This window comes from Microtus oregoni, unplaced genomic scaffold (assembly GCF_018167655.1).
Source record: "Microtus oregoni isolate MIOR12 unplaced genomic scaffold, Mior012 000015F_ref0000493, whole genome shotgun sequence".
Lineage (NCBI taxonomy): Eukaryota > Metazoa > Chordata > Mammalia > Rodentia > Cricetidae > Microtus > Microtus oregoni.
Genome location: NW_024543074.1, coordinates 39,702,220 through 39,774,308, shown reverse-complemented (window position 1 = coordinate 39,774,308; position 72,089 = coordinate 39,702,220). Strand labels below are relative to the sequence as shown.

General features: G+C 40.7%; 3 protein-coding genes and 1 pseudogene across 3 annotated transcripts; 1 reads left to right on the top strand and 3 right to left on the bottom strand.

The window, feature by feature from the left end:
• Positions 1 to 21,535: 21,535 nt before the first annotated feature.
• On the bottom strand, positions 21,536 to 22,498 carry LOC121456787 (olfactory receptor 2T29-like). Its single transcript, XM_041665241.1, has one exon. The coding sequence runs from the start codon at positions 22,496 to 22,498 to the stop codon at positions 21,536 to 21,538; it is 963 nt and encodes a 320-aa protein (XP_041521175.1).
• Positions 22,499 to 34,000: 11,502 nt separating this feature from the next.
• LOC121456838 (olfactory receptor 2T29-like) lies at positions 34,001 to 34,963 on the bottom strand. Its single transcript, XM_041665321.1, has one exon. The coding sequence runs from the start codon at positions 34,961 to 34,963 to the stop codon at positions 34,001 to 34,003; it is 963 nt and encodes a 320-aa protein (XP_041521255.1).
• An 11,792-nt stretch (positions 34,964 to 46,755) lies between these two features.
• LOC121456775 (olfactory receptor 2T29-like) lies at positions 46,756 to 47,712 on the bottom strand. The gene has a single exon (XM_041665224.1). The coding sequence runs from the start codon at positions 47,710 to 47,712 to the stop codon at positions 46,756 to 46,758; it is 957 nt and encodes a 318-aa protein (XP_041521158.1).
• Positions 47,713 to 62,769: 15,057 nt separating this feature from the next.
• LOC121456874 lies at positions 62,770 to 63,727 on the top strand (annotated as a pseudogene).
• Positions 63,728 to 72,089: the final 8,362 nt, after the last annotated feature.

Genomic DNA, 72,089 nt, shown 5'->3' with positions numbered 1-72,089 from the left:
ATGGTGATATTTAAGATAATCATCAGTCTGACTTCAGGGCAAGGCCAGTTTAGACACCCTCTCCTCTATTGCTTAGGGTCTTAGCTGGGGTCATCATTGTGGATTCCTGGGCATTTTTCTAGAGCGAGTTTTTTTGCTAACTCCATAATGGCTCCCTCAATCAGGATATCTCTTTCCTTGCTTTCATATCTTTCTTTCCTTCATCTTGAATATCCAGTTCCCTCAAGTTCTCCTCAACTCCCCTTCTCCCCTTCTTTCTACCTCCATCTCCATGCTCCAAAATTTTGTCAGGTGATCTTGTCTGTTTCCAATTTCCTGTTTCTTTCACCTGTTTGATTGTTTTTCTTGGTTTTCTTTGAAGAATTTATTAATTTCTTCCAGCTTTTTGTTTGTCTTCTCTTTCATTTCTTTAAGGGAGTTTTTCACTTCCTCTTTAAAGGTCTCCATCATTTTCATAAAGTTACATTTAAAGTAGTTTTCTTCTATATCTTCTGGGTTAGGGTGATCAAGTCTTCTGGTTGTGTGTCCACTGGGTTCTGGTGTTACCATGCTGCCTTTTATGATTCTTGCATTGGGGCCTACCCATCTTTTCCTTCAAATGAGGCCGACAGTGTCTTGGCGTCTTGGTCCAATCCTTGCTGTGGCTGTCTTTTAGGTCCTCTCAGTATTGGAGCAAGCTGTGTTCCAAGCAGCTTGCAGGGAACAGGTGGGATTGGGGAAATCTTGGTCATTCTTACAGGTATAATATAGATTCTCAGAGTTGTTTTGATTTTCATTTTGCTGATGTCTAGGGATGTTGAACATTTCCTTACGTGTCTTTCATCCATTTTACATTCCTGTTGAGAGTTCTCTGTTTAGGTCTGTACTCCATATTTTTTATTGGATTATTTGTTCTTTTGATGATCAATTTCTTGAGTTCTTTGTATATTTTGGAGATCAGACCTCTGTCTGATGTAGGGTTGATGAAGATTGTTTCCATTCTATAGGCTGTCATTTTGTTTTGTTGACCATGTCCTTTGCTTTACAGAAGCTTTTCACTTTCAGGAGGTCTCATTTATTAATTGTTTCTCTCAGTGTCTGTGCTGCTGGGTTTATATTTAGGAAGTGGTCTCATGTGCCAATGAGTTCAAGTGTACTTCCTACTTCTATTCTATAAGGTTCAGTGTGGCTGGCTTTATGTTGAGGTCTTTGATCCATTTGGACTTGATTTTTGTAGATGGCGTTAGATATGGATCTATTTTCATTCTTCTACATGTTGATATTTTGTTATGTCCACACCATTTGTTAAATATGCTTTTAATTTTCCATTGGATATTTTTTGCTTCTTTGTCAAAAATCAGGTATTCGAAGGAGTGTGGATTAATATTCGGGTCTTTGATTCAGTTCCATTGGTCCTCCTATCTGTTTCTTTGCCAATACCAGGCTATTTTCATTACTATAACTCTGTAGTAGAGCTTGAGGTCAGGGATTGTGATGCCTCCAGAAGTTCTTTTATTGTACAGGATTGTTTTGACTATCCTGGGTTTTTTGTTTTGTTTTTCCATATGAAGTTGGGCACCATTCTTTCAAGGTCTGTGAAGAATTTTTCTGGGATTTTGATGGGCATTGCATTGAATATGTAGATTGCTTTTGGTAAGATTGCTGTTTTTCTGTTAATTCTACCTAGCAGGGGAGATCTTTCCACTTTCTGGTGTCCTCTTCAATTTATTTCTTCAAAGATTTAAAGTTCCTGTCATACAGGTCTTGCAGTTGTTTGGTTAGAGTTACTCTGAGATATATTATGCTATTTGTGGCTATTGTGAAGGGTGGCATTTCTCTGATTTCTTTCTCAGCACATTTAACTTCAGTGTAAAGGAGGGCTACTGATTTTTTTTTTGAGTTAATCTTGTATTTGGCTACATTACTGAAAATTGTTATAAGTTGTAGAAGTTTCTTAGTAGAATTTTTGGGGTCACTTTTGTAAACTGTCATATCATCAGCAAATAGTGAGAGTTTGACTTCTTTTCTGATTGGTATTCCCTTGATCTCCTTCAGTTGTCTTATTGCTCTAGCTGGGACCTCAAGAACTATATTGAATAAATATGGAGAGAGTGGGCAACCTTCTTGTTCCTGATTTCAGTGGAATCGCGGTGAATTTCTTTCCATTTAGTTTGATGTTGGCTGTTGGCTTGCTGTATATTGCCTTAATTATGTTTAGGCATGTTCCTTGTATCCCTGCTCTCTCCAAGACCTTTATCATAAAGGGATGTTGTATTTTGTCAAAAAGTCAAAAGCTTTTTCGGCATCTAATGAGATGATCATGTGGTTTTCATTTTTCAGTTTGTTTATATGGTGGTTTACATTGACAGATTTTCATATATTGAACCATCCCTGCATCTCTGGGATGAAGCCTATTTGATCATGGTGGATGATGGTTCTGATGTGTTCTTGGATTCAATTTGCCAGTATTTTATTGAGTAGTTTTGCATCAATGTTCATGAGTGAGATTGGTCTGTAATTCTCTTTCTTAGGAATGTCTTTCTGTGGTTTGGTTATCAGGGTAATTATAGCCTCATAAAAAGAGTTTGGCAGTGTTCCTTCTGTTTCTATTGTGTGGAACAATTTGAGGAGTACTGGTGTTAGTTCTTCTGTGAAAATCTTGTAGAATTCTGAGCTGAAACCATCTGGTCCTGGGCTTTTTTTGGTTGGGAGACTTTTGATGATTTTTATATTTCTTCAGCAGTTATAGGTCTATTTAATTTGCTTACCTGGTTTTGGTTTAATTTTAGTAAGTGATATTTATTCAGAAATTTTTCCATTTCCTTTAAGTTTTCCAATTTTGTGGAATAGAAGTTTTTTGAAATATGACTTGATGATTCTCTGGATTTCTTCCATGTCTGTTGTTATGTTCATTTTTTCATTTCTGATTTTGTTAATTTGGATATTCTCTCTTTGCCTTTTGGTTGGTTTGGATAAAGGTTTGTCTATTTTGTTGATTTTTCTTGAAGAACCAACTCTTTGTCTCATTAATTTTTTTCTATTTTTTTCTTTGTTTCTATTTTGATGATTTTAGCTCTCAATTTGATTATATCTGCCATCTAGTTCTCTTTGGTGAGTTTGCTTCCTTTTGTTCTAAAGTTTTCAAATGTTCTGTTAATTTAATAGTGTGGGATATTTCCAGCTTTTTATGTAGGTATCTAGTGCTATGCACTTTCCTCTAAACACTGCTTTCATTGTGTCCCATAAATTTGGGTTTGTTGTGTGGTCATTTTCGTTGAATTTAAAAGTCTTTCATTTCTCCCTTTATTTCTTCCTTGACCCATTGATGATTCAGGTAGGCATTGTTTAATTTCCATGTTTGTGGGCTTTCTGGAATTAGTGTTGATGTTTAATTCTAGTTTTAAGCCATGGTGATCTGATAAAATACATGGGGTTATTCCAATTTTTTGTATCTGTTGATGTTTGTTTTGTTACCAAGTAGTTGGTCAATTTTTGAGAAGGTTCCATGAGGTTTTGAGAAGAAGGTATATTCTTTTCTGTTTGGATGGAATATTCTATAGATGTCTGTTAAGTCCATTTGAGTCATAACATCTGTTAGTTCCCTTATTTCTCTGTTCATTTTTTGTTTGGCTGACCTGTGGTGAGAGGGGAGTGTTGAAGTCTCCCACTATTTGTGTGTGGGGTTTGATATTGATTTAATATTTAGAAGTGTTTCTTTTACATATGAGGGTGCCCTTGTATTTGGGGCATAGATGTTCAGTATTGAGATTTTTCTCTTGATGAATTTTTCCTGTGACTAATATGAAATGTCTTTCTTTGTCTCTTGATTGATTTTTGGTTTGAAGTCTATTTTGTTTGATATTAGGATAGCAACACAAGCTTGTTTCTTTGGTCCATTTGATTGGAATATTTTCCCCAATCCTTTACTCTGAGGTGACGTCTGTCTTTGAGGTTGAGATGTGTTTCTTGCATGCAGCAGAAGGATAGATTCTGTTTTCATATCCAGTGTGTTAGCTTGTGTCTTTTTATAGGTGAGTTGAATCCATTTATATTAAAGAATATTAATGAACAGTGATTGCTATCTTTTGTTAATTTAGTTTTTGTTCTTGGTGATGTTAATTTGTGTGTTTTTCCCTTCTTTGTGATTTGCAGCTGTGAGATCATCAATTGTCCATGTTTTTGTTGATGTGGCCAACTTCCTTGGGTTGGAGTTTTTTTTTTCTAGTACTTTGTGTAGGGCTGGGTTTGTGGCTAGGTATTGGTTAAATCTGGTTTTGTCTTGAAATATTTTGTTTTGTCCTTCTATGTTAATTCAAAGTTTTGCTGGGTGTAGTTGTCTGGGCTGGCATTCATGGTCTCTTAATGTCTGCATAATGTTTGACTATGACCTTTTGGCTTTCATTGCCTCCATTAAGAAGTCAAGTGTAATTATGATAGATCTACGTTTATATGTTACTTGCCTTTTTCCCTTGCAATTCTTAGTATTATTTTCTTATTCTATATGTTTAGTGTTTTTATTATTATGTGGTGAGGGATCTTATTTTTTTTGATCCAGTCTATTTGGTGTTTTGTAAGCTTCTTTTATCTTTATAGGTATATCTTTCTTTAGGTTGGGAAAGTTTTCTTCTATGATTTTGTTAAATATATTTTCTGTGTTTTTGAGTTGAACTTCTTCTCCTTATTCTATACCTATTATTCTTAGGTTTGGTCTTTTCATGGTGTCCCATATTTCCTGGATATTTTGTGTTAAGCTTTTGTTAGATTTAATGTTTTCTTTGACTGTTGAGTTTATTTCCTCTATTGTATCTTCAGCACTTGAGATTCTCTCTTCATCTCTTATATTCTGCTGTTTATGCTTGCATTTGCAATTCCTGATTGTTTTCTCATGATTTCTGTTTCTATAATTCCCTTGACTTGTGTTTTCTTTATTGTATCTATTTCAGTTTTCAGGTCTTGAATAGTTTCTTTCATATGTTTCTTTGCTTTTTCTTGGTTTTCTTTAAGGGATTTGTTGATGTTTTCCATTTTTTTTGTTTGTATTTTCCTCCATTTGTTTGAGGGAATTTCTCATTTCTTCTTTAAGGCCCTCAAATATTCTCCTGAAGTTATTTTTTTAGGTCATTTTCTTCTCTTCATCTATATTTAGTTGTTAAAGTCTTGCTGTTGTAAGGTCTTTATGCTTTACTAGGTGTTGTGTTGCTATTTGTTGTGTTGTGTGTGTTCTTACCTTACCTACCCATCTTTGCCTCTAATTTGTATACTTGGGATGACTCTAGTGATCAATCTTCCAAGTGCCAGTATATCCAAGGCTCAGATGGCTGCTTCCCATTGTGCATTCAGTGCCACTGTTGCAGTCACCCAGTTGGTCATTCCATGTTCCTGAAGGTTTCTCAGTGTCCCCAGGGTTTGTTCTGCTACCATGGAGTTCACTGTCTCAGGCCTGCTCTGGCCTAGGTTGCCTGCTCAGAACTGTTTCTGTAGATGTCCCCAGTCTGGATCTGCTCCTGCAGAGGTCCCTGGCCTGGGGTTGGTCCCACAGAGGTCCTGGCACAGGTCTACTTCCTCAGAGGTCCCAGACTCACTCCTGGACCTGCAGAGGTCTCTGGTTCCTGCCTACACCCTCGTAGGTCCCAGACTCATTCCTGAACCCACAAAGGCCTCTGACTCTGGCCCACTCCCTCAGCAGTTGCTCCCCTCTACCTGCTCCTGTGGAGTTTGCTGCCTCAGGCCTGCTCCGGCCCAGGCTGTTGGCTCAGTCCTACTCCTGTGGAGTTCTCCAGCCCCTTCTTGTGTTTTTTTTTTTTTGTAATTTCCTGTCTATCACAAGACAGGAGATTACTGTCTATTGTCAGTCACAAGATTAGTAAGAGATTAGTAAAAGTGTAATTGTGACCAGAATTAACAATGATCTGAAATTTGAACATCGTAGATAAATATCAAGCATGAGTTACGTAAGTCAGGTAATGCATTGGCATAGCCTGGGGCAGTTCTCAGAATTTGTTTTCTCTCTGTGTGTCTGTCACTTGTCTCTCTGTCTCTGTCTGTCTGTCTCTCTCTCTTTCTCATGTTTGTGTGTGTATGTGTGTGTGTGTGTTCATACAAACTTTCATTAGTTTTCACTGTGTGGACTCTGAACCTTGGCATTCAGCTGTTAGTTATAGACACTGCCCCTTACTAGTGTCCAACAGACTGACCCAGAGTCCCCATCCCTCATCTGCCATCTTGTCCTCTTCCTATCATGTCATTCTCGTGCTCAACTGTCAATCACAAGCCATGTTCTTTAGGACTGCATTCAGTTTAAACATTTGTTTCTCTGTAAATAGTGACATGAGAATTACCAAACAATCTAAGAGTACAAATGACTTCATGGAAAATTTGGATATTTATATTACAGTTACCTGGAAAAAATTGATAGTCTTAATACCCCACACATTCTGGTCATAGGATATGGAGAAATGAAGCTGTACTCACCGTCCTCCCTGTTAACTGGATTTCCTTGTACCGTGAGGGGGCAGAAGAGTCAGCAGCCATCTACAAGGCAGCTCCTGGGTCTGTGAAAGCTAGCCAGCAGGGGGACAGTTCCTGTCATAAGTAACTTAAATTTTCCATGACCTGTGAACACTCTATGTGGTGTCTTCTGCATTAAGGTCTTAACATCAAGTTCTAGGGGTAACCAAGAGCAATGGCCACAGTCTATGCAGTTTTGGGAGTCTGCAGGACATTTTTAAAGATATCCTACAGCCCCATGGGACCTAGAGAACCTTGAAAGACCAGAGTAAAAGATACTACCTATTTGATACCTTTGTCCACATGGGAATAGACTCCAAGTGGGGTCATCAACACTCAGATGATCAGTTGCACCAGTCTGGCCTGGTATTTTTAAATTTTATATAACATGTGGGTTGGGGACATCTTTTTGTCCACAAAGTTAGCACATGTAGAAATTTCCAAGAGCAGATTAAGAACAAAATCTTAGCAAAAACATCCAGGAAGTCTGGGATACCATGAAAAGACCAAACCTAAGAATAATGGGGGTAAAAGAGGGAGAAGAACTCCAGCTCAGGCAGATGCAAGTGGTGGGACGAGCGTGCAATAACTAGAGCAGATCGCTCCACTACAATTAAATCAAAGAGGTAGGCCTTTTGTTGGTGAGGTCACTGGCAAACGGGGAGCCTGGTCCTGTCCTGAAGACCCTTCGGAGGGGTGAGAGGGTTCTTGGCCTGCGGCAGGAACCAGGAAACAGAGCGAGGGCATTTGTAAGCGGAGTCCTTGGCCAGCAGGGAAACCTAATCCGGTTTTAAAAGACCCATTAGATAGGATCAATAGGAGGAGATGGGCAGGTGCCAAGGCAAGAATTCACCCAATAATCTGAAAAACAACATGAAAACACCAGAACCCAATGATCTTACAACAGAAGTATTTGAACACCCTAACACAGAAAAAGTGGAAAAAATTGACTTTATGAAAGCAATAGAGTCCCTTAAACAACATGTAAAAAACACCCTTATAGAAATGGATGAGAAGTATAACAAAAAGTTTGAAGAAATGAGTAAATACGTACATGATACCCTGGGAAACCAAGAAAAAATGATCAAACAGGTAATGGAAACAGTTCAAGAATTGAAAACTGAAATGAAGGCAAGGAAAAAAATACAAACTGAGGACCAGCTGGATATGGAAAATCTAGGTTAACGAGCAGAGTCTACAGAAACAAGCATAATCAATAGAAAACAAGAGATAGAAGAAAGAATCTCAGAGAATCACCATAGAGAAAATAAACACACAGATCAAAGAAAACAGCAAAGCCAACAAATTCTCAACACAAAACATTCAGGAAATATGGGACACAATAAAAAGACCAAACCTAAGAATAATAGTAATAGAAGAAGGAGAAGAGTCACAGCTCAAAGGCCCAGAAAATATTTTCAACAAAATTATGGAAGAAAACTTTCCCAACATAAAGAAAGATATTCATTTAAATATTCAAGAAGCATACAGAACACCAAACAGACTGGATCAAAGATAAACATCTCCTCGCCATATAATAATCAAAACACAAAATATACAGGTTAAAGAAAGAATATTAAGAGCTGCAAAGGAAAAAGGGCAAGTAACTTATAAAGGTAAACCGATCAGACTTACACCTGACTTCTCTAGGGAAACAATGAAAGCCAGAAGGTCCTGGATAGATGTACTGCAGAAGCTAAGAGACCATGGATGCAAACCCAAACTACTATACCCAGCCAAGCTATCGTTCACTATCAATAGAGAAAACAAGACATTCCAGGATAAGAACAAATTTGAACAATGCGTAGCCACAAATCCAGCCCTACAGAAAGTAATAGAAGGAAAATCTCAACCTGAGGAATTCAACATTGCCAACACTGCCTACAATAACTCAGGCATCTAGCGACCCTTCACCAGCACATCTCAAAGAAAGGAGACACACAAACTCTACTACCAAAAAAAAAAAAAAAGAAAAAGAAAAAGAATAACCAAAGTAAACAATCACTGGTCATTAATATCACTTAATATTAATGGGTTCAATTCACCTATAAAAAGGCACAGGCTAAGAGATTGGATAAGAAAACAGGATCCAACATTCTGCTGTTTGCAAGAAACACATCTCAACCACAAAGACAGGCATCTACTCAGAGTAAAGGGTTGGGAAAAGGTGTTTCAAGCAAATGGTCCTAAGAAAAAAGCAGGTGTGGTCATACTAATTTCTAACAAAACTGACTTTAAACTAAAATCAATCAGAAGAGATCGAGATGGTCAATTTATACTCATAACAGGAACAATTCATCAGGATGACATCTCAATCCTGAATATCTGCGCCCCTAATATAAAAGCACCCACTTATGTAAAAGAAATATTACTAGAACTCAAGGCAGACATCAAACCACATACACTAGTAGTAGGAGACTTCAACACACCTCTCTCTCCAAGGGACAGGTCAATCAGACAGAAACCTAATAGAGAATTATTAGAGGTAATGAAGCAAATGGACTTAACAGACATCTATAGAACATTCCACCCAAATAGGAAAGAATATACCTTCTTCTCTGCAGTGCATGGAACCTTCTCGAAAATTGACCACATACTTGGAAACAAAGGAAACCTCCATAGATACAAAAAAATATCAGTGTCCACCTGTGTCTTATCTGATCACCACGGATTAAAGTTAGAATGCAACAACAATGCTACCCACAAAAAGCTGACAAACTCATGGAAACTGAACAGTCAACTACTGAACCACACCTGGGTCAAGGAAGAAATTAAGAAAGAAATTAAAGTCTTACTTGAATTTAATGAAAATAAAGGGACAACATACTCAAACCTATGAGACACGATGAAAGCAGTGCTAAGAGGAAAGTTCATAGCACTAAGTGCCCACTTAAAGAAAATGGAGAATGCATACATTGGGGACTTAACAACACACCCGAAAGCTCTAGAAAAAAAAGAAGCAGACGCGCCCAGGAGAAGTAGAAGACTGGAAATAATAAAACTGAGGGCGGAAATCAACAAAATAGAAACACAGAAAACAGTCCAAAGAATCAATGAAACAAAAAGTTGGTTCTTGGAGAAAATCAACAAGATCGACAAACCCCTATCCAAACTAATTAAATGACAGAGAGAGAACACGCAACTAAATAAGATCTGAAATAAAAAGGGGGACATAACCACAGACACAGAGGAAATTCAGAGAATCATTAGATCTTATTGCAAAAGCCTGTATGCCACAAAACTGGAAAATACAAAAGAAATGGACATTTTTTAAAATAAGTACCATATACCAAAGCTAAGCCAAGACCAGGTGAATGATCTAAATAGACCTGTTACTCGTGAAGAATTAGAAATGGTTATCAAAAATCTCCCTTCGAAAAACAGCCCAGGACCAGATGGTTTCAATGCAGAATTCTACCAGAACTTCCAGGAAGAACTAATACCTATACTCCTTAATGTATTTCACAATATAGAAACAGAAGAGGCATTGCCAAATTCCTTTTATGAAACTACAGTTACCCTGATACCAAAACCACACAAAGATCCAACCAAGAAAGAGAATTACAGACCTATCTCACTCATGAATATCGACGCAAAAATTCTCAATAAAATACTGGCAAACAGAATCCAAGAACACATTAGAAAAATTATCCATTATGATCAAGTAGGCTTCATCCCAGAGATGCAGGGATGGTTCAACATATGCAAATCTATCAATGTAATCCACCATATAAATAAACTGAAAGAAAAAAACCATATGATCATTTCATTAGATGCTGAAAAAGCATTCGACAAAGTTCAACACCCCTTTATGATAAAGGTCTTGGAGAGATTAGGGATACAAGGGTCATACCTAAATATAATAAAAGCTATTTACAGCAAGCCGACAGGTAACATTAAATTAAATGGAGAAAAACTCAAAGCCATCCCACTAAAATCAGGAACACGACAAGGATGTCCACTCTCTCCATACCTCTTCAATATAGTGCTTGAAGTTCTAGCAATAGCAATAAGACAATATAAGGAGATAAAGGGGATTCGTATTGGAAAGGAAGAAGTTAAGCTTTCGTTATTTGCAGATGATATGATAGTATACATAAGCGACCCCAAAAACTCTACCAAAGAACTTCTACAGCTGATAAACACCTTTAGTAATGTGGCAGAATACAAGATCAACTCCAAAAATTCAGTTGCCTTCCTATACACTAAGGATAAGGAAGCAGAGAGGGAAATCAGAGAAGCATCACCTTTCACGATAGCCACAAATAGCATAAAATATCTTGGGGTAACCCTGACCAAGGAAGTGAAAGACCTATTTGACAAGAACTTTAAGTCTTTGAAGAAAGAAATTGAAGAGGACACCAGAAAATGGAAAGACTTCCCTTGCTCTTGGATTGGGAGGATCAACATAGTAAAAATGGCAGTTCTACCAAAAGCAATCTATAGATTCAATGCAATCCCCATCAAACTCCCATCAAAATTCTTCACAGATCTGGAGAGGACAATAATCAACTTTATATGGAAAAACAAAAAACCCGGGATAGCCAAAACAATTCTATACAATAAAGGATTGTCTGGAGGCATTACCATCCCTGACTTCAAACTCTATTACAGAGCTACAGTATTGAAAACAGCTTGGTATTGGCATAAAAACAGAGAAGTCGACCAATGGAATCGAATCGAAGACCCTGACTTTAACCCACAAACCTTTGAACACCTGATTTTCGATAAAGGAGCTAAAAGTATACAATGGAAAAAAGAGAGCATCTTCAACAAATTGTGCTGGCAAAACTGGATGTCAATATGTAGAAGAATGAAAATAGATCCATATCTATCACCATGCACAAAACTCAAGTCCAAATGGATTAAAGACCTCAATATCAGTCCGAACACACTGAACCTGATAGAAGAGAAAGTGGGAAGTACTCTACAACACATGGGCACAGGAGACCACTTCCTACGTATAACCCCAGCAGCACAGACATTAAGGGCATCATTGAATAAATGGGACCTCCTGAGACTGAGAAGCTTCTGTAAAGCAAAGGACACTGTCACTAAGACAAAAAGGCAACCCACTTACTGGGAGAAGAGCTTCACCAACCCCGCAACAGACAAAGGTCTGATCTCCAAAATATATAAAGAACTCAAGAAACTAGACCGTAAAAGGCTAATCAACCCAATTATAAAATGGGGCACTGAGCTAAACAGAGAATTCTCAACAGAAGAACTTCAAATGGCCAAAAGACACTTAAGGTCATGCTCAACTTCCTTCGCGATCAGGGAAATGCAAATCAAGACAACTTTAAGATACCATCTTACACCTGTCAGAATGGCTAAAATAAAAAACACCAATGATAGTCTTTGCTGGAGAGGTTGTGGAGAAAGGGGTACACTCATCCATTGCTGGTGGGAATGCAAACTTGTGCAACCACTCTGGAAAGCAGTGTGGCGGTTTCTCAGGAAATTCGGGATCAACCTACCCCTGGACCCAGCCATACCACTCTTGGGAATATACTCAAGAGAGTCACTATCATACAACAAAAGTATATGCTCAACTATGTTCATAGCAGCATTGTTTGTAATAGCCAGAACCTGGAAACAACCTAGATGCCTTTCAGTTAAAGAATGGATGAAGAAAGTATGGGATATATACATATTCGAGTACTACTCAGCAGTATAAAACAAGGACTTCTTGAATTTTGCATACAAATGGATGGAAATAGAAAACACTATCCTGAGTGAGGTAAGCCAGACCCAAAAAGAGGAACATGGGATGTGCTCACTCATATTTGGTTTCTAGCCATAAATAAAGGACACTGAGCTTATAATTCGTGATCCTAGAGAAGCTAAATAAGAAGGTGAATCCAAAGACAAACATATAGGCATCCTCCTGAATATTAACCTTCATCAGGCGATGAAAGAGACAGAGACAGAGACCCACATTGGAGCACCGGACAGAAATCTCAAGGTCCAAATCAGGAGCAGAAGGAGAGGGAGCACGAGCAAGGAACTCTGGACCGCGAGGTGTACACCCACACACTGAGACAATGGGGATGTTCTATCGGGAACTCACCAAGGCCAGCTGGCCTGGGTCTGAAAAAGCATGGGATAAAACAGGACTAGCTGAACATAGCGGACAATGAGGACTACTGAGAACACAAGAACAATGGCAGTGGGTTTTTGATCCTACTGCACGTACTGGCTTTGGGGGAGCCTAGGCAGTTTGGATGCTCACCTTACTAGACCTGGATGGATGTGGGCGGTCCCTGGGCTTCCCACAGGTCAGGGAACCCTGATTGCTCTTCGAGCTGATGAGGGAGGGGGATTTGATCAGGGGACGGGGAGGGAAATGGGAGGCGGTGGCGGGGAGGAGGCAGAAATCCTTAATAAATAAATAAATTAAAAAAAAGAACTCCAGCTCAAAGGCACAGAAAATATGTTCAAAAAATCATAGAAGAAAACTTTACCAATCTAAAAAAAGGATATCCCTATGAAGGTACAAGAAGCACACAGAACATCAAATAGACTGGATCAGAAAAAAATCCCCTTGCCATATAATAATCAAAACACAAAACATACAGAATAAAGAAAGAATATTAAGAGCTGCAAAGCAAAAAAGGCAACTATAATATGAGGTAAACCTATCAGAATTACACCCAGCTTCTCAATGGAAACCATGAAAGCCAGAAGGTCAGGGAGAGATGTGCTGCAGATCAGACTACAATATCCAACAAAGCTTTCAATCACCATTGATGAAGAAAACAAAATATTCCATGACAAAATAGATTTAAACAATATGTATCCACAAACCCCGCCTTACATAAAATACTAGAAGGAAAACCCAAACCCAAGGAAGCTAACTGCATCCACAAAAACATGGGCATCAGATAAGCCCCCCACCAGCATAACCTAAAGAAGGGAAACACAAACACTACTACTGAAAAATACCCAGAATTAACAATCATTGGTCATTAATATTACTTAATATCAATGGATTCAATTCACCTATAAGAAGACACAGGCTAACAGAATGGATACAAAAACAGGATCCAGTCTTCTCCTGAATACAAGAAACATACCTCAACCTCAAAGACAGATACTACCTCAGACTAAAGGGTTGGGAAAAGGTTTTCCAATCAAACGGACCTAAGAAACAAGCAGGTATAGCTCTCCTAATATCTAACAAAATTGATTTCAAAGTAAAATCAATCTGAAGAGATGGAGAAGGACACTTTATACTCATGACAGAAATAGTTCGTCAAGATGCAATCTCAATCCTGAACATCTATGCCCCTAATACAAGAGCACCCACATATGTAAAAGAAACATTACTAAAACTTAAACCGCATATCAAACCCCATACAATAATAATAGGACATTTCAACACTTTACGCTCACCAATGGACAGGTCAACCAGACAGAAATTTTAACATAGAAATAAGAGAACTAACAGATGTCATGACTCAAATGGAATTAACAGACATCTATAGAACATTTTATCCAAACACAAAAGAATATACCTTCTTCTCAGGTATATGGAACCTTCTCTAAAACTGACCACATGCTCAGTCACAAGGTAAACCTCAACAGATACAAAAAATTGGAATAGCCTCCTGTATTTTATCAGATTACCATGGTTTTAAAAAGTTAAAATTCAGCAACAACACTAATTGTAGGAAGCCTCCAAACTCATGGAAAATGAACAATGCTCAGTTGAATCACTCCTGGTTCAGAGAAGAAATAAAGACAGAAATTAAAGCCTTCCTAGAATTCAACGAAAATAAATGCACAACATACCCAAACTTGTGGAACATTATGAAAGCAGTGCTAAGAGGAAAGTTCATAGCACTAAGTGCCTACCTAAAGAAAGTGGAGAAATTTCACAATAGTGACTTAACAGCATTCCTGAAAGCTCTAGAACAAAGAAAAACAGACTCACCCACAAGAGAGAAGTAGACAATGGGAAATAAACGAATCGGGGGCTGAAACCAGAAAAATAGAAACAAAGAAAGCAATACAAAAAAAATCAATAAAACAAAGAGCCCGTTCTTTGAGAAAAGCAACAAGATAATCAAACCTCTTATCCAAACTAGTCAAAAGACAGAGGGAGAGAGAGGCAGAGACATAGACAGAGAGAGACAGAAAGAGGAGGAGGAGGAAAAGAAGTAGGTGGAGATTCACCTTTTTAAAGAGTCAGGGTACTTCAGGGTATGATGCACTGTATCAGGTCCACAAGGAGTGGGATTAGGTTCTTCTGGATGCTAACATTCCTCCCTTCTTTATTTATTAAAAAGGTGAGGAGTTAGGTGTGGCAGGTTGGGAAAATGAGGACTTTGAGTTCTTGAGACTACTTCCTGCTGATCTGGGATGGCAGTCTTTGGTGGACCTGAGAAAGCTGGGTGCTGGCCACATCCTAGGGTATCTGGTTGTTTCACTGCTGTTCAGGTTATGTGGAACCGTCTGGCACCTCTTGGACCAGGCAAGATGTTGGCAGAGCAGATGACAAGGTTAAGTTTAGGAAAAAAAATTCTCTTAGGTCCTGATAATTGAGAAAGGAGGGAAAGATGGGGAGGCTTAGGCTGCTAGGGAGGGAGGGATACATCTGAACTGTTTGAGGTGAATCCAAGTTGACTTCCTGGAACTTACAAGAATTCTTAGAGTTTGTGAAAACATAAGTTTTAGAAACATTAAAAATGGCAGTATGCCCCTGCCAGAAAACTCTGACGTGTCTTTGCACAAAGAAAGGCATCTTTGGTCTGTAGTTAGAAAACAACCACAGGGAATTTAAAATCTTGAGCTTGTGACTATAATGATAGTGGTAGTATTCTGCAGAACTAGATTAATAGTTTATTAGAATTTTATTGATTAATGTTAAGACATTTGGAATCTTACTGTAACAATAGCATGAGAGAGAGAAATCTGAAACATTTTATTCTTTTAAACGTCTCACTTGCCATTGTCATCACTTAAACACTTTTTCCTCAGACTTTAATAACTTGCAGTTACACACCTTAATAACTTGTTTTTGCATACATTAAAACATCTTCTTAGAACCTAAAACATTCTTAGATCCTCACATCTTTTTAATATTTTCAAGTATTAAAAAACTCACCAGAAATGTATCATCTGACAATTCACATCTAAGTTTGATACTATTTTGGTTATTTATGGTTACTTATAAGACTCACAATAGAATGTCCATTCATTGAGTCTTTTTTCTTTGATAGAGTCTAATGGGGCCATGCAGATGAAGTATTTTATGCAGACAAGGTGTTTTAAGCAAATTCATGGTGATATGAATTATGAGGGTTTTCCTTATGAGGGTTTTCCTTAGTGGAAAGGAAACTTAAGAAGATTCACACATTTTCCCCCATTATGGGTTTAGCATCTTATTCAGAGGTTACAGATTTGGGATAGTTCACACAATCCTGTAAAAATCATGACTGACTGCCTTTTAATAAATAGTCATTGTAAAGAATTACATTTACAGAGTGAAAAGTGAATACATAACATATCAAAGTCAATTCTGGAAGTACTAAGTGTACTGATCCATAGCACATACACTATCTATTTAACTGTCCATTAGTAACACCAATAAGATTCGACAAAATTACCTTTATTCCCATACCTAAAAACAAAATAAAACAAAACAAAAACAAACAAACAAACAAAGCCAACACATTTCTGAAAATCCTTAGTGAAGTTTAACTATGGTCCCAGAGCTTAAATATTCACATTGTTTTCTATGTCACACTGAAAATAAGTTTACTACTTTTCTGGATACTCTTTACAAAAGCTGATTCAAATTCCTGGCATCACTCCCAATGATACAGCAGCATGACCACCCCATGTCAGTGCACATGATACTCTGTTGAGGTTTCACATCTAAGTCACCAAGAACAAAAACACTCCCCTCCCTCACCTTGCACTGTTTAATTCTATGAGTCCTTGACTATTACCACAGTGAAACTGTAACTGCATCAGAACCACCATGTTTATGATACAACAGTATACCACACAGCAACAAAATCACATAGTAGCAGATTACTGATGCAAGACAAAACAGAGTGGGGATGAGCCTGCTAGGCTGGGTTCCCACAAAGAGGCTCCTGACATCCCAAGTTCGAATAACACTGACAAAATAATCAACAACTTTCTTTAAAAAATAAACAAAAATAAAATAAAAATAAAAAATAAACAAACAGCTACTGGCAAACTAAGCAATTGCTAAATAAAAGTAGAGTACAAGGTGTTAAGAAAAATCTTAAGACGGACCTTCCTGCCAGTGCAAATAACTCCGATTAAACCAGATTAGATCAAATTAAATGCCCACATTTAATAGACAGCACTCCTGGGTGGCTGGGAGCATGGCAGGGGGAAGACAGAGTGAGAGTACACACAAACCCAATACCATGGAAGAACATGTGCCCAAATACCCTGTGGTAGAGGTTAGTGCTTGGCAGGCTGGGAGTTGGAGTCCAAGCGCTTGGCAGGCTGGGAGTTGGAGTCCAAGCGCTTGGCAGGCTGGGGTGACACTTCCATGAGAAGCTACTAAGGCGTGCAAACGAATGTAGAACCTCCAGCAGTGGCTGGCCTGACGCAGCCTCTTTTCTTACATTGTCCTGATAATGACCATAAGCTGTAAATACAGGTACAATGCAAGATCCTCACATATTAAGCTTTGCATCTTAAATCACCTTTTATTTAAACAAAGGAATGGTAAGAAGTTATACTGAAATCTGTTTTTGTGAGTTTATTTCTTTTCTGAGTCTGGTAACAAGGTCAATTGTGTCTAGACTCAGTATTGGCTCTGGGAGAGTGAGGCCTGTGACCGGAATTTTACACAGAGAACTGAGAAGGTAGCTGAAGCCTTGGTTCCTGCTGTTAACCTAGGAAAGCTAACAGTCGTCAAACTCCATCAGAGATCTTGAGAAGGAAAATTTTAGCTGAGTTAATACTTAAAAATGGCAGTCACTCTCCAGGGTCCTCCATGGTCACTGAGGGCAACATCAGTCTTCTGCGTTTAGATCAAGGCCTGTCAGGCTTCAGGAGATCCATCCTGTGGATGAGGAACTGGTGGGAAGACCAGCTTACCTGTTGTCTAGGCACCTCAAGGGTGTTGAGTCCCAGAGTCTTGCCGTGCACTGTCTGAAGAGGGTCTTTGCAGCAGCGGAGGTGACAGGCAGGGTTGCTCAGGGCTAGCACTGCCACTTGTGAAGTAGGCTCTGGGTGGAGGCTGTTCTGTGCCCATCGTCTTTGGAGGAAACGGGGATGGTGCCAGGAGCTGACCTGTCTCTCTATTGCAAGAAGCTTTTTTAATTAAAGATTTTAATCGCCATATTCCCTAACTCTCTGAGCATTTGAAGACTGTCTATTGGGTACATCTGAGTTATGACTACAATGACAATAGTACAGGATCTGCCTGGAGAGCTGGATCCATGACAAGAGGCTGTGGAGGAATTTTTTTTTTTTTTTTACCCAGAGTCCTCCAGCTTCACTGTAATCGGTTTTAACTTAGCAGGTCAGATTTGTGCTTGCAAAGGACAAAGAAGTAAGGAAAAGTTTCCTTTTGCAATAGAAGCTTAACACTAAACACGGACAATAGTGAAGAACAGCTTACAGGAAAGGCTGGGTAGTGTAAATCTCTAAGTTAGCTTTTGTTAATCTGAAATAGATCTTAATAACTTACATTTTTATTAGTATATAGAATATATTTTAAAACAGAGTTGCATTACATATATAGTATGTTGTAACAGATCTAATCATATATTTTTATCATTATCTAAAAATACATACCAATTTAAAATATTTGATACTTGTTTTCTTAGTCTGGAAGCAGATACAATGAACAGAGCTCATTTAGGTCTGCGTAAAGCATTTTTGACAATAATTTTATGAACACATATGCACAGTTGAATGTAAGTGCATAGAGACAGAGTTAAAACTAGCTTACATTCATACATAGAGACCTAAATCCAAATCAAATGCGTACCCACACATTAAACAGGAGTTGAGTAAAATAAGAAGAAAGGGAGAACCAGTGTGTGTTGAGCAAGACGAAGCTGGCTTCTGCATCTCTGAATCGCATGGTGTAGCAAACAGACAGGACATTTAAAGAGAGAGTACACAGACATAGCATGACGTTGGAGCAAAGAAAAAAGAAGTAGAGAATCAAAGAAGTGAGTAAAAGGCCTGTGACAAACCAAGTGCTTTTTTTTTTTTAGATCAATTGTACCAATTAACAAGACATGCACACACACACACACACAGGACATTTAGAAACAGACGCGTGTGGCCACACCACTCACACATAGCTTTCATACATATGAATCACGGCGGGCAGGGTGGTCAGGCATTCGCAGCACAGGTGGTGGGTGCCTCATGGGTGGGAGCTGGGAAAAGGGAAACAGAGTAGAAAGGGGGACCCCTCCTCCATGGGTGGGATGAGGGTGGCAGTGGTGGTAGGAGGGAGACGGGGAGGGGCAAGAAGCAGACAGACAAGTAAAGAGAACAGGGAAAAAGGACGGAAGTACACACTTTCAACAGCCAGATCACAGGCAGAATGAAGGGTGCTGATAAGTGGCCATGTGGTTTTGATGTGGGGTGGGGGGCGCAGTTTTCACGAATGAGGAAGAGAAGATCTAAAGTCAGTAATCACCAGCGTCCCAGGGACGGAGGGAGGATCTGATAAGAGAGGCACTGGCTGCTTTTGTGGTCCGTTAAGCACTAGGCTAGGGGCCAGAGCTCCAAGCCTGAGACTGTGGCTGCCCAGTACTGGGTCTTTAGAGCAAAGACAAAATGTGAGACACCATGTTAATAGAGGAATCCTTAGTCATGGAAACATTGCCAGAGATGGGGGATGGGCCTGCTTCTACTGCTGAGTATGCCAGTGTTGAGAGGAGAGCTCTGGAAATCCTTTAGTTGTAAAAATGAGAGAGGCTGGTGAAGGTTACAGGGTTCTGGTGGCCCTCAAACTGCCAGCAGGCGGGAGGAACTGCCAGGAGAGTCTGCCGAGAAAGACTCATGCACCAATGTAATGGTTCTGCGGGAGAGGGGCCTTGGTGGATGAGAGTCCACGCAGTGGGTGACATAAATGATTTAGTAATGTCTCCAGTAACCTGTAGGTTTCCCACTTCTCATGAATTTGGCTTCTTCTTCCCATCCCTATCCCCAATGTTATTGGGGATACATGGGGAAAGGACAGTTCTGTTAGAAAAGAAGTCAAAATGATAACATGTTGTCATCTGATATTTTTCTACTAGGTTGATTTGTATTTACTTCCCCAAGCTGAAGTCTGGTGCAATGCCACCACAACACAACAAATCAAAATATGACCTATAAATAAGAGTTACAAAGTTTAGAAACTGAAGGATAATCTTTCTTAAAGTTAGAACTAGCCACTCAATATGAAATTACAGCTATAAAACCAGACAGGCCAAATGAAAGCGGATTAATTTATTATTCTGCAATGAAATTATTTTAAATATTCTAATCACCAAATAAAATAATTCATAGAGTACAGATAAGGGCAGAGAGGAAGCATACAGGTAGCCTGTTCAAATTGATTCTAGTTTTCATCAACGAAGAAACCTGTTTCTCTCAGTTGCTCCTTTATATTCTTTACTTCATTCTTGATAGATTTAACTTCAGGGATAACATTCCTGAACGTGTCACATGTAAATTCTGTGTTCAATACAGAGCATGGGAACAAATCAACAAATCAGTCCCAAACCAGAATGGTAGCACCAGCTCCCACTGTCTCCTAAAGACTGCTGTCCTGATTGTCCCGAATTCTAGGAATGAGCTTCCTACCACGGGACATAAATAGCACTTGAACTCTTTCTGCATGGAATGTGGCACCCGCTGAACACAACATTGAACTTTGCAGAGGACAAAGCCATATGCCTGTTAAAGATTGAACGCCCCCCCACCCCCCGAAACAACAACGACAACATCAAAAAACAAACAATTAGAAAATAATCAACCAACCAACCAAGAAAAATTCTGCAAGATGGGCCAACTGGTTAGAACTCACATGGAGTTCTGAATGAGAGTTACAACCTTAAGATACAAAGTCAAATGACCCTGCCTGTCATTGGGCCCTTAGGAGTCTTACATTGCCAGCTTTACTTTTTGAGCCGGCATCCTGTCTGTGCCTGTCATGTGAAACCTTATGCAATGTACTGACTTATCAAAATTCTAGCACCCACAAACCAAAAACTTTCCATGTCACCTGAAGACATCTGAGAACCATGGCAGAAATTTTCCCACTTTGCTATAACCTGAACCTCTGATGTCTCCAGGGTGTAGTTGAAAAATGCCTATATTTATGACTTATGGCTTGTTTGCGCTTTGTAGCCTTCCATGAAACTTTAGAACATGTCCACCTGAGTCCATGTTCCTGGGCCATGGTCACTCATATTAAGCTCCAGAATAAGCTGTTCCTCATTTTCTTGAAGTGAGAGCTGTGTTTGGTTTTGAGGGATACATGAGTGCATCTGTTTGCAAATACAGTTGTGCCAAACATTTGAAACCCTCCTGGATACTTGGGCCACTATTTTTTATTACATCATAATAAAGGAGATGAAAAAATAAAACTATATTTTGCTTTTTACTTTTATCTATTTTTAAACATACATATATTATCAAGAAAACACACAATTAATTCAAAATGCAATGTACCTCCATTTACATCTTGTTGACTTTGTTCATCACCTTTTTTTTTTCTAATTCACTCTGTCTTTTATCAGTTGAACATCTCATGATCATTCATTTCTCAATATGGCATAAATTTTTAGTAAGACTATTGCCCAAGAAAATTAAACAGTCATTATCAACTTCAAAAAATGTAATGCCAACAGGATACAAATAAAGATTTTGAATGTACAACAAAAATCAATAAGTATATTTTCAAATAGACAAGTAATTCTTCCAAAGGGATGACTGGGCAATGAGGCAAGATGGATGAGGGAAGGATGAGGATAACAACAGCATGAGACCTGGAACAACAGATGTGTGGAGACAAAGGAAAGAAACTATTCATTCCAAATTACTTTACTGTTTCTTGAAAGAGGGGTTTAACACCCAACAACTTCTTCAGAGCCTCTGTGACATTCTTATTCCTCAGACTGTAGATTAGTGGGTTCAACAGAGGGGTGAGTATCGTGTAAAACACAGACACAACCATGTCCTTCTCAGGGGTGTGGAAGGAGGCAGGGAGCATGTAGGTATAGACAGCAGCACCATAGAAGAGGATGACCACGGTCATGTGGGAAGAACAGGTGGCAAGGGCCTTCTTCCTGCCCTCTGCCGAGTTCATCCTGAGAACTGTGAGGAGGATGAAGGAGTAGGAGCTTGAGATGACTGTCACAGGGATGAGAAGCATGAGCACACAACACAGGTACATGAGGGTCTCATAGAGCCAGGTGTCTGAGCAGGAGAGCTTGGTCACAGCTGGGACCTCACAGAAGAAGTGATGGATTTCCCGTGATCCACAGAAAGGGAAAGTCATGGTGACAGGGGTGAGCATGAAGCCATCTAAGGATCCCAGGGACCAACAGACAGATATCAGGAGGAGACACACCCTGCGGTTCATGAGGACAGGGTAATGGAGTGGATGGCAGATGGCCACATAGCGGTCATAAGACATGGCAGCCAGAAGGAAATATTCGGAACCTCCTAGTGTCAGGTACAGAAACATCTGCATCCCACAGGCAGCAGCTGAGATCTTGTGGCTCCCCAGGATCTGGTCCATGAGCATCTTGGGCACAGTGACAGAAATGTATATCATGTCCATGAGGGACAACTGGCTGATGAAAAAGTACATGGGTGTGTGGAGGCAGGTGTCAGAGTGGATCAGAAGGATCAGGAGGGAATTGCCAGAGAGCGCCATCAGGAAAACCACAAATATGACCACAGCAAGCAGAGCAGGGTGTTTGGATTGACTGAAGAATCCCACCAGGGTAAAATCTGACAGTCCAGTGTAGTTGTTCATCCAGGTGATGATGTTCATGGGTGTCTCCTAGGAAACCAGCAATGGTTTGGGGTTAGTTGCTGCTTACTGATGTGTGCACAGGCCTAGTAGGTTGAGAAAATTCCGGGGGCCAGTAGATCTGAGAATGATAATCTACCTATGATAAGCAATTTAAAAAAGCGAGAATTCACTTCTGTGGTTAGAGCCATCACAAGTCTGACTAGAGATACAACAACTCATGGTCATGGTCTTTCCTGATGAAAAATAGTGTCCTCTATCAAAAAGTTCTTGATTTTGCAGGATAATTTTCTTTACTAGTAACAAAAATAGTAAATTACTGACCAAAACAAACAAAAACCAATGAAAGCCAAATAGAATAAGCAAACATATTATTAAGGATGTTGACGAATAGGCAAATACAGTTATTTTTCAAGAACAACTTTCGATTTATTTTTAATGTTAACACATTATGATGCAGTCTCCCCTTTCATATTCATTGAAGAATGTTATTTTTAAAATAAGATGGAAAGAAATCTTAATTAAAAAACTCATACACTTCATTTAAAATTGAATTTGAGGTTTCTTACATATGTTTTGATATGTAAACGGCTATTTAAAAATACATTCATACAAAGCTAGCCATATGAAAATATAGATACAACAATACACAGAACATGCTTGCTGGGGCTGGGGAGATGGTTCAGTGGTTGAGAGAGCTGGCTGCTCTTGCAGAGGACCTGGGTTTAAGTCCCAGCACCCACACTCCAGCAGCTCACAACTGTCTATAATTGCTGTTCCAGGGCATCTGACTCCCTCACACAGACTTATTTCATGTAGGCAGAACATCAATATCTATAAAATGCAAATAAAAGCTATTTTTAAATGAGTCAGAACATGCTTGTTCATCTAATGTTGCTTAGCCTGAGGTGATGGGAAGTTTCACTTTTCTCTGACCTCTGCTTTTCCAAGTTCATCATCTCACAAGTTCCACTATTGTCTGTAAGCCTCAGCCTCAGTCACTGCTGGTTACCAGGCCAGGGTATGGTTATAGCATCCCTATGGACCAGCATCCACTTCTCCATGGAGTCTGAGAAGAGAGAACACAGCGCTAAGATGTCCCTGAATGTGGTTCACCATTCCCTCTGCTCCATGTTCACAGCCTGCCTCTGGGCTTGATGCAAGTGTGTGTGTGTGTGTGTGTGTGTGTGTGTGTGTGTGTGTGTGTTTGTGTGCATGCATTTATGTATGCATGCATTTAAGGAAACAGTAACCATGACTGCATTAAACAAGGTCAGTGTCCACCTGTGCTGATAAAATTCGAGACCAGCCTGGTCTACAAGAGCTAGTTCCAGGACAGGCTCCAAAACCACAGAGAAACCCTGTCTTGAAAAACAAAAAAAAAAAAAAAATAGTATACACATGAATTAAATTTGAAGGTTTAAATAGGTACACCATAGTGATAAACAGCAGCAGATAGAATGTACCCAGGCTTTCTGACAAGGTTCAGTGAATGCCTCTTCCACATGTACTTCTCAAAGAGAGGATATTTTTAAAGGTTTTATTTCTGAACTAGTAGGTACTGCATTTTGATAGCTCTAAGCAATAGGAAGGGAATGAAATCTCTTTCTGAGATGTTAGCAATAGTTACATGGGAGGAATGGTGAGACACCAATCACAAGTCTCAGGAACATTTTACATCTATGTCAAGATTCAAAAAACCAAACCACAAAAACCTACCTGAAACTGAAATCCTTAAAGGGCCATGTTTTTCCAAGCTGCTGATGGAGCAGAGAACATGGCCAGGCCCTTGATGCCTTCATATAAATGTCAGAGAATCCTGAGACCTGTGGGAAGAGATGGAGAGAGATAGAGGCAGACAAACAGACTGAGGAATGGTAAGACACACGACAGATGTCTATTTTAAGAAGGCTATTTGTGAAGAAACTTACATCAATTAAAGAACTGATGCTTGCCCGTGTTCACCTTAAGGTTCCTGCTGACTTAATGTATATTCGTGGACACAGTGGACAAGCACTGGGGATGGTGACACAGTCTGTGAGAATCCCTGAAACATGTTTTCTGAGTGAGTGGAGGTCAGGAAGAAGGGGAGGCACAGGAGGTGTTTTGGAAGGCAGTGCACTCTGTTAACTTGGGGACACTGACAACAGGACACCCAGAGAACATGGCACAGAAAAGTGGTGTCTGCACACAGCATGGGACCAGCAGCTGGTTTGCCCTTACACATGCTGTGCTGTTTGATTTCATGCTCGGTGCACTGTTAACACTAGATGATACTAACAGTGAAGGCAGAGAAATGACAAAGCATCTTCCCAAGCCAGCAGCATCCCTTATCCACCCTGTGCATCCATAGGAGTCACGGTGTTTCCTTCCCTTACAGTGGAGAAGCTCAGGGTCTCAGCATCTGCCTTGCATCACATTATAACGCACAGTCTGAGAGCTTAACCTACAGGTAGGCACAGATTTGTACCTTCCTGCTTCTATGGGAAACACCATTTCCCTGGGAATGCATAGTTTCTGTTTAGATCATCCACAGTCTGCTTCATATGATGTATCATGAATAAGATTCAGACAATTATTTTGGCATTGTTGTGTCCCTCAAATATTTTCCACACTTGAAGTTAAATAAACCATAAAAGACAAAATCTGAAAACCTCCTAATGCATTGTCATATGAACATTAAAAATACAGAAGGAAGGGCGGGTGTCCTGACAGATGCCTACTATAATCCTAGCTCTTGTGAGACTGGGGCAGAAGGATCAGCAATGAAATCAAGGCAAGACATTTGTGTGTGTGTGTGTGTGTGTGTGTGTGTGTGTTTATCACTCCTAATTTAGAAACAAAATTTCAGTAAAGGAAGCTTTAGGAAGGCGCTGGGTGTGCCAGTGTACATCTTTATCCCAGCACTGGGGTGGCAGAAGCATATAGATCTCACAGTTCAAGCCCAGCCTGTTCTACAAAGCAAGTTCAGGATAGCCAAGGATGCACAGAGAAACCCTATCTCAAAACACCAAAAGAGAGAGAAAAGAAGGCAGATCTTTCCCCCTCCATATAAAAAATAAGGTATAAATGACAAAACAAACCCCTTGAAGAAGGAACAGACTGTGCAGCGTCCACCCTGTGCCGTGCATTCTCTCCTGTCAGGTGGACTCACCATCAGATGCAGCTGCAGTCTGGATCATATGGGCCAAGGGACAGCAGCTGGTTAAGTGCACAAGGCACAGGAGGCAAGTGACGTCATCCTGGCTGGACTCTGCTCATTCCTGGATAAAGAATCATTAATAACTCCCCTATGGGACTTTAAAGAAGGATGTAACTAAGCGAGCCAGGGATGGTGATTGAACCTCAGCCACAGCCTCATCTACTCTTCAGCTTTGTAAAAGTGCAAAGTTATAGCCAGTGTTACCAATAGCCTGGAAATCACTATAGGATTCTGGTCCAATGTGAGTCACTTATTGTATGTGCAGGCCCTTGTTCACTATACAGAATTCTATTCCCTATCCACCCATCTGTGAGTGTGTGTGTATGTGTGCTCATATAAACTGTCAGAAGTTTTTGTGACATGTTATCTTTTATAGGCGTGGAGTTCAACTTCTGAGTAAATGGCCAACTAAAAGCAGGGAAATCAATCAGTCTCTGAGCAGGAAACCATCCAATCTCTGAGCACCCTGAATCTGAACCCAGAGCCAGTGAAAGAAACACACCCTGGATCTGAGACCTGAGCCAGGAAAAGAAACACACTTAGCTCAGAACCCAGAACCAAAGAAACATGCCCTGACTCTGAAAGCAATACCAAAGAAACACGCTTTGTTTCTAGAATTAGAACCAGTAAGAGAAATATGCCCTGGCCCTAAGATTAGAGCCAAAAGGCTAAAAATGACCAGTGAAAGAAGCACCGTTTGACCCTGAAATCAGAGCCATCCCTGCCCCTGACCAACTAAACTAACCAATCCCTGAGCAGGGAAAACTGACCAATCCCTCTTCTCCCTGGGAAAACTCTGCCTCTAAGAAACCCTATATAAGCCTCTCTGCCTGTTTAGTAGGAGGCTGTCTTTTACTCCCTGGTCACAGGCATCCCTCTCTTGGACTCCTCCTTCTCAAATAAATCTCTTTCTCTAAAGAGTCTTGGGTGACGATCTTCATTCTCCAGCACAGAATAGAAGAACCTGATTGGGGGGGGGTCTCTTAAGGGACTGAACTGAAAAACCTTGCTGAGATGCTTTCTTTGGGGGTGTGTGTATGTGTGCATGAACAAGGCTGAGCAGAAAGAGTAACAACTTTTCCTAGGAACTGGAAGAGATCGCTACATTTCTGCACTGGCTTCGCCTTTAGCAGAGTGTTAGCAAAAGTAACATCTTGGGCCGAAGAAGAAAGAACAAGCTGAGAACTCTGCTAGGATGCTCCCTTAGGGGAGCAGAGTAGAGTTCAGATGTAGTGGCTCTCCAGGAGAGGGTGGGATTGCTATATCCTGCAGGGAGACCGTCCTTTACTATACCCCAGCTAAGGTAGTCTGGCTTTTGACAATTGAGGATGCCTTCCCCTCCAGCACTGAGCTGCCCTATTGTGGCTCCAGCCTCCAGAGCTTCCCTGTTGCAGCTCTAAACATAGCCTGGCTTCCTGATAAGTCAGGATATGTTCGCATGAAATATGAAGAATTGGCCAATATCTTTTATCAGCCTGTTCTTTTGGAAGCTTTCATGCACTATAAATTGTGTATAGTTGAAGTATATGTATTTACTGAGTAAAAAGCACCCCCTCCCCATGGTTGTATGTCTTAATATTTGAGGAGAATGCTCAGTGACCCATTGCTGCTCCTATTCTGGTTCATAAGAGTTTTGTTCTGTTTTGTTTTTGTGTGGTAAATTGATATTTTAAAAAACAGAAAAACAAACAAAAATAATCACAACTACTGTTTAGAGACTGAAAATTCACCAAGATCCTAAGTCAAGACTTCCCAAAGTAGGCTTTGGGTTCAAATTACTCCTCTGATGTGGACTGAGAGTCCTGTAGTATCTCCACATAATGGAGAGTGTACACAAACCTAGGTGTGCTGATATCAATTTTGTATATTTTCATGATTTTAATTGTTCAAAATTGCAAAATGTTTTGAAATCACCACAATTCAAAACAAAACAAAGCAAACCCTCCTGTCAAAGGGGGCACATGAGGAGGAGGAAACCTCACAAGATAAAGAGGCATTTAGTGAGTAGTTGTATTTAAAATTGTGAACAGTCTGAAAAGCATCTCTAGCGGTGGTCATTTTTAATTTTTCTTTATTTTACATTCCAACCACAGTTCTCCCTCCCGCCCCTGCTCCCACTCCTTTTGCCTCTCCCATCCCATCTCCTCCTTCAATAGATAAGGGCTCCCATTGGAAGTCAACAAAGTCTGGCACATTAATTCGGGGCAGGACAAAGTCCCTCTACCCTGCATTAAGGCTGAGCATAGCATCCCACCATAAGGAATGGGCTCCAACAAGCTAGGATTAGATTCTGGTCCTACTTCTAGAGGCCCCTCAGGCAATCCAAGCTTCATCACTGTCTTCCATATATGGAGGGCTTAATTTGGTTCCATGGAGGCTCCATGAGTTTCCACGAGCTTGGTTCAGCTGTTTCTGTATATTTCTCCTTCATGATCTTCACCTTTCTTGCTCATATATTCCCTCTCCCCTCTCTTTGACTGGATTTCCAGAGCTCAGCCTAGTGCTTGGTTGTGGATTTCTGCTTCTGGTTCCATCAATTACTGGAAGAAGGCTCTAACTTCTCTGGAGCTGTAGACTGTAGTCTCGTTGTCCTTTGCTTTACCTTTAATATCCATGTATGAGTGAGCACATACCATGTCTCTCTTTCTGAGTCTGGGTTACTTCACTCAGGATTTTTTTTCTAGGTCCATCCATTTGCCTGTAAATTTCATGATGTCATTTTTTTTACAGCTGAGTAATACTCCATTGTGTAAATGTACCACATTTTCTTTATCTATTCTTCAGTTGAGATGCATCTAGATTGTTTCGAGGTTTTTACTATTACAAAGAACGGTATTATGAACATTATTGAGCAAGTGTCCTTTCAAGACATGGTTTTTCTGTAGCTTGACTTGGAACTGGCTTTTGTAGACCAGGCTGGCCTGGAACTCACAGAGATCCACCTGTGTCTGCCTCTGCCTCTCGAGTGCTGGGATTAAAGGTGTGTGCCACCACCGACCAGACTGCAGCTTCTTTATTAATAATGGCATTAAAACATACAGAGGGAAATCCTAATCAGTCATTTAGTATACTATGATATCATCTGTGAATAGTGGTGGTATGACTTCTTCCTTTCCAATTGCATCCTCTTTTTATGCTTTTGTTGTCTTCTTGCTCTGTCTAGAATTTCAAGTTCTATACTGAATAAATATGGAGAAAGTGGACAGCCTTGTCTTGTTCATCATTTTAGTGGGATCTCTTTGAGTTTTTCTCCATTTAATTTGATGTTGGCTGTCAGGTTATTTAAATTACTTTTATTATGTTTTGATATGTTCCCTGTATCCCTGTATCCCTGATCTCTCCAAAACCTTTGTTATGAAGGAGTGTTGTATTCTGTCGGAGGCTTTTTCAACATCCAATGAGATTATCATGTAGTTTTTTTTCTTTCAGTTTGTTTATGTGGTGAATTACTTTGACAGATTTCCATATTACCATCCCTGCATCTCTGGTATGAAGCCTGCTTGGTTATGGTGGATGATTTTTTATGCTTTGTTCTTGGAATTGGTTTGCCAATATTTCACTGAGTATTTTCATCAACGCTCATTAGGGAGATTGGTCTGTAATTCTCTTTCTCTGTCGCATATTTGTGTGGTTTGTTTATCAGGGTAATTGTAGCCTCATAAAAGGAGTTTGACAATATTCCTTCTGTTTCTATTGTGTGTAACAATTTGAGGAGTATCGGAATTAGTTCTTCTTTGAAATTCCTATTGAATTCTTTGCTGAAGCATTCTGGTCCCGGGGTTTTTTGTTTGGGAGACTTTTAACTACTGCATGTATTTCCTTAGGGGTTATAGGTCTATTTAAATTGTTTATCTGGTCTTGATATAATTTTGGTATGTGGAATCTATCCAGAAAACTTTCCATTTCTTTTGGATTTTCTGATTTTGTAGAATAAAGGTTTTTGAAATATGACCTAATAATTCCCTGAATTTCTTTGATGTCTGCTGTTATGTCCCCTGTTTCATTTCTGATTTTGTTAATTTGAACATTCTCTCTTTGCCTTTTGGTTAGTTTGGTTAGGGGTTTGTCTATCTTGTTGATTTTCTCAAAGAACTAACTCGTTTTATTATTATTTATATTGTCCCCTTTGTTTCTATTTTATTGATTTCATCCCTCAATTGTTCATTTCCTGGTATCTGATCCTCCTGGGTGAATTTGTTTCTTTTTGTTCTAGACCTTTCATGTGGGCTGTTAATTCACTAGTGTGGGATTTCTCCAACTGTTTTATGTAGACACTTAGCTCTATGAACTTTCCTCTTAGTGCTGGCATCATAGTGTCCCATAAGTTTGGGTGCGTTGAACCTTCCTTTTAATTGAATTTTTTTTTTTATTTATTTATATTAAAGCAGTAACATTACAGGTTTCATTGTTAGTTGCATTCAAACAAAAACTATTATATCCTTATAAGAAATAATTTTTTCCCCAAGTTCCCCCCATCCTCCCCTTCTCACTTTTCTCTCCCCATCTCCCCTTACCCCCAACCCACTCCACCCCCAAGATCCCACTTTCCTCCCCGGCAATTTTGTCTACTTCCCATAGGCAAGAGGATAACTATATGTTTTTCCTTGGGTTCACCTTCTTATTTAGCTTCTTTAGGTTCACCAATTGTAGACTCCGTGACCCTTATTTATGGCTAGAAACCAATTATGAGTGAGTACATCCCATGTTCATCTTTTTGGGTCTGGGTTGCCTCACTCAGGATAGTGTTTTCTATTTCCATCCATTTGCATGCAAAATTCGAGAAGTCATTGTTTTTTACCGCAGCGTAGTACGATAAAGGAAGGCTGGAAAGGATGCACGGAATCACAATTCTTAGTTAAGGGAGCCACCTTAGGGCTGGCAAGAGACTTGAACCTAGAGTGGCTCCCAGGAGCCCAAGGCAATGAGAAGTCTTTAATTTCTTTTCTTACTTATTTCTTGATCCAGTGGTGATTCAGTTGAGCGTTATTCAGTATCCACAATATTGTAAGCTTCCTGGAATTTATGTTGTTGTTGTATCTTAACTTTAAGCCATGGTGATCCAACAAGATATATATGGGTTTATCCCATCTTTTTTGTATCTGTTGAGATTTGCTTTGTTACCGAGAATGTGATCAATTTTAGAGAAGGTTCCAAGAGGTGCTGAGAAGAAGGTATATTCTTTTGTGTTTGTGTGGAATGTTCTATAGGTGTATGTTAAGACCTATAGAGTCATAACATCTGTTAACTCCCTTACTTCAATGTTATTTTCTGTCTGTCAGACCTATCCATTGGTGAGAGTGGGGTGTTAAAGTCTCCTACTATTAGTGTGCGGGGTTTAATGTATGATTTAAGCTTTAGTAATGTTTCTTATATAAATGAGGGTGCCCTTGTATTTGGGACATAAATGTTCAGAATTGAGACATTGTCTTGATGGAATTTTCCTGGAATCAATATGAAATGTCCTTCATCTCTTTTGATTGCCTTCAATTTGGAGTCTATTTTGTTAGATATTAGGATAGCTACACCAGCTTGCTTCTTAGGTTCATTAGATTGGAAAGTCCTTCCCCAGCCCTTTACTCTTTTTTTTCTCATTTTTGTCTATTTTATTTTAATTAGAATTGTATCAAATTTCAGTGGTATTTTACCCAGTGAGCTTTTATTTATTTTATTTTTTTTAAAAATTTTTTATTGAGAAAAAAAAGTTTCTGACTCTTCCCAGCCTCCCATTTCCCTCCCCCTCCCTCTCCAGTCCAAAGAGCAGTCCGGGTTCCCTGCCTTGTGGAAATTCCAAGGTCCTCCCCACTCCGTCCATGTCTAGGAAGGTGAACATCCAAACTGGCTAGGCTCCCACAAAGCCAGAACATGAAGTAGGATCAAAATCCTGTGCCATTGTCCTTGGCTTCTCATCAGCCCTCATTGTTCGCCATGTTCAGAGAGTCTGGTTTTATCCCCTGCTTTTTCAGTCACAGTCCAGCTGGCCTTGGTGAGCTCCCAATAGATCAGCCCCACTGTCTCAGTGGATGGGTACACCCCTCGTGGTCCTGACTTCCGTGCTCATGTTCTCCCTCCTTCTGCTCCTCATTGGGACCTTGGGAGCTCAGTCCGGTGCTCCAGTGTGGGTCTCTGTCTCTATCACCATCCATCACCAGATGAAGGTTCTATGGTGATATTCAAGGTATTTGTCAGTATTGCTATAGGATAGGGTAATTTCAGGTTCCCTATCCTCAAATGACCCTATCCTATAGCCCTTTACTCTTGTTTGGTATATGGGGATAGGACAGTTCCGTTAGGAGAGAAGTCAAAATGATACCATGTTGCTGTCTAATTTCTTAGACAAGGTGGATTTGTATTTATTTCCCAAAACTGCAGTCTGGTACAATGTCACCTCAACACAACAAATCAAAATACAACCTATAAATAAGAGTTACGAAACCTTAGAAACTGAAGAAGAATCTTTCTTAAAGTTAGAACTAACCACATGATATGAATTTATAGCTTTGAAACTAGATAGGCCAAGTGAAAACAGATTAATTTATTATTCTGTAATAAAATTATTTCAAATATCCTAATAATCAAATAAAATAATTCATAAAGTTAAAATAACTAAAGGACTGAGAGGAAACATACAGTTAGCCTGGCTGAAAGATGATTCTGGTTCTTGTCAATGAAAAAAACCTGTTTGTCTCATTTGCTACTTTAATTTCTTTAGTTCATTCTCGATAATTTAACGTCAGGTATAGCATTCCTGTAACATGTCATATGTATATGCTGTATCAGATACAGAGCCTGGGAACAAATCGGTCCCAAATCAGAATGGCAGCACCAGCTCCCTCTCCCTCCTAAAGACTCCTGCCCTGACTGACCTGACTTCTAGGAATGAACTTCCTCTCCACAGGTCAGAGAAGAACACCTGGCCTCTTCCTGCACCTACTGTGACTCTTGGTGAACACCAAATTGAAGTTCCCAGAGGACAAAGCCATACACATGTTAAAGATTAACAAACAAACAAACAAACAAACAAAACAAAACAAAAAACTCAAAACCAAACGAAAAAACAAACAACAAACAAAGAAACAAAAAACCAAGAAAAATTCTGCAATACAGGCCATGGAGTTCTTACGAAGGGTTAGAATCTTAAGATACAAAGCCAAATGACCCAAACTCTCAGTGGGTTCTTAGGAGTCATTCATGGCCAGCTTGTTTTCTGAACCAGGATCCCAGTGCCTATCATGTAAAACCTTTTGCAATTTCTGACTTATCCGAATTCTAGCACCCATAAACTAAAATCTTTCCATATTATCAGAAGGCATCTGAGAACCAGGGCAGCTATTTTCCCACTTTGCATCAACCTAAAACCCTGATGTCTTGATGATGTAGTTTTAAAATGCCTTGAGTTATGACTTATGACTTGTTTGTGCTTTGCGACTTCCTATGGAACTTTGGCACATGTCATTGGAGGCAACCTGAGACCATGTTCTTGGGCCATGGTCACCACAATAGGCTCAAGAATAAGCTGTATTTCATTCCCTTGAAGTGAGAGCTGTGTTTGGTTTTGAGGGATACATGAGTGCATTTATATGGAAATACAGCAACATTGAACATTTCAAACCTTCCTGGGCACTTTTACTACCTAGACTTAAATTTCTTTAGACATTATTTTTATTATGTCTTAATAAAGTATATGAAAGGATAAAACTGTATTTTGCTCTTTATTTTTATGTAATTTTAAATATGCATAAATTATCAAGAAAGCACACACAATTAATTCAATATGTCTTTATCTCCATTCATGTCTTGCTAACTTTGTTAACCAACTTTTTCCTAACTCACTCTATCTTTTATCAGTTGAAAACTTCATGATCATTTATTTTTCAATATGGCAATTTTTTAAAGATTTATTTATTATGCATACAATGTTCTGTTAACATATATACACCAGATCTCATTATAGATGGTTGTGAGCCACCATGTGGTTCCTGGGAATTGAACTCAGGACCTCTGGAAGAGCAGCTAGTGCTCTTAACCTCTGAGCCATCACTCCAGCCCTCTATATGGCAAAATTTTTAAATAAGACTATTGTCCAAGAAAATTAAACTGCCACTATCAATGTCAAAAAATGTAATATCGATAGGATACAAATAAAGATTTTGAATATACAAGAAAGATATCAATGAGGAAATTTTCATATAAAGAAGTAATTCTTCCAACGGGATGACTGGGCAATGAGACAAGATGGATGAGGGAAGGATGAGGATAACAACAGCATGAGACCTGGAACAACAAATGTGTGGAGACCAAGGAAAGAAACTATTCATTCCAAATTACTTTACTGTTTCTTGAAAGAGGGGTTTAACACCCAACAACTTCTTCAGAGCCTCTGTGACATTCTTATTCCTCAGACTGTAGATTAGTGGGTTCAACAGAGGGGTGAGTATTGTGTAAAACACAGACACCACCATGTCCTTTTCAGGGGTGTGGAAGGAGGCAGGGAGCATGTAGGTGTAGACAGCAGCACCATAGAAGAGGATGACCACGGTCATGTGGGAGGAGCAGGTGGTGAGGGCCTTCTTCCTGCCCTCTGCTGAGTTCATCCTGATAACTGTGAGGAGGATGAAGGAGTAGGAGCTTGAGATGACTGTCACAGGGATGAGAAGCATGGGCACACAACACAGGTACATGAGGGTCTCATAGAGCCAGGTGTCTGAGCAGGAGAGCTTGGTCACAGCTGGGACCTCACAGAAGAAGTGATGGATTTCCCGGGATCCACAGAATGGGAAGGTCATGGAGATAGGAGTGAGAATGAAACCATCCAAGGATCCCAGGAACCAACAAGCAAACATCAGGAGGAGACACACCCTGCGGTTCATGAGGACAGGGTAACGGAGTGGATGGCAGATGGCCACATAGCGGTCATAAGACATGACAGCCAAAAGAAAAAATTCTGAACCTACTAGTGTTGCATAGAGGAACATCTGCATTCCACAGGCAGCAGCTGAGATCTTGTGGCTCCCCAGGACCTGGTCCATGAGCATCTTGGGCACAGTGACAGAAATGTACATCATGTCCATGAGGGACAACTGGCTGATGAAAAAGTACATGGGTGTGTGGAGGCGGGTGTCAGAGAGTACCAGAAGAATCAGGAGGGCATTGCCTGACAAGGCCATCAGGAAAATCACAAATATGACCACAGCAAGCAGAGTCGGATGTTTGGATTGACTGAAGAATCCCACCAGGGTGAAGTCTGACTGTCCAGTGTAGTTGTTCATCCAGGTGGTGATGTTCATGGGTGTCTCTTTGGCAAGCAGGAATGATTTGGGGTTAGTTGCTGCTTACTGATGTGTACAGCCTAGTGGACTGAGAAAATTCCCTGTGATTGTATATAATCTATCTATAATAAGCAATTTAAAGAAGTAAGGATTCACATCTGTGGTTAGAGTCATCACAACTCAAACTAGAGATACTGCAGTTCATGGTCATGGTCTTTCCTGATGAAAACTAGTGTCCTCTGTCAAAAAGTTCTTGATTTTGCAGGATAACTTTTTTTACTAGTAACAAAAACAGTGAATCCCTGACCAAAACAAAGAAACACAAACCAATGAGAGTCAAATGCAAATAAGCAAACACATTATTAAGAATATTAATGAATAAGGTTATTTTCAAGAACAATTTTAGATTCGCTTTAATATTAACACATTATGAGATGCAGTCTCCACTTTCATATTCATTAAATAATATGGTTTTTAAAATAATATAAGAAATCTTAGTTGAAAAATTCAAACTGTCCATTTAAAATTGATTTTGGTAAATCTTACATGCTTGTTGTAATATGTAAATGTTATTTAAATATACATTCATATAAACATAGTCCTATGAAAATATAGATACAACAATACAAAGAACATACTTGCTGGGGCTGGAGAGATGCTTCAGTGGTTGAGAGAGCTAGCTATTCTTTCAGAGGACCTGGGTTCAAGTCTCAGCACACACAGAGTAGTTCACAACTGTCTATAATTGCTGTTCCAGGGGATCTGACACCCTCACACAGACTTACTGCATATAGGCAGAACACTTATGTTTATAGAATACAAATAAAAACTATTTTAAAAAAGAAAGAACATGCTTGTTCATCTAGCATTGCTTAGACTGAGGTGATGGGAAATCCCACCTTTCTCTGATCTCTGCTTCTCCAAGTTCATCATCTCACAAGTTCCATTATTGTATGTAAGCCTCAGCCTCAGTCACTGCTGGTTACCAGGCCAGGGTGTGGCCATAGCATATCTATGGACCATCATCCACTTCTTCATTTAGTCCTGAGATGTCCCTGAATGTGATTCGCCTTTCCCTGTGCTCCATGCTCACAGCCTGCCTCTGTGCTTCATACATACATACATACATACATACATACATACATACATACATATTTAAGGAAACATAATGTACATATGTATGCATGTATGTATTTAAGGAAACAGTAACCATGACTGCATTAAACAAAGTTAGTGTCCACCTGTGTTGGGAAAATAGTACGTAAGTGAATTAAAATGAAGATTCAAATAGGTACACAATTGTGAGAAACAGCAGCAGACAGAATGTACCCAGCCTTATTGACAAGGCTCAGTGAATGCCTCTTCCACATGGACTTCTCAAAGAAAGGAGATTTTTAAGGTTTTTATTTCTGAACTAGTAGGTTCTGCATTTTGATAGCTCTAATCAATAGGAAGGGAATTAAATCGCCTCTTTCTGAGATGTTAGCAATAGTTACAAGCAAGGGGCTGCTGAGATACCAATCATAGGTCTCAGGGACATTTTACATCTATGTCGAGATTCAAAAAACCAAACCACAAAAACCTACCTGAAACTGAAATCCTTAAAAGGCCATGTTCTTCCAAGCTGCTGATGGAGCAGAAAACATGGCCAGGTCCTTGATTCCCTCATATAAATGTCAGACAAACCTGAGACCTGTGGGAAGAGATGGAGAGAGATAGAGACAAACAGACTGAGGAATGGGAAGACACATGACAGAATTCCATTTTTAGAGAGCTTATTTGTGAAAGGAAACATGACCCGCCCAGCAGGTCCTAAGTTACTCCAGGGTCTTGAAGAGGCACTCTCTGAAAGAGATGGAAGGAGAGAGAAACGGACGCCAAGCAGTATTCCTTGTCAAGGCATCCCTTTATTGAAGCAAGTTTCATGTCTTAAATACTCCTCAGAAAGGAGCTAGGGCAAGGGAGAACTGAGGAAACAGGGAAGGGAAGGAGGGGCTCGGTAGCTAGGCAACTAAGTGGAGCAGTTTGGCAGCTAAGCAGGGCAGTTGCAAGGTCAGTGGCCAGAACACCTGCTGTTAGTGATAAGCAGCAAGCTTGAAGACACTCTGTGGTGCTTTCCAGAGCTTGAGTCTCCACGGTCAGCACGTGATGTTTTGGCTAACTTTAAGGTTTCTTGTCTCAAGATTTCCACCTCAAGGCCCTGTGAGATGTGAGAAAGAAGAAGCCTGAAATGGCTCGTGACAGAAACACACATTTGTTCTAAAACTGAAGTTTCACAGTGTATACATTGAGGTACCTGCTGAACCCAGGTTATAATTGTACACACAGTGGACAAGAACTGCGGAGGGTGCCACTGTCTATGAGAATCCCTGAACAGTGTCTGTGGGTGAGTGGAGGTCAGGAGGAAGGGGAGGCACGGGACAGTGAGCTGGGAAGGCAGTGCGCTCTATTAAGTGAGGGACCATTGACAGCAAGGCACCCAGAGACCATGGGACCGAAAAGTGCTGTCTGCACAAGGCATGGGACCAGCAGCTGCCTTGCCCTTACCCCTGCTGTGCTGTTTGATTTCATGTGAACAGCTCGGTGCACTGCTAACACTGGGTGTTACTAACAGTGAAGGCAGAGAAATGACAAAGCATCATCCCAAGCCAGCAGCATCTCTGATCCACCCTGTGCATCCATAGCAGTCACCATGTTTCTTTCCCTTACAGTGGAGAAGCTCAGGGTCTCAGCATCTGCCTCACATCACACAATAACGCACAGTGTGAGTGCTTAACTGATGGGTTGGCACAGACTGAGACCTGCCTGGATCTGTGGGAAACACCATGTCCCCAGGAATGTATGGTTTCTGTTTAGATCATCCACAGCCTGCTTTATATGTTGAGCCATGAATAAGGTTAAGACAATTATTCTTTCATTACTGCAACACTAAATTTTGCCCACACTTGAAGTGAAATTAACTGCAAAAGAGTCACTTTTGGAAAACTAATGGATTATAATATGAACCCCCAAAATATAGAAAGAAGTGTGGGTGTGTTGGTGATGCCTACCAAAATCCTAGCACTTGTGAGACTGGGGAGGGGGATCAGAAATGAAATCAATGCAGGTGTGTGTGTGTGTGTGTGTGTAATAATATTGCTCCGTTTGTAACTTGGAAGTACTAAAGGGAAGCATGAAGGAGAAGCTTGGTAAGGAGGTACACTCCTTTATTCCCAGCACTGGGGAGACAGAGACATATAGATTTCTCAGTTCAAGGCCAGCCTGGTCTACAAAGCATGTTCTGTACATCCAGAAAATAAAACAAAACCAAAAAGGAGATAAAAGAAGGCAGAAATCTATTTCTACACACGAAAATGAGAGAATAAATGATAATCAAACCCCTTGAAGAAGGAACAGCCTGTGCAGCGTCCACCCTGTGCCGTGCATTCTCTCCTGTCGGGTGGACTCACCATCAGATGCAGCTGCAGCCTGGGTCATATGGGCCAAGGGACAGCAGCTGGTTAAGTGCACAAGGCACAGGAGCAAGTGACATCATCCTGGCTGGATTCTGTTCATTCCTGAATAAAGAATTGTTAATAACTCCCCTGTGGGACTTTAAAGAAGTATGTAACTAAGCGAGCCAGGGATGGTGATAGAACCTCAGCCACAGCCTCATCTACTCTTCAGCTTTGTAAAAGTGCAAAGCCATAGCCAGTGTTACCAATAGCCTGGAAATCACCATCCTGTGTAGTATTATGGTCCAACATGAGTCAGTTATTGTTTATGTGCAGGACCTTGTTCACTATACAGAATTTTATTCTCTCTCCCCTGACTCTCTGTGTGTTTCTGTGTGTGCGTGTGCACATGTGTGTATGTGCTCATATAAACTTTCAGTAGTTTTAGTGATATGTTATTTTTCATTGGTGTGGAGTCCAAAGCCTGGGGTTCAACTCCCCTTCCTAGTATGTTGCAGACCAGTCCTGAGGACCCATCCTCATGTGTCATCGTGTTCTCTCCCCATCACTCAGCCCTGCGTTCTGCTGTCAGTCAGAAGCCATGTTCATTGGAGCTGCAGTCAGTTTAAATGTTTGTTTCTTTTTGAATAGTGACATGAAGATTACAGAACAACAAAAAAGTACAAAATGTGAATATTTACATTACCATTATATGGAGAAAAGTCACACTTCAGAAAGTCACACCAGCCTTACACTGTGATGTTTAAACTGTGTAGCTGACAATGGTATAAAACAGGAATGAAGATGGATCCAACTCTGCACTCTTGATCCTGCAGCCAAATTGCTCTGAACTTCTTCTGAATCCTAAAGTTTCTGATGGTGTTCCCACACCATGGCGGTGTTCCCATCCATCCTCTGAGCACACAGTGTCCTCTGCTCATCAGGTCACTCTCCTGAGCTCAGCCCTCTCTGGTTCCCAGGGCTTTATCTGCAGATGGAGCAGCGTCCTGACTCCTTCCTCACTTGGTCTGAGTGCAGGCCCAGGGTAGACTTAGAAGAGGGGAGGGGAGAGAAATGGGGTCTTTCCCTGTTCCTGCTGGCCTGGGGCATCTGTATCAGCTGCAGGTGACAGAGGCTCTGTGGGGCTCCAGGCTGTGTCCAGCATTGAGGCAGCTGACTAAGCACTGTTAGGAAACAGGTGTCTGAGGTGCTGTGTGCTGTCAGGCAGGGCCACCAGAAGTTTCATAGAATCCAGCATCTAACGCACAGAGAGGGATACATGCAGATGCCAAGGGACAGCCTTCCACCCCAATGTCACCTCTCTTTTCTACAGATTGTCACTCCTGTGTCCTGCAAGAACTACTCCAGGTTGAAATGTGAAGACTTTGCTGAGTCCTGTAAACTGATTCATGAGGACCTTTGCTGGAGATGGGGGATAAACTAACAGTCTCATCAAACTATCAAATCCTGCTTAATTAACAAGTTATGAACTATGCCACAATGTGGATGCGTTATAGAAATGTAATAGAAACAGTTTAAGGAGTAAGGGAGTTTATGCACGGTACAATCTGAGTGCAAGTACACTGAGCTGCCTGTTGTTCCTAGTGATGCACAGGCCATGGGAAACATGCTGCCACTGTCTGCACATCTCACCTGCCTCTTTCCGGGGAGACTTCGCTAGGAAGTCTTTCTTTGTTCATGTTCAAAGAGTTGAAGAGTAATCAGGGCTTAGTGAGGTTCACAAATGTTATATTGCTATAGTGGCAGCTTTGACCCAAAGACTGGAGGCTTCTAGTTCTGAATCCTTCACTTATTCCACCCTACAATGTCTCCCTTCAAATAAGAACTCAGCTTCTATTTGTACATTTTTCTCCAGAGAAGTAAATGTTGCAAGGAAGTAGCTATAAAGATATTTTTAGTAAAAAGATCTTTTTCATTTACCTCTAAATTCAGATGGATGCTGTGGGACAATGGTCTTGTACCCTGTAAAGATCTATCAGTTGTATTGGTTTAATAAAATGCTGATTGTCCAGTAGCCAAGCAGGAAATATAGTTAGGGTGACCAGAACAGGAGAATTCTGTGAAGAGGAAAGGCTCAGTCTCCAGTCGTCACCCAGACACAGAGGAAGCAAGATGAGAATGTCTCATTGATAAAAGGTATCAAATCATGTGGCTAACACAGATAAGAATTATGGGTTACTGGGGCTGGAGAGATGGCTCAGAGGATAAGAGCACTGACTGCTCTTCCGGAGGTTCTGAGTTCAATTCCTGGCAACCACATGGTGGCTCACAACCATCTGTAATGAGATCAGGTGCCCTCTTCTGGCCAGCAGGCACACATGGAAGCAATGCTGTATATATAATAAATAAATAAATCTTTAAAAAAAGAATTATGGGTTACTCTAAGATGTAAGAATTAATTAATAAGAAAGCCTGAGATAATAGTCCAACCATTTTATAAATAATGTAGACCTCTGTGTGTTTCTTTGGGACTGAACGACTGCAGGACTGGGCGGGACAGAACATTTCCTTAAATGTTTTTTGGCCATTTGAGCATCTTCTATTGAGAATTCTCTGTCTGGTTATGTACCCCATTTTTTACTTGGGTTATCTGGAATTTTGATGCGTAATTTTTGAGTTCATTATATATCTTGGAGATCAGTCCTTTATCTGATGTGGGGTTGGTGACTATTTTTTTTTTCCATTCTGTAGGTTGCCTTTTTGTCCTATTTACTGTGTCCTTTGCTTTGCAGAAGCTTCTCAGTTTCCAGAGGTTCTATATGTTTATTGTTGCTCTCAGTGCCTGTGCTACTGGTGTTCTATTTAGGAAGTGGTCTTCTGTGCCCATGCATTGAAGGCTACTTCCCACTCTCTCTTCTGTCAGAGTCAGTGTGGTTGGATTTATGTTGAAGTCTTTAATCCATCTGGACTTGAGTTTCGTGCATGGCAATAGATATGGATCTATTTTCATTTTTCTACATGTTGATATCCAGTTATGCCAGCACCATTTGTTGAAGATGCTTTCTTTTTTCCATTGAATAATTTTAGCTTCTTTGTCAGAAATCAGGTATTCATAGGTATGTGAATACCTGGGCCTTCGATGCAATTTCATTGGTCCTCGTGTCTGATTATATGATAATACCAAGCTGCTTTCATTACTGTTGCTCTGTAATAGAGCTTGATGTCAGGGGTGGTGATGCCTCCCGAAGTTCCTTTATTGTACAGGATTGTTTTGGCTATCCTGGGTTTTTGTTTTTCCATATGAAGTTGATTTTTGTTCTTTCAAGGTCTGTGAAGAATTGTGCTGGTATTTTGATAGGATTGCACTGAATCTATAGATTGCTATTGGCAGAACTGCTGTGTTTACTGTGTTGATCCTACCCATCCAAGATCATGGATGACCTTTCCATCTTCTAGTATCTTCTTTAATTCTTTCTTCAAAGACTTAAAGTTTTTGTTAAGCAGGTCTTTCACTTCTTTAGTTAGTGTTACCCCAAGAATTTTATGCTATTTGTGGCTATTGTGAAAGGTGATATTTTTCTGATTTTTTTCTCAGCTTCATTATCATTTGTGTATAGGAGGGCTACTGATTTTTTTTTTGAGTTGATCTTGTATTCTGCCACATTACTGAAGCTATTTATCAGCCGTAGAAGTTCCCTAGTAGAGTTTTTGGTGTCACTTATGCAAACTATCATATCATCTGAAATAGCAGAAGTTTGACTTTTTCCTTTCCATTTTGTATACCCTTAATCTCCTTTTGTTGTCTTATTGCTCTAGCCAGAACTTCAAGAACTATGTTGAACAAATATGGAGAGAGTGGACATCTTTGTCTTGTTCCTGATTTTAGTGGAATTACTTTGAGTTTCTCTATTTACTTTGATGTTGACTGTCGGCTTGCTGTATATTGCTTTTATTATGTTTAGGTATATTCCTTGTATCCCTGATCTCTCCAAGATCTTTATCATAAAGGGGTGTTGGATTTTGTCAAATACTTTTTCAGCATCTAATGAGTTGATCATATGTTTTTTTTTCTATCAGTTTATTTATATGGTGGATTACATTGATAGATTTTTCCTATGTTGAACCATCCCTGCATCTCTGGGATGAAGCCAACTTGATGATAATGGATGATTTTTTGATGTGTTCTTGGATTCAGTTTGCCAGTATTTTATTGAGTATTTTTGCATCTATATTTATGAATGAGATTGGTTTATAATTCTCTTTCTTGGTTGAGCCTTTTTATGGTTTTGGTATCAGGTTAACTGTAGACTCATAAAAAGAGTTTGGCAATGTTCCTTCTGTTTCTATTATGTAGAACATTTTGGGGAGTATGGGTAGCTCTTCTTGTAGAAATTTTTACTGAAACCATCCAGCTCTGGGCTTTGTTTGGTTGGGAGACTTTTGATGACAGCTTCTAGTCTTTGCAGGTTACAGGTCAATTTAAATTGTACTCCTGGTCTTGATTTAATTTTGGTATGTGGTATCTTTCCAGAAAATTGTCAATTTCTTTTAAATTTTCTAATTTTGTGGAGTACAGGTTTTTGTAGTATGACCTAATAATTCTCTGGATTTCCTCAGTGTCTTTTTATTATGTCCCCCTTTTCATTTCTTATTTTGTTAATTTGGTTGTTCTTTCTCTGCCTTTTGATTAGTTTGCATGAGGGTTTGTCTATCTTTTTTATTTTCTCAAATAACCAGCTCTTTGTTTCATTGATTCTTTGTATTGTTTTCTTTGTTTCTGTTTTGTTAATTTCAGCCCTCAATTTGATCATTTCCTGTCTTTTACTCTTTTTGGATGACTCTGCTTTTTTGTTGTTGTTGTTCTCCAGCTTTCAGGAGTGCTGTTAAGTCACTAGTGTGAGCTTTCTCCAGATTTTTTATGTAGGCACCTAGTGCTATAAACTTTCCTCTTAGCACTGCTTTCAGAGTGTTCCTTAGGTTTGGGTATGTTGTGCCTTCATTTTCATTGAATTCTAGGAAGTCTTTAATTTCATTCTTTATTTCTTCCTTGACCCAGGGCTGGTTGAATAGAGCACTGTTTAATTTCCATCTGTTTCTGGGTTTTCTGAAATTGGTGTTGCTGTTGAATTCTAATTTTAAACCATGATGATCTGATAAAATACAGGGGGTTACTCCAATATTTTTGTTTCTGTTGAGGTTTGCTTTTTTTTTTATAACTGAGTATGTGGTAAATTTTAGAGAAGGTTTAATGAGGTGCTGAGAAGAAGGTATATTATTTTGTGTTTGGATGAAATGTTCTGTTGATGTCTGTTAATTCCATTTGAGTCATGACATCTGTTAGTTCTCTTATTTCTCTGTTAGGTTTCTGCCTGGTTGACCTATCCATTGGGGAGAGTAGGGTGTTGAAGTCTCCTACTATTAGTGTGTGGGGTTTGATATGTAATTTAAGCTTTAGTAATGTTTCTTTTACATATGTGGGTGCTCTTTTATTTGGGGCATAGATGTTCAGGATTGAGACTTCATCTTGATGGATTTTTCCTGTTATGAGTATAAGGTGTCCTTCTCCGTCTCTTTTGATTCATGATTCTGGTTCTTGTCAATGAAGAAGCCTGTTTCTTTCATTTGCTACTTTACTTTCTTTACTTCATTCTCAATCATTTAATTTAGATATTGCATTCCTTCTACATGTCACATGTAAATACTGTGTTCAGTACAGAGTGTGGGAACAAATCAGTCTCAAATCAGAATGGCAGCACCAGCAACCTCTCTCTCCTAAAGACTGCTGCCGCAACTGACCTGACTTCTGGCAATGATTTCATCTCCACAGGTCATAGAAGGACCCTAGGCCTCTTCCTGCACCTAGTGTGACTCTTGGTGAACATCACACTGAGGTTCCCAGAAGACAAAGCCATACACATGTTAAAGATTAACCAAAAAATTCCCCAAAAAGTCAGAAACAAACAAACAAAAGTTCTACAAGACAGGTCAACTGATTAGAACTCCTATGAAGCTCTTATAGAGGCTTAGAACCTTAAGACATAAAGCCAAACGACCCCAACTGTCATTGGGCCCTTAGGAGTCATTTATTGCCAGCTTTAGTTTCTGAGCCAGAATCCTGTCTGTGCCTATCATTTGAAACCATTTGGAATGTACTGACATCAAAATGCTAACACCCACAAACTAAAATCTTTCCATGTCACCAGACAGCATCTGAGAACCATGGCAGAGATTTTCCCACTTTGCTATAACTTGAACCTCTGATATCTCCAGGGTGTAGTTGAAAAATGCCTAGAGTTATGAGTTATGGCTTGATTGTGCTTTGTGAGTTTCCATGAAACTTTAGAACATGTCCACCTGAGTCCACGTTCCTGGGCCATGGTCACTCACAGAATAAGCTGTACCTTAGTCCCTCGAAGCGAGAGCTGTGTTTGGTTTGTAGGGATACATGAGTGCATCTGTTCGCAAATACAGCTGTGCTGAACCTTTGAAACTCTCCTTGACACTTGTATGACCTAACTTAAATTTCTTTGGACCACTATTTTTATTATTCCATAATAAAGGAGATGAAAAGATAAAACTGTATTGTGCTCTTTATTTTTATGTAATTTTGAATATGCATAAATTATAACAAAAGCACACAGTTAATTCAATATGCCATTTATCCTCATTCACATCTTGTTGACTTTGTTAGCCACCATTTTTTTTCTAACTCCCTCTATCTCTTAACAGTTGAATACCTCATGACCATTTATTTCTCAATAAGGCATAATTTTTAGTAAGACTATTGTCATTTGAAAATCTCAAATGTTCTCCCTCCTTCTGCTCCTCATTGGGACCTTGGGAGCTCAGTCCAGTGCTCCAGTGTGGGTCTCTGTCTCTGTCTCCATCCATCACCAGATGAAGGTTCTTAGCCAAGAGGATAACTATATGTTTTTCCTTGGGTTCACCTTCTTACTTAGCTTCTTTAGGTTCACCTATTGTAGACTCCGTGGCCCTAATTTATGGCTAGAAACCAATTATGAGCGAGTACATCCCATGTTCATCTTTTTGGGTCTGGGACACCTCACTCAGGATAGTGTTTTCTATTTCCATCCATTTGCCTGCAAAATTCGAGAAGTCATTGTTTTTTACCGCAGCGTAGTACTCTAGCGTGTATATATTCCATACTTTCTTCATCCATTTGAGCTCCCAAGGTCCCAATGAGGAGCAGAAGGAGGGAGAACATGAGCAAAGAAGTCGGGACCACGAGGCGTGCACCCACCCACTGAGACAGTGGAGCTGATCTACTGGGAGCTCACCAAGGCCAGCTGGACTGTGACTGAAAAAGCATGGGATAAAGCCAGACTCTCTGAACATGGCGAACAATGAGGGCTGATGAGACGCCAAGGACAATGGCACGGGGTTTTGATCCTACTTAATGTGCTGGCTTTGTGGAAGCCTAGCCAGTTTGGATGTTCACCTTCCTAGATATGGACGGAGGGGGGAGGACCTAAGACTTGCCACAGGGCAGGGAACCTGGACTGCTCTGTGGACTGGAGAGGGAGGGGGAGAGGAGTGGGGGGAGGGGTAGAAGGGTGGGAGGAGGGGGAGAAGGGTGGGAGGAGGGGGAGGGAGATGGGAGGCTGGGAGGAGGTGGAAACTTGTTTTTTGTTTATGTTTTTTTTCTTCTTTTCTTAATAAAAAAATTATTAAAAAAAAAAAAGAAAATCTCAAATGATTTCAATAGATTTCAGTAGATTTAAACTATTTTTTATGAGACCCATCTTTTCTTGTGTAGTTGTAAATTTAATATAAAATTTCTTTTGAGACCCTGTATTGCTTTCCTGGTATGCACTTAACTTCCATTCTAGAAGTTGCTACTGGTATGTGTATGAATGAAGACATAGTCCCATGTAGCTTCTGAGGTCTCTTAATGAGGAAAATCTAACATTAATTACTAATAAAAGATATTTATGGTATATATGTTTACGTTCTTTAGCTATCAAAATAAATGAAGGAAAATTACTGATGAGCATAGCACACATCATGAAATGTTTGTTGCCAGAAAGCGCTATTGTGGGTGATTTGATGATACCCAAGATCAATTTTACAATATATATAAAATAATATACATATACATGACTCATTTAAAAAATATTTCAATACTCCCCAAAATAAAATTCAAGACACTGAAAAAAATCCTATTGTCCAACAAAATTAAACAGCCACTATCAATTTCATAAAATGTAATATCAAAAAGATACAAATAAAGATTTTGAATGTACAAGAAGGACATCAGTGAGGATATTTTCAAATAGAGAATTAATTCTTGAAAAGGGATGACCGTGCAATGATGCATGAGGAACAACGTCAGCATGAGACCTGGAACAACAGATATGTGGAGACAAAGGAAAGAAACTGTTGAGTCCAATTACTTTACTGTTCCTTGAAAAAAGGGTTGACACCCAACAACTTCTTCAGAGCCTCTGTGACATTCTTATTCCTCAGACTGTAGATTAGTGGGTTCAACAGAGGGGTGAGTATCGTGTAAAACACAGACACCACCATGTCCTTCTCTGGGGTGTGGAAGGAGGCAGGGAGCATGTAGGTGTAGACAGCAGCACCATAGAAGAGGATGACCACAGTCATGTGGGAGGAACAGGTGGCGAGAGCCTTCTTCCTGCCCTCTGCTGAGTTCATCCTGTGAACAGTGAGGAGGATGGATGAATAGGAGCTTGAGATGACTGTCACAGGGATGAGAAGCATGAGCACACAGCACAGGTACATGAGGGTCTCATAGAGCCAGGTGTCTGAGCAAGAGAGTTTGGTCACAGCGGGGACCTCACAGAAGAAGTGATGGATCTCCCTGGATCCACAAAATGGGAAGGTCATGGTGACAGGGGTGAGCATGAAGCCATCCAAGGATCCCAGGGACCAGCAGACAGACATCAGGAGGAGACACACCTTGCGGTTCATGAGAACAGGATAACGGAGTGGATGGCAGATGGCCACATAGCGGTCATAAGACATCGCAGCCAGAAGGAAAAATTCTGAACCTACTAGTGTCAGGTATAGGAACATCTGCATCCCACAGGCAGCAACTGAGATCTTGTGGCTCCCCAGGACCTCGTCCATGAGCATCTTGGGCACAGTGACAGAAATGTACATCATGTCCATGAGGGACAACTGGCTGATGAAAAAGTACATGGGTGTGTGGAGCCGGGTGTCAGAGTGGATCAGAAGAATCAGGAGGGCATTGCCAGAGAGCACCATCAGGAAAACCACAAATATGACCACAGCAAGTAGAGTTGCGTATTTGGATTGACTGAAGAATCCCACCAGGGTGAACTCTGATTCTCCAGTGCAGTTGTTAATCCAGACGGTGATGTTCATGGGTGTCTTTTAGACAACCAGCAATGGTCTGAGCTTAGTGGCAGCTTACTGATGTATGCAAAGGCCTAGCAGTCTGAGAATATTCCCTGGGCCTATAGATTTAAGAGTGATAATCTACCTATAATAAGCAAATTAAAAAAGCAAGAATTCACACCTGTGATTAGAGCCATCACAAGTCAGATTAGAGCTACTGCAGTTCATGGTCATGGTCTTTTCTGATGAAAACTAGTGTCCTCTGTCAAAAAGTTCTTAATTTTGCAGGATAGTTTTTGCTAGTAGCAAAAACAGTGAATCACTGTGCAAAACAAGGTAACAAAAACCAATGAGAGTCAAATGCAAACATTATTAAGAATGTTAATGAATAAAGTATTTTAAGAGCCATTTTAGATTTGATTTTAATATTAGCACATTATGAGAGACGCAGTATCCACTTTCATATTCATTGAAGAATGTGGTTTTTAAAATAATATGGTAAGAAATCTTCACTAAAAATGCACACAGTCCATTTAAAATTGAATTTGAAGTTTCTTACATATACTTGTTTTAATATGTAAATGGTCTTTAAATATACATTCTTATAAAAATAGTCATTTATTAATATAGATACAACAATACATGGAACATGCTTGCTGGGGCTGGAGAGATGACTCAGTGGTTGGGAGTGCTGGCTGCTCTTCTAGAGACCTGGTTTCAAGTCTTAGCACCCACACGTCAGCTCACAGTTGTCCATAATTTTTGTTCCAGGGTATCTGATAGCCTCACACACATAGACATACTGCACAAATGGTAGAACACCAATGTACATAAAATTCAAATGACAACTATTTTAAAAAGAGAAAGAACATTTTTTTTTCTCATCAAATGCTGCTTAGACTGAGATGATGGGAAGTCTCACCCTTCTCTGGCTTCTGCTTCTCCAAGTTCTCCTCTCTGGGTCCACCATTGTCTCTGAGCCTTATCAGGAGGAAGAGGATTTAGCAGTCACTGCTGGCGACAGGGTGTGGCAGCAGCATCTCTATGGACAGTCAGCCAATTGTCCATGGAGTCTGAGAAGCAGAGAGAACACAACTCTGAGATGTCCCTGAATGTTGTACCCTTACAGCCTATCTCTGTGCTTGATGTAAATATATACATGTACATGTATCTATGTATGCATGCATGTATTTAAGGAAACCTAACCATGATTGCAACAAATAACGTCAGTATCCATCTATGCTAGGAAAACAGTACGTATGTGAATTAAAATGAAGATTTGAATAGGTACACGATTGTGAGAAACAGCAGCAGACAGAATGTACCTAGCCTTTCTGACAAGGTTCAGTGAATGCCTCTTCCACAAGTGATTCTCAAAGAGAGAAAATATTTAAAGTTTGTTTTTGAACTAGTAGGTTTCGATAGCTCTAATCAATAGGAAGGAAATGAAAGCTCTTTCTGAGATGTTAGCATTAGTTACAATCAAGGGGCTGCTGAGATACCAATCATAGGTCTCAGGGATATTTTACATCTATGGCATGATTCTACAAAAACAAAAAAGAGAAAAACACACCTGAAAGTGAAGTCCTTAAAGAGCCATGTTCTTCCAAGCTGCTGATGGAACAGAGAACATGGCCAGGTTCTTGATGCCTTTGTATAAATGTCAGAGAAACATGAACCTTTGGGAGGAGGTGGACAGAGATAGAGACAGACAAATAGACAGAGGGATGGGAAGACACATGACAGATTTCCATTTTAAGAAGAAGACTTATACGTGAAAGGAAACTTACATCAATTAAAAAACTAATGCTGGACAGTACCTGCTGCACTCAGGTTATATTCACGGACACAGTAGACAAAAACGACAGAGGGTACCATAGTCATGGAGAATCCCTGAACAGTGTCTGCTGGATGAGCAGACATCAGGAGGCAGGTGGCACAGGACAGTGAGCTGGGAAGGCAGTGCGCTCTGTTAAATGGGGGACACTGACAATAAGGCATCCAGAGACCCTGGGACAGAAAAGTGCTGTCTTCACAAGGCACTGGACCAGTAGCTGACTTGCGCTTACACCTGCTGTGCTGTTTGATTTCATGTGAACAGCTCGGTGCACTCTTAACATTGGGTGTTACTAACAGTGAAGGCAGAGAAATGACAAAGCATCATCCCAAGCCAGCAGCATCCCTGAACCACCCTGTGATTCCATAGCAGTCATCGCATTTTCTTCCCTTACAGTGGAGAAGCTCAGGGTCTCAGCATCTGCCTCACATCACACAATAATGCACAGTCTGAGAGCATAACCTACAGGTAGGCACAGAGTGGTACCTGCCTGCTTCTATGGGAAACACCATGTCCCCAGGAATTTATAGTTTCTGTTTAGATCATCCACAGTCTGTTTTATATGATGAGCCATGGATAATATTAAGACAATTATTTTTGCATTACTGTAACACTAAATTTTGCCCACACTTGAAATGAAATCAACCACAAAAGAGACAGTCTTGGAAAACTAATGGATTGTAATATGAACTGTAAAAATACCGAAAGAAGGGTGGGTGTGTTGGTGATGCCTACTAAAATCCTAGCACTCGTGAGACTGGGGCGGGGGATCAGCAATGAAATCAAGGCAAGTCTTGTGTGTGTGTGTGTGTGTGTGTGTGTGTGTGTGTGATACATATTGTTCCATTTGTAACTTGGAAGTACTAAAGGGAAGCATGAAGGAGAAGCTGGGTATGAAGGTACACTCCTTTATTCCCAGCACTGGGGAGACAGAGACATATAGATTTCTCAGTTCAAGGCCAGCCTGGTCTACAAAGCATGTTCTGCAATCCAGAAAACCAAAAATCCAAAAAGGAAATAAAAGAAGGCAGAAATTTATTTCTCACATAAATAGAGAATAAATGATAATCAAACCCCTTGAAGAAGGAACAGCCTGTGCAGCGTCCACTCTGTGCCGTGCATTCTCTCCTGTCGGGTGGACTCACCATCAGATGCAGCTGCAGCCTGGGTCATATGGGCCAAGGGACAGCAGCTGGTTAAGTGCACAAGCACAGGAGGCAAGTGACGTCATCCTGGCTGGACTCTGTTCATTCCTGAATAAAGAATTGTTAATAGATTCCCTATGGGACTTTAAAGAAGGATGTAACTAAGCCAGCTAGGGATGGTGATTGAACCTCAGCCACAGCCTCATCTACTCTTCAGTTTTGTAAAAGTGCAAAGCCATAGCCAGTGTCAGCAATAGCCTGGAAATCACCATCCTGTGTAGTATTATGGTCCAACATGAGTCAGTGGTTGTTTATGTGCAGGACCTTGTTCACTATGCAGAAGCTCATTCCCTTTCCCCTCTCTCTCTCTCTCTCTCTCTCTCTCTCTCTCTCTCTCTCTCTCTCTCTGTGTGTGTGTGTGTGTGTGTGTGTGTGTGTGTGTGTGCTCATATAAACTTTCAGTATTTTTTTTGAGATGTTATCATTCATAGGTGTGAAGTCCAAAGCCTGGGGTTTAACTTCTCTTCCTAGTATGTCACAGACCAGCCCTGAGGAACCATCTTCTTGTGCCATTACGCATCCCTGTGTTCTGCTGTCAGTCAGAAGCCATATTCATTGAAGCTGCTGTCAGTTTAAATGTTTGTTTCTTTTTGAATAGTGATCTGAAAATTACAGGCCAACATACCAGTACAAATGCTTTAGTTGAAAATGTGAATATTTATATTCCCATCATGTGGACAAAAAGTCACACTTCAGAAAGTCACACCAGCCTTACACTGCAGACATCTGTGAAGGAAAGGAGAGAAAGGTCTTGGGGAAAGGTGAGAGTAGGGTATGGTGGCACAAAGGACAGAAGAGTGATGGGGAAAGAATTTGAAGTAGGAAAAGGGATGAGGGTGAGGGTGGAGAGAGAATAACTCTAAGGACTATGAAAGGTTATATTGAAAATACTTGCAGCTGGGTAAGTGGTGGCGCACGCCTTTAATCACAGCACTCAAGAGGCTGAGGCCGGTGGATTTCTTTGAGTACGAGACCAATGTGGTCTTCAAGAGCTGGTTCCAGGACAGCTAGAACTGTTAAACAAGAAAACCCTGTCTGGCAACACCCTGCCAAAAAAACATCTTGCTGTTCTTCATGTATTCATATGAATTTACATACTCTATGCAGGAGACATGGCTCCCAGTAATCATGGACTGCTCAAAAGTCCAGTGCCAGGTGTGAAATATCTTTTGTTGACTTGTTTCTCAGGCCTGTCCTGCAGACTCTCAAATCTGCACAGGCTGTGGCCATTGCTCTTGGTTACCTCCTAAAACTTGGTGGTAAGACACACCATGTGGAGTGTTCGCAGGTCATGGAGAAATTAAGTTAGTACTGACAGGAAGTGTCCCCTACTGGCTAGCTTCCACAGTTCCATCTGCCTTGTAGATGGCTGCTGACTTTTCTGCCTCTGAAGCCTACATGGAACCTCATGGTACAATGAAAGGCATTAGCAGGGATGAAGGTGAGTACAGCTTCGTTTCTTTAAATCCTGTGAGCAGAATGTGTGGTCTCTTAAGACTATGGATTTTGTTCCAGTGACTGTAATATAAATATCCACATTTTCCCTGAAGTCACTTGTACTCGTAGATTGTTCTGTAATTCTCATGCCACTATTTACAGTGAAACAAGCATTCAGACCAAACATGGCTTGTGATTGACAGAAGAGCACAGGAATGACATAATAAGGAGAGGACAAGATGGGAAATGAGGGATGGGACTCTGGGTCAGTCTGTTGGACACTAGTAAGGGCAGTGTCTATGACTAACAGCTGAACTCCAATGTAACAGGAGGAAGGGGCCTGCTTTTCATCCCAGCCACCCGGCTAGCTTACACCCAAATAACCACACAGAAACTGTATTCATTTAAACACTGCCTGGCCCATTAGTTCTAGCCTCTTATTGGCTAACTCTCACATCTTGATTCAAACTATTTCTAATAATCTGTATGTCACTATGACATTGTGGCTTACCAGGAAAGATTCAGCATGTCTGACCTGGCAGCTCCATGGCGGCTCTCTCTCTCTGCCCTTCTTCCCAGCATTCAGCTCTCTGTACTCTGCCTACCTAAGTGCTGCCCTATCAAAAGGCCAAGGCAGTTTTCTTTATTCAACCAATAAAAACAATGCATAGACAGAAGGACCTCCTACACCACTTCAAGTTCGGAGTCCACACCAGTGAACTTTCCCGGAAGTTTTTATGAATACACACATGCATGCGTGAGAGAGAGAGAGAGAGAGAGAGAGAGAGAGAGAGCGAGAGAGAGAGAGAGAGAAACAGGGAGAGAGAGAGAGAAACAGGGAGAGAGAGAGAGAAACAGGGAGAGACAGTGAGACAAGAGACAGAGAGGGAAAACAAACTCTAAGAACTGCCCCAGGCTATGGCCATGCATTACCTTACTTATGTATCTCATGCTTGATATTTATCTACAATGTTCAAATTTCAGATCTTTAATTCTATTTATAATTATACTTTTACTAATCTGGGAGATTAAAGAAACACATGGAGGGGATGGCAAATTCCACAGGAGCAGGACTGAGCCAATGACATGGGCTGGAGCAAGCCTGGGAGGGCAAACACCACAGGAGCAGGACTGAACCAGTGACCTAGGCTGGGCATGTCTGAGGCAGCAAACTCCACAGGAGTAGGACTGAGCCAATAGCCTGGGCCAGAGTGGGCCTGAGGCAGAGAACTCCACAGGAGCAGGTACAAGGGAGCAACTGCTGAGGGAGTGGGATGGAGTCAGAGACTTTTGTGGGTTCAGACATGAGTATGTAGGCAAGAACTAGACACCTCTGCAGGTCCAGGTGTGAGTCTGAAACCTCTAAGGGAGTAGGCCTGAGACAGGACCTCAGTGGGACCAACCCCAGGCCCGGGACCTCTGCAAGAACAGATCCATATTGGGGACACTTACAGAAACATTTCTGAGCAAGCAACCTAGGCCAGAGCCAGTCTGAGATAGCAAACTCCATGGGAGCAGAGCAAACCCTGGGAGCTTTGAGCAACCTCCAGGAACACAGAGTGACCAAAGGGGTGACTGGAACCTTGATACTGACTGCACCACAGGAAGCAACCATCGGAGCCTTGAATCTATTGTCACCTGGAAGATTGATCACCAGTCACCCAACTACACCATTTAGAGGAAACGATGGGTAGACAGGGTAAGAAGATGTAACACCACAAAGAGCAGCACAACACTTGTAAACTCTAGTGGCCATATAGCAGCAAGACTTGAACAACCAAATATAGATAAGAAAACGACCTAAAAAACAACTTCAGGAGAATATTTGAGACCCTTAAAGAGGAAATGAGAAATTCCCTCAAAGAAATGGAGGGAAAGACAAACAAAAAATTGGAAGACATCAACAAATCCCTTAAAGAAAACCAAGAAAAAGCAATGAAACATATGAAAGAAACTATTTAAAACTTGAAAACTGAAATAGATACAATAAAGAAAACACAAGTCAAGGGAATTATAGAAAGAGAAATTATGAGAATGTGATCAGGAACCACAAACACAAGCTTAAACAGCAGAATATAAGAGATGGAAGCTCTCTTGCTTCTCAAATGCTGAAGATACAATAAAGCAAATAGACTCATCAGTCAAAGAAAACACTAAATCTAACAAAAGCTTAACACAAAATATCCAGGAAATATGGGACACCATGAAAAGACCAAACCTAAAAATAATGGGTATACAAGAAGGAGTTCAACTCAAACGCACAGAAAATATATTTAACAAAATCATAGTAGAAAACTTTTTCAACCTAAAGAGAGATATGCCTATGAAGATAAAGCAGCTTTCTTAACACCAAATAGAATGGATCAAAAAACCTAGTTCCCTCACCACATAATAATCAAAACACTAAACATACAGAATAAAGAAAGAATATTCAGAGCTACAAAGGAAAAAGGCCAAGTAACATATACAGTCAGACCTATCAGAATTACACCTGACTTCTCAATGGACACAATAAAAAGCCATAAGGCCATGGTCAAGTGTTATGCAAACATTAAGAGACCATGGATGCCACCCCAGATTACTATACTCAGCGAAATTTCAATCAATATAGAAGGACAAAACAAGATATTCCATGACAAAATCAGATTTCACCAATACCTAGCCACAAGCCCAGCCCTACACAAAGTACTAGAAGAAAAACTCCAACCCAAGGAAGTTGGCCACATCAACAAAAACACAGACAATTGATGATCTCACGCTAGCAAATCCCAAAGAAGGGAAAAGACACAAAATAACATCACCAACAATAAAAACTAAATTAACAGGAGATAGCAATCACTGGTCATTAATATCACTTAATGGACTCAACTCACCTATAAAAAGACACAGTCTAACAGATTGGATTCGAAAACAGAATCCATTCTTTTGCCGAATGCAAGAAACATACCTCAAACTCAAAACAGACATCACCTTAGAGTAAAGGTTGGGAAAAATCTTCCAATCAAATGAATGTAAGAAACAAGCTGGTGTAGCTATCCTAATATCTAACAAAATAGACTTCAAACTAAAATCAATCAAAAGAGACAAAGAAGGACATTTCATATTCATCACAGGAAAATTCCATCAAGAGGACATCCCAATACTGAACATCTATGCCCCAAATGCAAGGGCACCCCCACATGTAAAAGAAACACTTCTAAATATTAAATCATATATTAAATCCCACATGCCAATAGTGGGACATTTCAACACTTCACATTCACCACTGGACAGAACAAAAAATTAATAGAGAAATAGGGAACTAACAGATATTATGACTCAAAAGGAATTAACAGACATCTATAGAATAGTCCATCCAAAGATAAAAGAATATAAGTTCTTCTCAGCACCTTTTGGAACCTACTCAAAAAGTGACCGCATACTATGTAACAAAGCAAACCTCAACAGAAAAAAAATTAGAATAACCCCATATATCTTATTGAATCACTATGGCTTAAAACTAGAATTCAACAGCAACACTAATTCCTAGAAAGCCCACAAACATGGAAATTAAACAATGTCCACCTGAATCATCAGTGGGTCAAGGAACAAATAAAGGGAGAAATTAAAAAGACTTCCTAAAATTCAAGGAAAATGACCACACAAGATACCCAAATTTGTGGGATGCAATGAAAGAAGTGTTAACAGGAAAGTTCATAGAACTAGATGCTTACATAAAGAAGCTGGAAAAATCCCATGCTAGTGAATTAACAGAACATTCAAAAACTTTAGAACAAAAAGAAGCAAATTAACCCAAGAGAACTAGACAGCAGGAAATAATCAAATAGAGAGCTGAAATCAATAAAACAGAAACAAAGAAAACAATAGAAAGAATCAATGAGACAAAGAGTTGGTTCTTTGAGAAAATCAACAAAATAGACAAAAGCTTATCCAAACCAACCAAAAGGCAGAGAGAGAGAGAATATCCAAATTAACAAAATCAGAAATGAAAAGGGGGACATCACAATAGACGTGAAGGACATATGGAGAATCATCAGGGCATATTTCAAAAACCTGTACTCCATAAAATTGGAAAAAATAAAGGAAAAGGACAACTTTCTGGATAAATATCACTTACCAAAATTAAATCAAAACCAGATTAACAAATTAAATAAACCTATAACTACTTAAAAAAAATAGAAACGCTCATCAAAAATCTCCCAGGTTTCATTCGGAATTCTACAAGATTTTCAAAGAAGAACTAATACCAATACTCCTCAAATTGTTCCATACAATGGAAACAGAAGGAACATTGCCAAACTCTTTTTATAAGGCTACAATTACTCTTATACACAAATCACAGAAAGACATTACTAAGAAAGGGAATTACAGACCAATCTCACTCATGAACACTGATGCAAAAATAATCAATAAAATACTGGCAAATAGAATCCAAGAATACATCAGAACCATCATACACCATGGTCAAATAGGCTTCATCCCAGAGATGCAGGGATCGTTCAACATATGAAAATCTGTCAATATAATCCACTGTATTAACAAACTGAAAAATAAGAACCACATGATCATCTCATTAGATGCTAAAAAAATTTTCAACAAAATACAGCATCCCTTCATGATAAAGGTCTTGGAGAGAGCTGGGATACAAGGAACATACCTAAACATAGTAAAGGCAACATACAGCAAGTCAACAGCCAACATCAAACTAAATGGAAAGAAACACTCAGCAATCCCACTGAAATCCGAAACAAGACAAGGTCGTCTACTCTCTCCATATCTATTCAATATAGTTCTTGAGGTCTTATTTAGAGCAATAAGACAACAAAAAGAGATCAAGGGGATACAAATTAGAAAAGAAGAAACTCTAATGATTTGCTGATGATATGACAGTTTACATAAATGACCCCAAAAATTCTACAGCTCATAAACACTTTCAGTAATGTAGCAGGATACAAGATTAACTAAAAAAAAAAAATCAGTAGCCCTTTTATACACAGATGATAAATGGGCCAAGAAAGAAATCAGAGAAACACCACCCTCCACAATAGCCACAAATTGCATAACATATCTCAGAGTAACTCTAACCAAACAAGTGGAAGACTTGTATGACAAGAACTTTAAATCTTTGAAGAAAAAAAAATTGAAGAAGGCACCAGAAAGTAGAAAGATCTCCCATGCTCTTGGGTAGGCAGAATTAACATAGTAAAAATGGCAATCTTACCAAAAGCAAACTACAGATTTAATGCAATGCCCATCAAAATCGCAGCAGAATTCTTCACAGACCTCGATAGAACAATACTCTACTTTATACGGAAAAGCAAAAAACCAAGGATAGCCAAAACAATTCTGTACAATAAAAGAACTTCTGGAGGCATCACAATCCCTGACTTCAAACTTACAGAGCCACAGTACTGAAAACAGTTTGGTATTGGCATAAAAACTGACAGGAGGACCAATGGGACAGAATCGAAGACCTGGATATTAGTCCACACACCTTTGAGCTCCTGATTTTGAAAAAGAAGCAAAAAATATCAATTGGATAAAAGAAAGCATATTTAACAAATGGTGTGGGCATAACAGAATATCAACATGTAGAAGAGTGAGAATCGATCCATATCTATCACCATACACAAAACTTAAGTTTAAATGGATCAAAGACCGCAACATCAAACCAACCACACTGAACCTCATAGAAGAGAAAGTGGAAAGTACACTTGAATGCTTTGGCACTGGAGACCACTTCCTAAATATAACCCCAGTAGAACAGACACTGAGAGAAACAATTAATAAATGGGACTCCTGAAACTGAAAAGCTTCTGTAAAGCAAAGGACATGGTCAACAAGACAAAACCACAGCCTACAGAAAGAACTTCACCAATCCCACATCAGACAGAGGGCTGATCTCCAAAATGTACAAAGAAATCCAGAAACTGGCCATCAAAAGAACAAATAACCCAATAAAAATATGGAATACAGACCTAAACATAGAACTCTCAACAGAGGAATGTAAAATGACTGAAAGACCCTGAAGGAAATGCTCAACATTGTTAGACGTCAGAGAAATGCAAACCAAAACAACTGTGAGAATAGCCAAAATCAAAAACACTGATTACAACTTATGCTGGAGAGATTGTGGGGTAAAGGGAACATTCCTGCATTGCTGGTGGGAATACAAGCTGGTACTGCCCCTTTGGACATCAGTGTGGCAATTTTTCAGAAAATTAGGAAACAGCTTTCCTCAAGACCCAGTAATACCACCACTTTTGGGTATACATTCAAAGGATGCTTGATCGTGACACAAGGACATGTGTTCAACTATGTTCATAGCAGCTTTGTTTATCATAGCCAGAACCTGGAAACAACGTAAATGCCCCACAACTAAAGAATGGATAAGAAAAATCTATATTTACACAATGGAGTACTACACAACAGGAAAAATAATACATCTTGAAATTTACAGGGAAATGTATGGAATTAGAAAATATATTGAGCAAGGTAACCCAGACCCCAAAAGACAATTATCATGTGTACTCACTAATCAGTGGCTTTGAAACATAAAGCAAAGATAATCAGCCTACAAATCACAATCCCAGAGAACCTAGACAACAAAGAGGACCCTTAGAGAAGTAGAAAAAGACAAGATCTTCTGAGTAAATTGGGAGAATGTGGATATGGGTATAGGTTGGAGGGGTGGGGTAAGGAAGGGAGGGGAGAAGAGAAAAATGTATAACTTAATGGAATCAATAAATAAAGAAAAAAATTTAAAAAGACACAAGGAGAAAAGCACAGCTGGGTAATGGAGATGTCTCTCAGCTTTTCTTTTCTTTTAGCTTTTCTTTGAGCACATCTTCAATGTCTCAAAGGAACATTATTTTAAAAAAAACCTCATAATGCCACCCCTTAATGAGCAGAGCCCAGCTAGGGATGACATCACTCCCCTGCTATTTCTTGTGCCCTTATCCAGCCACTGCCCCTTGGGCCATGCGGCCAAGGATACCAGCAGCACCTGGGGTGAGTTGGAGCTGAGCGAGACTACACAGCACTCACTGCACCCGACTCACATCTGTGTTCTGAATCTTCTCGGAGCTCCCGACAATATTCTTTGTGTTTCCCCGGTCTTTTTTTTTTTTTAAATTTTCTGCAGAAAAGAACATACACTTTCTTTCAATAACTTCAAGTACTATTTATTTAGTTATCCAGTTACTTAGAGGAACATGTATGCTGCCTTCTAACTAATCTTAGGGTGTTCACTAGCAGTCATGGGACTGCAAGCTTACAGAGTGTCACAATGACACTAAGAATTACATGCTCATCCCATGTTTTCCATGATTGAAGGGGAAGGGCATTGTCTAGACTGGACTGCAGACTACAGAGGGGAGTAGGTGTCTAAGAATACGGAGGCAGGGGCATGACTGGTGAGATGTGCATCTCTGGTCTGTTGTTTCATATTCGGTCTGCACTCTGGAATCCGAGTTTCCCTGTGAAAACGGAGGAAATAAGGTAAGTACTCAGACTCCAGGGGAGATGTGCTGTAGGACAGGTTCAGAACTGACTCTGATGCTGCTGGCTCCAGTATCTTGGGGTCACTCTGTGAGCAACCCCAGTGTGAGGCTGCATCTGGCTGTTCCCAGGAGATGCAAACTGGAGGGGCAGAACAGGACTGAACAGGCTGCAATCGCCATGTGTGCCCCAGGCACCGTGTTCCTAGTCATCCTGGTGTCCTGGGTGTCTTGATGTCAGAAACCCATCTGACAGAGTGCAGCACTGAGCTGACCAGCACAGCCCCTCAGCTGCTCGTGACCTCCATTCACCCCAGTGTTTAGGTTTCCATATGCGGTGGCCACTAACCTGGCCTCTGATCTACCACGTCCACAAATATAAACCATCAGTCTGGTGTCACTACAGTGTTTTGGAATATTGAATGTGAGTTATTCTCCAACTGCAAAAGAAAGTTTGGTAGAAAGGAAATCAGTCTGTCTGTCTATCTTTGCATCTATTTGTCATCTATCTATATTATCTCTCCATCCATCATCTGCAAGATGCCTTCAATTTGCCCAACATTTTAAGGAAGGCATTGGGAACCTCCAGCTCTCTCAGCTTCATGAGCATCAGAGGCAGCCAGGGTTTTAACAAGTCCAGTATCAGGATTAGGTTAGGGAAATCTCACAAAGGTGTAAATGCCTCTGGAGCCGGCAGATCTTTCTGAACTCCCCTACACTGTAACCACTGCTAATTTCACATCAGAAAGGGGAGATATTTGTTCTTTGTTAATGAGAGCTACGAGAACTCAACATTTAAGGCTTCAGAAATCAAAAGGTTGAAAAGAATCTGAAGGGATGGCTCAGGTGTTAAGATCACCATTGCTCTTGCTCAAAACCCAGATACAGCTCCCAGCATCCACATGGCAGTTTGTGAGGATCTGACAGCATCCTCTGAACTCTTTGGCAATATTGACACATGTAATGCATATGTATACATACACACACTTTCATACATGCAGGCAAAAAGCCCACATACATGCTAAAACAAATAAATATAATGTTTATTCATTGAAAAATTCGATCTGTTTAAGGAGAAGGAAAGCCATCTGCTTTACCTGGCTTCAGAAAGACTAGACATATTTTGTGCCTGATGTTTTGCAGTCATTTAACATTTGACTTTATCATATTTTCATGCTGTCCAGCACAGACTGACAGGAGACTGCTTAAGTACCATCAAGTTCAAAGTCTCCTTGACTTGTGTTCAGAGAGCCAGGCTGTGAGCATTGAGGTAGGGACCAGGGAGCCTGGGTCAGAGCATCTCAGCAATGCTCAGTTGTCTCTCATCCACAAAGAGGATGGTTCTGCAAGCACAGCCTGGCCTGGCCTGGTGAGCACAGTCACCTGAGATCCTGTAGTGTTAGAGCACGCGGTGGGACTTGTGAGGAGCTGAACTTGGAGAAGCTGAGAACTTACACAGGTGAGTTTTTCTCCTAACTCTGCCAATCAGGGCTCAATGTGTAAATATGTTATGTATTCTTGTGCAAAGTCCTAAGTTTATATGTGCTGGGTCTTAGCCCACCCGGATGAGGATGAGTTGGGTCCCAGGAAAGGTAAATGTTCTCCCTGCCCTTTCCACAGCCTGCCTGGACCCAGGAGACAGCCAGACGCAGTGGTGGAGTCAAGTTAAGGAGAAACTCCTTTATATTTGCTCAGTAAACATCTTTTAAAGCAAAAACACACAGAGTCATGGGGTTGGAAAAGGAGTCAGCCAATCATTTTAAAGGTCACCTTATCATGCACTCAGGAACCCTACTTTTACTCTATTATCAGAAGCTGTTCACCCGCTACATCACCTTGCCTGGTTCTGGTGTCTAATCCAGTCTTGGGGTAAACAACTCAGGGCCCACCTGTGTGACTTTCGTGCAGCGCTATCATGGCTGCCCATGTGCCCTACATATATGCATATTTACATAAATATATAGTTAATGTTTTATACATTATACCAAAGAAGCACACTTGTAAAAACATAGACATTTCATATCCAAAGCCTTCTTTGAGTAGGCTTTATGTACTATTTATTTGAAGTTTTCATCCTTATTATTTTGAAAACCAAATTCTTAAATGTGTACACTATACTTGAACTGAAGATCAAAAGTAATGCTACCCATAGTACAATAATACAGCCCATCTCTAAGATGCTCTCCAGCATAGTGAGTTCTTAACACTGTGACTGTGTGTGTCTGCTCAGCTGTCTTTATTTTGGGATACTGAGAGAACTTTCCTTGTTTTGCTTTATTTTACTTTGGCCACATCAAAAATCAAAATTATCATCATCAACATCATCACCACCACCAACATCAGTAGCATTATTTTAGGCAGCAGATGGAGGAACAATGGGTGAGTGACAGCTGGGCTGGGGAAGTATTTGGCTGCTGAGTGGGCTCCTTGCCCCAAGCCTTCTAGGGTTCTGAGCATTGGTCGTGTTTGTGTGAAGGCGAAGCTTCTTCAAGCTGCAGAGAAATTCTCAGAGGAGCCAGATCTTGGAGATCGAGGAGGTTCACCTGTTGGAATTTCCCCCCTTAAATTATACCCTTTAAAAGTGTTTTTATATGAAACACACCTCAGAGTTTTTAAGATTCCAATTGCATCCTTAACCCATGAGGTCAAGGCTCATTTTAAACTCAAAACGTTCAAAATAATTTTGATTTTACTTTTTTTGGGCACTGAATCACTATTTGTGTTAGCATGGGGCAGCATTCCTCAAGTCTGTAGTACTGAACAGAATTTGCTGTTAGACTTTAGGAAATTTCGTGACCTTGAACTTTGGAAAATTTGCCCTGAATATCCAAAATGTGAATTCTAGGTTTTCAGAAAAAAAAAAAAACCTGATTGAACTATATGTAATCTCCAGCTACGCCGTTAGCACAGTCAGGGGGATAGCACATCACTGAGTGGGGTTTACAGTTGATCACAACCAGTTAGAGATTGCTGTGTTTATTAATAAGCCAAAGCGTGTATAATTAATATAGTTTCTGTGTGGTTATTCAGGTCTGCGCAGGTCATAAGGCCACATAATGACACTAACCCCAAAGCTTTCTTGGTTTCCTAGGAGATATCCATTAACATCATCTCCTAGATGAACAACTACACTGGACAGTCAGATTTCACCCTCGTGGGATTTTACAGTCAATTCAAACACCCTGCTCTGCTTGCTGCGGTCATATTTGTGATTTTCCTGATGACCTTGTCTGGCAATTCCCTCCTGATCCTTCTGATACTCTCTGACAACCCGCCTCCACACACCCATGTACTTTTTCATCAGTCAGTTGTCCCTCATGGACATGATGTACATTACTGTCACTGTGCCCAAGATGCTCATGGACCAGGTCCTGGGGAGCCACAGGATCTCAGCTGCTGCCTGTGGGATGCAGATGTTCCTCTATACAATACTAGCAAGTTCAGAATTTTTTATTCTGGCTCTCATGTCTTATGACCGCTATGTGGCCATCTGCCATCCACTCCGTTACCCTGTCCTCATGAACCGCAGGACGTGTCTCCACCTGATGTCTGCCTGCTGGTTCCTGGGATCCTTGGATGGTTTTATATTCACCCCTATCACCATGACCTCCCCATTCTGTGGATCCCGGGAGATCCATCACTTCTTCTGTGAGATCCCTGCTGTGATAAAACTCTCCTGCTCAGGTACCTGGCTCTATGAGAACCTCATGTATATTTGCTGTGTGCCCATGCTTCTCATCCCTGTGACAGTCATCTCAAGCTCCTACGCCTTCATCCTCCTCACAGTTCTCAGGATGAACTCGGCAGAGGGCAGGAAGAAGGCCCTCGCCACCTGCTCCTCCCACATGACCGTGGTCATCCTCTTCTATGGTGCTGCTGTCTATACCTACATGCTCCTTGTCTCCTTCCGCACCGCAGAGAATGACATGGTGGTGTCTGTGTTTTACACAATACTCACCCCTCTGTTGAACCCACTAATCTACAGTCTTAGGAATAAGAATGTCACAGAGGCTCTGAAGAAATTATTGGGTATGAAAACCCTCTTTCAAGAAACAGTAAAATAAGTAATTTAAAATGAATAGCTGCTTTCTTTTCCTTTACACATCTTTCTTCCAGGACTCTTATGTTATTTATGTGATGCTCACAGACTTGACAACATGATACTTGCTCTCATAAAGTAATTTTATTTTGTAGTAATATTGACTTGGTGCTTTTTATTTTACTGAAATGTTTCATCAGGAAGAGATGCTGACTCACAGAATTAGGTTTCCTGTGTATATTTGACACAATTGTTTTATTTGTCTATGGAAAAACCTGGCATTCCTGGGATGTGTCCCAGTGGTCATACTGGACAATATTTTTAATGGGATATGTATATGTATATTATATATATATATATAGTTTGCCAATATTCTGTTAGAAGGTGTCATAAATGTTTATATTAGAGGTTGCTTCATGGTTTTTGCTATGTGATTCCTTGCTGTATGTATCAGATATTATCAGCCTCTAGTGCAGGCTTGGCAAGTGTTCCCCTTCTGTAGCATTTGGAACTGTGGAGAATTGTTATTACTCTTGTAACACTTGCTAGAGTTTAGTAATGGCACCATTTCCTTTGCTTTAAACAAAGATTTTATTTTTAAGGTCATATGTGTGTCTGTGTGTATTTGTTTGTGTGTATATGAATGTGTGGTTTTTGCTCGAGAGAGTATCTGTGTTTGTGTTTATAAATATATGTGTTTGATTGTTTCTGTGTGTTTGTGCTTGTGAGTGTTTAGACAATATCATCACCCCAGCTCCCCAACATCCCTTTTTACAAAGAGCCTGGAATATTATAGTTGGGGCCTCATCCCAGCCTTGGCACCCATCTTTGGAATACTGGGAAGGAGCTCCATTTCAAGCCCCCTCCCCTGGGAGTTGCCTTAGTCCAAACTCCACCTCAGAGAAAGCCACCCAAGGTCAAGAAAGCCCACCAAACAGTAAACCCTCCCCAGGAAAGGTCAAGACCACTCCCACAGGCTGCCCCCCAGAGAATGAACACGTGTTCCCCGGGTTTTGTGTAGTCTCCCCTTTTCTCTCTTTTCCCCTCGCCATGTTTTCCCAGTGCCACCCGGGAGCATTGCATTAAACATGGGCATCTTTTATTTGGTCTAATTTGGTCTGATTCAAATTATTTGCATCAACAGAGAGGCTCGTCTAAAAAATATTCCTAACAGTGAGTGGGTCTCTTGTGTGTATATATTTGTATGTCTGTGATATGTGTCTGTGTTTGTGTGTGTATGTAGGTGTTTCTGTGGGAATGTGTGTGTATGAGTGTGTCCTCTGTGGGTATATGTGTGTGTCTGGGGTATAATTGTGTGAGGGAGTATATATGTGTGTGGGGGTATAATTGTGTGTGTGGGGTTATATGTGTGTGTCTGGTGTGTAATTGAGTATTTGCATGTGAGTGCAGTGTCAACGGTGGCCAGCAGAGGTCATCAGAGCCTCTGGAGCTTGATTTACAGGTGGTTGTGGGACATGAGTGCTGGAAACTGAAATAATTGGTGAGATGGGTTTAATCCAGGCATCATAATGGGATCTGATCTTTTCCCATTCCATGGCTCCCTGTGCTCCATTTGGAGAATGCAGTCCACTGTCACCCATGGTGATATCATGAACAGGAGCACAAGTTTGCACCAGCTCCTGCTTCCTAATTGTTGTGCACATTCCTCCTGTTCTCTTACTGTATTCTTTTGTGGTTATATGATTTTTCTCTGTTATCATTATTTAAATCTCTTTATTTTGGTTTTCAGTTTGTATACAAGGTTTTTCTTTGTGGTTATCATGTAAGTAAAAAATAATCTTATAATAAAACAATTATTTTAAAGACGTGATAATTTTGGTAACAAGAACAAAAATAAAATTCAAGATGTCAAATTTTACACTACATTTTACGTTTTGATACCACAATTTTTATCTTTTTACCTTTATTATGTTTTGAAAAATTTGTAATTGTAACCTTTAAAGTACATTTATTGGAGAGGAGCACTGAATTATGTCCCCACCCTTTTTCCTCATTGTTCACTGCTATCAGAGTGAGAAATGAGAACTCTGACCATAGTGACCAGTATGGGGATTAATAAATTCCTGGATGTGTATAATGACCGAGATGGAGTCCAGAAGAAAGAGAAACCTGATCCTAACAGAAATGATAACAAGATTAAGTGAGTCATCAAAAACCTCCTGTCAAAGGGAGCAGGAGGCGGCTTCACAGATGAATAGGTATTTAGTGAGTATATATGTTTTAAATCATGTCCCCAACCATAAAATCATGTCATTGCTGCTTCATAACTGTAGTTTTGTTGTTGTTATGAATTGTAACATAAATATCTGTGATTTGGGACTGTTTTACTTGACCCCTGTGGCAGGGCCCTTGAACCACCAAAGGAGGCACAACCCACAGGTTGAGAACCACCAGTCTATATTTTCTACAAGAAAGATTTCAGTTTGCAGTCCAGGGCTGGAACCAGAAGTGGGAAACTAGGATCCCCTTGAAGTGTCATCACAGCAAACCTGTGATTGACACCAGACCCCCAATATAGTGTAGATCACAGAAAGAGAGCTCAGGTGCACACACAGGAGTTCAGCAAGCATTGCAGAGAGAGACACAGTTCTCAGAGGGTGGAAGGAAGACCATGGGTATGCAGAATGGGGAAAGGAATGCAGGATGAGATGCTTTTGAGACCCACTAAGTGAAGGTCAGTATGGCTACTCTTGGGAGCTGGTCATAATTACTTTGACCTGGGCTCATTAAATCAGTGATGAACTCCTTGAACACATTGGGATATGAGACAGCATCCTGAGCGGAACACTGATAGCACAGGCATTAAGGTCAACCAACATTTTATAAATGGGACCTCATGAAACCAAAAAGCTGCTGTAAGGCAAAAACCACCATCAACAGGACAAAAAAACAGCCTACAGAATGGGAAGATAGAGCTAAAATCCAAAATACATAAAGAACTCAAGAAACTAGACACCAAATCATCCATTTAAAAGTGGGATAATGATCTAAACAGATTTCTCAAAAATGGAATCTCAAATGAGTGAGAAACACTTAAAGAAATGTTCAGCTTCCTTAGCCATAGGGAAATGCAAATCAAAACTGCTTTGAAGAGTCCATCTTATACCTGTCAGAATTGCCAAGATCATTAACACAAGTGATAGCTAATGCTGGCAGGAATGTGGAGCAAGGGGAACACTCCTCCATTGCTGGTGGGAGTGCAAACATGTACAGCTACTATGGAAATCAATACAGTGGTTTCCAAAATCTTGGGAATCAATCTACTTAAGACCCCACTATAATACTATTGGGCATATACCCAAAGACAACCCATCCTACAAAAATACTTGCTCAACTATATTCATAGTGACTTTATTCATAATTTCCAGAAACTGGAAACAAACTTACGTTTCTCACCCAAACAATGGGTGAAGAAAACATGATACATTTACACAATGAAGTATAATTTAGCATTTTAAAAAATGGCATCATGAAATTTGCAGGCAAATGGATGGAACTAAAAAAAAATAATCCCGAGTGAGGTAACCCAGACCTGGAAAACCAAATATAGTATATGTTAGGAATATTTTCTAACAGAGCCTCCAGCCAGTGCAAAGAAATCCAATCAGACCAGATTGAACCAAGTTAAATGCCTGTGTTTTAATAGGTGGTGGTCCCAGGTGGCTGAGAGCATGGTAGGGGGAAGACAGAGGGAGTGCACATGCAAACTCCAAACCATGTGTTCCTCTTTCTGGTGTGACCATAAATACCTTGTATTAATGGTCCTGACCCTTCCCGGGGAGGGGTTACTGCTTGGCAGGCTGGGAGTTGGAGTCCATGAGCTTGGCAGGCTGGGGTGATGTCCAACTCATTATTACATCCCAGCCTCTTTGAATAGAGGTGTGTCAGAGGGATGGGATCTCACTTTTGACTAAACATCCCAGAGTCTTTGGATATAGGGGCATCAACTCAAGACTGGCTACTTCTTGCAGACATGGGGCGAGGTGGGAGAGGGTAGAGCTGGGAGTTGGTTTGCTCATGCTCAGCAAGAGGTGTGGTGGAATGGCATCTGGTTTGTTGTCATCCCGGAGTCCTCAGGCAGCTGCTTTTTGAGGGAGATGAGAAGGCAGGTGGCTGGAAGAAAAAAATAATATTATTATTGGGTCTATGAAATGGGGCTAGCCATGGACTGGAACACAATAGCAGACAAAACCAGATTTTAGTTGACAGGTGTCCTTGATCCAGAAGAGTGGGTACCAATGGTGAAGTCCCAGGAGCTGGTGCAGGTCTTTTGGTGTTGTCTGGGGAGCACTTTGTAGGCTGGTCTTGGCCCAGGCAGCAGGAGTAATAGTGTAGGAGGTCCTTCTGTTTGTGAGTTGCTTTCATTGGATAATGAATAAAGAAACTGCCTTGGCCTAGTTGATAGGACAGAACTTAGGTAGGCGGAGTAGACAGAACTGGATGCTGGGAAGAAGAGCAGAGTGGCAGACACCATGGATCTCCTGCCTGAGACAGACACCAGTAAACCACAGTCACGTGGTCACAGATGAATAGAAATGGATTAAATTAAGATGTAAGAATTAACCAATAAGAAGTTAGAGCTAATGCACCAAGCAGTGTTTAAATAAATACAGTTTCTGTGTAATTATTTTGGGTATAAGATCGCTGGGCAGCCGGGATGACAAGCAGTCCACTCCTCCAGTTACAGAGTAACCTATAAAATATGCTTGAAACTGGCTGGGGATAGCAAAAGGCTCTGGAGACTGTTATTATTATTTTTTCCAGACCTGATTTTGATACAGCAGTAGAACTTTCCAGGAACGTGTAAGAGAACTGGAACAGATTTGCATCTTGGAGTCATAGCAAAATTGTCTTAGGTTAAGACAATTAAAGGAACTGGGAACCCTGGACCTTTGAAGACATTCTGAAACTTGTTAGTCCTGGACTATGAAGCCTGTGAAAGAGGCATCCCTGCCTGTATTTTAGCAGGAAACTTTATTAAATGTCATGGATGAAGTAATAAGTTAACAGTACCTAGGTTGTCAAATGCCATTAGATAGATCTGGGAGGGGTAAATGAGCAAAAATGAGACAGCTTTTTAGCTACACAGGCAATCCCAAATCCTCTCCTTGGTCCTTGGAGAACACCAGTCTTAGAAGCAATGCTTGTCGTTAGCTGCTAAGCACAAGAGGCCCAAAGATTTTTCCTGTGGGGGGAAGATTTTAGTCTACCTGTCTTGGTAGGATGAGCCAATCGATTTCCTGAAAGGCATCCTGGAAGCTGAAGAGATGGAAGGCTGCTTTTTGGTGCTGTGTGAGTTGTTTTGCCAAACCCAGAGGCAAGGCCTGAAGGCAGAAGGTCTTTTGTCTTCTTTTAGGAGCTAAAGGATTCTGTGGAAGCTGCATGTCTGTGTTAGAAGCTCTTGTTAAAATGCCATAATCTCAGATCTGTAAAGGCATTTGAGAATTGGGTACCATTACCTGTTATTTTAAACTGGGCATATAAGCTAAATTTAGGTGTGTATTTTATCTAATTAGTTACAGTTTACCAATGCTAGTAGAATACTAGCACACGTGGGAACTCTTACCAAAGATGGCGGTGAGGTTAAAATGGTGACTACTCACGTGTTTGTATTTTTCCAGAGCTGCTGTAATCTGGAAGCACACATGCACACAGAAACATAAATCTACATACTCATATAGATGTATTGTGGCCATATCATTATGACGGACCAACAAACAAAACATTTTTAGAAACCTGTGTCACCTGCCGAACTTAACACACCCCCACTCCACTCCCACCCCCATCCTCGTGCAGTTAGGCCTGATGGGGAAGCACAGCAAACAGCTACAGAGGGAGAGGGGGAGGAGCAAGTGACAGAAGCTGCGGGCTTTTGGAGCCTTGTTTAAATTAGGTGTTAGTGTCAATTTAAAAGGATATTTGTAAAAGGCTGCCCAAGTGGCAAACAGCAGGGAGGGGGCAGGAGCAATAGCAGGGCCATGGTGATCTCAGCAAAAGGCAGCAGAGGTCAGGGAAACAGCTGATGGGCGAGTGCCATTCCGAAGGGACGGGCAGTGGCCTCAGTTGCTCTGGGACAATGAAAAAATGTGTCCGGTAATTCCTCGGGAACCTGCCACACCTTTGGGTATGGAGTGGGAGCCCTGTGGTCTGCAGAGGAACAGCAGTGGGGCAGGACAAGCCACTGTTCGCGAATAAGCAGAGAGAGACAAAGAGACGGGGGGGGGGGGGGGGGGGGGGGGGGGGGGTAGGGGGAGGGCAAAGCACTGGTCGGTAATGAGCAGAGAAAGAAAAGCAGAAGGGGGGCGAGGGCGTGCATCTAAAAATCTCAGCCCTCAGACTTTTGGAGCATTGTTTGCTTAAGTTAGACGGTTCCAATTTAAAAGGATTTTTTGTAAAAGTCTGCCTAAGTGTGTTTGAATATTCGGCTTGGAATTGTCAGGACCCACGGGAAGCTCATGCCTGTGTGACTCAAGCCTGTTGTGATGTGTCCACCAAAAAAAGCTCTTGAGTCATGAACGGGGGTGCATGAGAAGTGAGAGACATCTCCTGACACCCAAGTCCCATCTCAGTGTAAGGCTTGGCTTTTGCTGCATGGATCAGGCTTCCGGCAAGGCCAAGGCTTCAGTGGAAGCCCCCCAAACGAATGGGTCACCCCTGGGGACCTTACCAGCATAGAGCAAAAGAAGGGGAAGTCACCTGAAGCTGCTCTTCCTGGCAGAGAGCACAGGGAATGATGTTTTCCAGCATGGCGGTGCTGTGCCTGTGGGAAAAAAACAGACCCATCTCTGTGGAACCTCCAAGATGTTAGGAATGTCTAACACCCAGAGCCTTTCTGCTGGCTTAAAGAATTCCAATAGACCAGATTGAACCAATTTAAATACCTGTATTTAATAGATGGTAGTCCCAGGTGGTTGGGAGCACGGGTGGCGGGGACAGAAGGAGTGTATTGAAAGGAGAGAGTACATGCAAACCCAAACCCTGGGTTACTCTTTCTGGTGCGACCCTAAATACCTTGTGGGAGTGGTCCTGACCCTCCCCGGGAAGGGGTCAGCCCTTGACAGGCTGAGAGTTGGAGTCCAAGCGCTTGGCAGGCTGGGGTCGCACTTCCAACTCAATATTGCAGTATGTACTCGCCTATAAGTCGATAGTTGCTATTAAGCAATTGGTAACCTTGCTATAGTCCACAGAACACAGAAAAGCTAACTGAAAAGAGAGGCCCTAGGGGGAGACAAATGGATCTCCCTGGGACAGGGTAATTGAATAGATTTTGTGTTTGGACTAGGGACAGGAGGAAATGGGATCAGGAGAATCAGGTTGGGGGTGGTGGAGGGACAGAGTACTGGGAGAGATGACTGGAATTGGAGGGCATTGGGGGGAGGACGGTGTGGAAACCAGTGCAGTAGAAACCCCCAGGATTCTATGAGGGTGATCCTAGAGATGACTCCTAGTAATGGAGGAATCACAACCTTAATTGGCCATCTTCTGTAACCAGGTAACTTCCATTGGTAGGACTAAGACACCAATCCAGCCACAAAATCTTCAAACTACAATTTATCCTCCCAGCAAGAAGTACTGGGGTAACGAGGCACAGAACCTGTGGGAGTGACCAGCAATGATTGGTCTAATTTGAGGCCCACACTACAAGAGGGAGCCCATGCGCCCTGAATGATCAGGAACCTGAGGCTGTATAACCCAAAGATTTAAAATGGTTACAAAAGAATCAATAAGCTGTTTCCTATTGAAATTCTGCTGTGTTCATAGATTTGTGCCTTTGCTGATCACTATCAGAAAGGCTTCCTCCATGTGATGGTTTGAAAGAAAATGGCCACAAGAGGAGTTGCTACTATTAGGAGGTGTGGCCTTGTTGGACAATGTGTGTCACTGTGGGGGCAGGCTTTGAGGTCTCTTTTCTCAAGCTTCGGTCAGTGTGACAGTCAGTTGACTTCCTGTTGATTCTGAGTCAAGATGTAGGACTCTCAGCCCCAGTACCATGTCTGCCTGTATGCTGCCTTGCTCCCCTTCATGATCATAATTGACTGAACCTCTGAGACTGTAAGCAAGTCCCCTCAATCAAATGTTTATTTTAGAAGAGTTGCAGTGGTCATGGTGTCTCTTCACAGCACTAGAAGACACTCCTGCAGTGAGGGGAGCAGATGTGAGACCCAAAGTCAACGGGAGGGGAAGGGGTATGGGCAGCAGACAGTATACACTTGTACAAATATTTTTAAATAAAAACGAAAGAAAATTGCTCAAATTTAGTATTCTTTTGCCTTGCTTCTTTTGGAAATCAAACTTCTTCTGTGTCTCTGTGTAGCCCTAGAAGTCCCAAGGCCTCCAACTCACAGAGACTTACTTGAGTGCTGGGA

Excerpts from the sequence above, each read along its gene's own strand:
- LOC121456787 (XM_041665241.1), bottom strand. The coding sequence starts at position 22,498 with ATGAACATCATCACCTGGATGAACAACTACACTGGACTGTCAGATTTT.
- LOC121456838 (XM_041665321.1), bottom strand. The coding sequence starts at position 34,963 with ATGAACATCACCACCTGGATGAACAACTACACTGGACAGTCAGACTTC.
- LOC121456775 (XM_041665224.1), bottom strand. The coding sequence starts at position 47,712 with ATGAACATCACCGTCTGGATTAACAACTGCACTGGAGAATCAGAGTTC.